Raw genomic sequence first — 71,207 nt, 5'->3', positions numbered from 1 at the left:
ACTAGAGGTTTTTGTTGTTGTTGTTTCTTTAAATTTCTTTACCCCAGTCCTGGGGCTTGAGCTCTGGGCCTGGGTACTGTCGCTAAGCTTCTTTTGCACAAAGCTGTACCACTTGAGCCAAAGCACCACTTCCAACATTTTCTGAGTAGTTTATTAGAGACCCGAGTCTCACAGGCTTCCCTGCCCAGGCTGGCTTCAAACCTTGATCCTCAGAGCTCAGTCTCTTGAGTAGCTAGGATGACAAGAATAAGTCACCATATTTAGTCTCTCCAACACTTTGTACTGGGTCCCCAACATTCTGAATAACATAGTTTTATTTGTGAGTACGCCTAGGTCATGGAGCAACAAACATGTCACAGAATGTTTTCAACTATAAAGTCATGCAAGCCCTCAGCTTAGAATTGTCAGCTTTTCCTACTGTTTTATGTTCTCAACTCCTCATGCTCTGGGCCTAGAACACCACGGCTTTCATCCTGTATACACACAAAGAGCAGCTCTAAAACATTTAGAGGAATAACGCTTCCCCCGATTGTCCCTTAAGACCACATGCATGCTCTGTTGATAACAAGATCCTTTGTTCCTGACTCCTGAGAGGCCCTAGGCACTGAAATGTCCATCTGATGATGTATCTCTGGACTCTCAAGGCTGTTGGTTGATGAGGTTGAAACCTCTAAAGGGTGGAGCCTGAGGGCTGGGAGTTTGGACTAGTGGTAGAGTGCTTGCCTTGCATGCACCAAGACCAGAGTTTGAGTTCCCTGTTCCACATACATAGAAAAAAGCTGGAAGTGGTGCTGAGGCTCTGTTATGTCCAAGTTGCAGGATGACCACCAAGAAGACCACCGAGAGCCAGACACTCTGAAATTCAAAAACATGGCTTTATTCAAGCGGGCTGCAGTTCAGGCTTCATCCTCAAAGGCAACAGTTTGAGTAAGATGAGGTGAGGGTTAGGGACATTCCAGGGCCATGGAAGCTAACGGGAAGTTCCCATGTAGGTTGAGTCCTAGTCAGCTGTCTGAGGGTGGTTTTATAGCTTGGAAAACAAATGCTATCCCTGGAATTTACGTGAGTTCTAATTTTAACACAGACAAGTCAGTTCCTGGAACTCATGGACACCACAATCCTGTTTCTTTAATTTATGGGCACTTTTGGGTCACTCATAGTTTATATAAAAACAACAACATGGTTACTGCCTCAGAATGGGGGGCGGTGCTTTTTTTTTTGCTCCTCAGCCCAAGTGGTAGAGCTCTAGCTTTGAGAAAGCCCAAGGACAGTACTCAGGCCCTGACTTCAAGCCCAGGACTGGCAAAAAAAAAAAAGAAGAAAAAAAGTGCAGCCTGATCTTTCTCTAGGTGACATATGGAATAAATAGAGTTGTCACACCACATGGCTTGCAACGCAGAGGATGGAAGTGGAGAAGAGCATTAGAAGGGGTGGCTCTGGCTTGCGTGCACCATGTGGTATTCTGGACTGGACACCAGGAAATAGAGCAGGGCTCAATTCCTTCTTATGTCTGCCTTCCACCCATAAGAACGCTTTGTTCCACTAGTATGACAAATGAGGGAAACCACTGAGCCTATGTTCCTTTAACTCTGGCTTATTTCACTTAATATGATCTTTTCTAAGTCTTTCCATTTCCTTACAAATGGGGGGATATCTTTCTGACGGCAGCATAGAATTCCCTTATGTATAAATAAATCTTGTTGATCCACTCATCAACTGAGGGGCATCTGGGTTGGTTCCATATCTTTGCTATGGTAAATAGTGCTGCAATAAACATCTTTGTGGTAGTGGATTTAGTATGTCCTTGTTTCTGGACAGTTGCTAAGGGTGCGGGCTGGGGCTTAGCTCTGAAGCGCTCCCTGTCTTTGGCGGCCCCAGACAATGAGCCTCCAACCACCTTGAACAGCTGCTTTATCCTGCAGGGACTGAGCTCCTGTGATGAGCACAAGCTAGGCCTGGTGTGTTTATTCCTGCCTTCTGGATGAGCTGGGCCTTTCTTTTCCTACTACAGAGAGAGTAAGCTTGTGTGTGTGTGTATATGTGTTGCACACTGACATTGGGGCTGGAACTCAAGGCCTTAGGCCTGTGATTGTTCTGTTTATTCAAGGCTGACATTCCACCATTTGGACCACACCTCCAGTTCCAGTTTTTTGGTATGTTAAGCACCAGTTCAGGAAGCCTTGTCCCAAAAGACCATCAGAGATCATCACCAATGTAAAAGCAAAGGAGTCTTTATTACAAACTTGAGCTTGGGTCTCCCACCTACACAGCCGCAAACGGTGACACTGAGAGGCCTTGAGTCCAGGGGTACAGCACCTTTTATACATTTTGGGGGGAGGCAGGGGCTGAGCACACATCATAGTACTTTGAACTGGTTGAGTGTCACCACTAGGGTGATGCGAGAGGATGCGTGCTAATCTTGAGGGTTTGTGGTCTAGATAATGATTACCAGACTCCAGAAGGGGCTATTCTGGTATATAGAGATACGCACCATCTGTGGTTCTGGAATTGTGGGAATTGTTCTGCACTAGGCTTTTTCCTAGCATTAGGCCAGAAAGTGGGCTAAGCGTTACAGCACAACATAGGGTCTCAGCAATAAGGCAGTGAAGTGGGGTACAGAAGCAGAACTAGCAGTTAGTGACTATAAAATGGTGGTTACAATTTTTAGTTTCTCAGGTGGTTACTTGGAGACAGAGTCTCATGATCTTTCCGGCTCAGGCTGACTTTGAACCACAGTCCTCAGATGTCATTCTCCTGGATAGCTAGGATGACAGCATGAGCATAAGCACCAGGCACAAGGGCCATGTTTTCACATGGGCCCTAGGTCTCGACATCTCTGAGGATGCCGACCTCTGGTACAGAAAGCAGAGCCCACAGAGATAATCAGAGCCTGGGACAGCTCCCCACTGTGGGTCCACAGGCATAGGACTGAATGAAGGCAGCCTGCAATGTGCCCTGCCGGTCAGCAAATGGCGATAACAGCGCGGAAGGCCTAATGCCTGAGGGGGAGAAATCTTGCCTGTGGTGCAACCAGTCTAGCTGCAGTTTCATAATATTCATGATCAGAATCCTCCATATGGAGGAAAAGGGAAAAGGATGTTAGATTCTCTAGGGGAACTTGTGATTAGGAGAGTATGGTGCTTTTTTTTTTTTTAGATGGTTCTGATAGCCCCACCCTGTATTCCTGCCACTGAAAGCAGGTGAAGGTCTGTGGAGTTTCCCCCTAAAAGAAGGGAGTCTTTACTTAGGGTCCTTGGCTTCCATTGTGGAGTAAGAATTTTCACACGAGTTACAATAGTAAGATAACTAGGTGGAGCTGCATTAAGCAAGCAAGCAAGCAGATCCAAACAGAAAGGCTGGGGCACATTCTAACAGCCTCGGGTATTTCTGTCATGAAGGCAGGGTGTCCTCTACACAGCTAGGTGTCTCATCTGTGATCATTCCTGGGGTTACACTTTCTGAGTTCTGGAAGGTTTGGGCACTCTTCTCCGGTAAGAAAAGAATGCATCCTGCCCGGAACACAGATCCTTACCCTTGACCTGGGCATCTCTGGTCTGCATTGTGGCTAGGAGGTCACTTACGTTTGGGGAAGCATTATTCTCCGGAAGGCATACATCCTGCCAGACAAATGTCAATTCTTGGGGTGAGAAATGCATCTCTCAGGAAGGCATGCATCCTGCTGTTTCTCAAGCAAAGCCTCTGTGTTCCTAAACACCAGTGTCACCGAGTGGCCTTCGCCAGGCCTCACCGTCCTTGGTTCATCCTGCCTCACTTTCCCCTACATGGCTTGGGTCTCTTCAGCTGAAGGGAAGCAGAGGAGTGCATTTCTCCTGCATTTGCTGTCTGCTTCTCACACCTCATTTCCTCCAGTCTGTCCTGCTTCATTCCTGTGCAGTTGTTTCTTGTCCAGAAGAGAACCGTCAACAACTGACGACTAAGTGCATGTCTCTGGGCAGGGCAGTGGAGACCCTGTGGTGTCTCGGCCTCCAGGTGGGATCCTGAGCGACTGCACTCAGGTAGATTTGATTTTGGAGCCTGGGCTGGTGGCCACCTCTTTGGGAGTTTTCTCTAGAGAGCTCCCTGGCAAGGTGGCATATTTTCTAGAGGACAATGGCATGTTTGGGGAGACACTGATTTTTGGGTGCTGTTTTTCTGCCCCTGTTTGTGGATAGGCAGGGGTGTGTCTGTCCATCAGTGAGCACCGGCCTTGTGAGGGTGTCTGGGTCACCACACTTAGTCCCAGAGGCTGCAGGTGGGTACAGCTGGAGCGGAAAGTCCTTGGCCACACGGTGCCTTTACTTTTGTGTGCCCTCCTCTCCCTGGAAAATTTGGCAACACAATCGCCACAGACCCAAAAGACCTTGGATCCTGTTGTGCTGTTTGTCAGGAAAACAATGTTGGACTGGCTGCTGCAGGGCTCCTGCGGTTTCCTGATGTTCTGTGTCTGGGGCTCACGCTCTGGGCCAGCACCTCCACGCTCTCCCTCCTGTTCAGACATGAGCAGAGAATGCGACATGTCCAGAGGACCAGCGTCTCCTCCAGAGCCGCTCCTGAGTCCAAAGCTACCAAAGCATCCTCCTCCTGGTGAACCTTTCTCTCCTTTTACCCCGGGTCCTGAGTCCCCGCTGCCTGGAATCGTAGCTACTCAGGAGGCTGTCATCTGGGGCTGTAGCTTGAGGCCAGCCAGGGCAGAAACATTTGCTAGGCCCATCCTCAAATAGTCCACACAGAAAAGGCCAGGCTAAAGCATGACTCCAGTGGGAGAGTAGCCCAGCATGTGGGAAGGCGAGTTCAAACCCCCAGTTCATAGCATGGGAGCAGAGGCTGGGCCTGGCACCAGTCCAACACAGAGACTCCCCGCGGGGCATCGGGCTTCTGCTTCTTTGCTCACATGGCACCAGCAACTCTGCTAGAAAAGCCAAGTCGTGACTTCTTCCCCCACACCCTCTCCCCTGCCTCTGCTCAGAAGATGTGCATGTTGTATTTCTCTGGGAGCGCCGGCTGGAGGCAGAGTTCTTGTTTCAGGGTCTTAGTGGAAGTTTTCCCTCACCTCCACCTGTGGGGCTGAAAGACAGGCATGTGGGGATGGCAATGGAGAGGAGTGACCAACCTGCATGGTGACCACGATTGCTTCTGCCGGGCTGGTGGCTCAGGCCTGTCCTCCTAGCTACTCAGGAGGCTGGTAGCTGAGAACCATGGTTCAACCCAGCCCAGGAAGGAAAGTCTATCAGATTCTCAAATGATCCACCAGAAAACCAGAAATGGAGCTGTGGTTCAAAGCAGTAGAGTGCTCATCTTGAGCACAAAAGCTCAGACACAGTGCCTAGGCTACAAGTTCAAGCCCCACATCTGACAGAAGCAAAAAAAGAGAACATAGCTTCACACAATAGATATGCACTAAGAAAAACAGTTCTAAGGAAAGCCACTGAATTTGTTTGAAGAGGAGGATGAGGATGAGGTGCTACAATAGGCGTTGACTTGGATGGAAGTGCCAGGAAACCTGGATGCAGCTAACATCCGCTAATGAGAAAAACTCAAGGCATGAGGAAGTCATAATTGGTTTGGGTAATTAGCCGCTGGGAATGGGATTCGGAAAACTTTCTCAGCTCCCAAGGCCTGTCCTGTCAGTGCCTGCATGTGGAGGCCGTAATTGCTGTTCTGAAGGGAGGTGAGGTCACAGAGATGACTCTATCTCCTGTCCCATGCTCATGTCACATCCAGGTGTGTGTCCCAGCCCACCAGGTCTCCAGGCCAGGGCTCTGCTGAGCACTTAGTTTTTAGGTCTGAAGACACCGCTGGGAGGCAAGCAGGGCTGAGCCAGTGCTTGTGCCAGGACAAGGTACTCTGGGATAGAGAAAGATCCAGAGCAAGTAGGGAAAGGATGCAGCAAAGGCCAGGAAGTGGAGAAAGGGGCGTCTCCCAACTCTGACAATCTGTCCACTACGGAGTCATTTTCTAAAAGCCCTGCAGAGAGCTCGGCTGAAACTCCAGGAGAAAGAATGAGAGCTGAACTTGAAGGAGCCTAAAGATGCAATGATTAAACCAGGCTGCTCTTCATATTGCTTCACACCCATCAGGAATGGATTCTGTTGTAGTTCTCCTACAGTTCTGTGTACAGTGGTGTTAGGTGTACAAAAAGTCACTCCTGTCCTCTTATGAAGAAAGCTGGATCTGAATCTGTCCATGGACTTTTTTTAATTTATATATTTTTTATTGTAATTAATAAAAGGGTTACATGATATTTTCCAGATAGAAGGTGCATTAATTCACATATATTGATACCCTTTCACATGTCTTGGTCCCCATTACCCTCCCCTCCACCCCTATCCCCCATCCATGGACTTTTAAAAATGTGTTCTTCCATCCTAGGGACAGTTGCTGGCCTCCTCGGGAGGTGAGCTGCGGTGAGTTGACATGAGGTTGATTTCTCTGCTGAATGTGGGGAGAGGAAGATCTACAACCACGAGCACTGGACAGTGGTCAGAACCAAATGTCTTCATTATTTCCTGAGGTTTACAGACATCCTGATAATACTGGGCCCTGGTGGCTCATGCCTGTCATCTTAGCTGCTCAGGAGGCTGTGATCTGAGGATCAGGGTTCGAAGCCAGTCCAGGCAGAAAAGTCCGTGAGACTCATCTCCAATTAACTGCTAAAAATGTGAGAGTGGAACTCTGGTTCAAGTGGTGGAGCTCAGGGAGAAACACTAATCCCTAGGTAGATGAGTCAAAGATGGGAGTATCTATGACCTTATGGCAATGTGAAGGGATCCAATTCGTCATTTAAATAATGAAATTAGTGTCTTCTTTTTCAAAAGTCATGTTTATTGAATTTATATGTGTGCTGTGCACTTAGCTTTTTACTTTTATTTTTATTTTTAACAGCTAGGACCCAACTCAGGGTAGCTAGGTAGCTAGTGTTCTTTCACTGAGCTAACTCCCTGTTTTTAGTGTTGTTTTTTCAGTGGGTCATGTGGCTTGAACTTGACCTGGGCTCTGTCCTTGAGCTAAGCCCCACTTCTTGTTTTATGGTGGTTAGAGATAAGAATCTAGGTACTCAGTCTTCTGAGTACCTAGGATTCTAGGTGTGAGCCACCATGCCCAGCTAAATCTGTTTTATGCTGTTTAATAATCACTTCTTATCTAAGACCACAGGAATAATTTCATCATTATAAAAATTCCATTAGTTGCCTTGAAATCCATCCCCCACCATGTGACTATAGCAGTTCATTCTAGAAATGTTGATGTGTGCTCCTTTGTCACCCAGGCTTCCGTCAACTCATCCTTAATGCCGAGTTTTCCAGGAAACAGGATAGCCTTATTCTCCACCCATCTGATCTTGATCAGTTTCACCAGAGCATATAATGAAAGTTGATACTGGTGTCAAAAAATTTAGACTAAACTGGGCAGTAGAGGCTCATGCTTGTAATCTCAGCTCCTCAGGAGGCTGCGATCTAAAGCACTGTGGTTCAAAGACAGCCTGGGCAGGAAAGTGAGACTTATTTTTGATTAACTTTTATAAAAGGTGAATGTACAGCTAGCTCAAGTGTAGTACGGTGCTAGGCTTCACTAACGAAAAAAAAAAAAAAGCCCAGGAAGAGTGCCCAGACCTTGAATTAAGCCCCAGGTTGCTGGGTTTCTCAGTGGGGCTTTAACTCCTGAGCTCAAGAAATTCTGGCCGGACCACAGATCCACCTGGCTACAGAATTTTTTTGTTTCAAATTCTTCTTATGCCAGTATAGGGACTAGAACTCAGGGCTTGGGCACTGACCCTGAATTTTTTGGCTCAAGGCTGATAAGAGCCATAGCTCCACTTCTGTCTTTATTTATTTTTGCCATTCCTGGGCTTGAGCTCAGAGCCTCGGCAGTGTCCTTGGTCTTTCTCAAGGCTAGAACTCTACCACTTTGGGCACAGCACTTTTCTATGTATGTGGTACTGAGGAATCAAATCCAGAACTTGGTGCATGCTAGGTCATGGCTTTTTTTTTTTTTTTATAACAGATCATTTGGGAGATAAGAATCTCCAGGCTTTTTAAAAAACAACTAATTTGGGAGATAAAAATCTCACAGAGGTCCCTGTGCAGCCTGGCTTTAAACCCCCATTGTCTGATTTCAGTCCCTGAGCAGTTAAGATTAGAGTGAGCCAGCAGCGCCATGTCTGCGGAAGCTGGTCAGGATGGTGTTAGTTGGAGGGAGGGCGGTTCTCCAGAGCTGGAGGAACGTGAGCTAGGGAGGAGAGGACACTCAGGGGCCCGCCATGGGGACCATGCTCTTGTTACTGGGTCTCGGTGGAGTTCTGTGAAATTTCTCTCTCCTTTACTGTCTCGTTCAATATGATCAATGCCCACGAAGGCCCACGGATAGCATTCTCAGGCACTTTGTTCTAGCCAACGTCTTAACCATTCTCTGTAAAGGAGCTCCCCTGTCAACAGTGGCTTTCCAGGGCAGACATCTCCTGGATGACCTGGGTTGCAAGGTTCCCCTTTCCACGCAGAGTGGGCGGGGCATGGGCGTCAACACCACCTTCCTCTGGGTGTCTGCCAGGCCGTCACCATCAGCCGCACCCACTCCTGCCTCCCCAGGTCCACCTCTGCTGGGCCCTGCAGCTGGCCCTCGGCTTGACCTTCCCTTTGTATGCGCACACCACGTGGATCCTCACAAACCACACCAAGAAAAAAGATTTCCAGCACTGTTCTTTGGAAGGTGCTGAGGAAACCAGCTAGGCCCTCTCCACTGTGCGGTGTCATCCCTGAGCTTTGCTCCTCTGCGCTCATGCCGGGGTCAGGGGCCACGGTCTTCATTCTGACCAGGCACGCGAGGCAGCGTCCACACCTTCACAGCCCCCGGGGTGCCCCCGAGTCCAGAGCCACCCACAGCATCCTGGCCCTGACATCCTCCTTTCTCACGCGGTTCACGCTCTCCAATGTCCTGTCTGCCTTGCGAACCGTTCCAGCCCCCGCTGCACGGCCTCCATGTGCTTCCCGCGCGGAGCCCCTTCCTCCTGCTGCGGCCCCGCACCCAGAGCCCGGCCTCGCTCTGCCTCGAACGACACCGCGCGCTCGGGCGGAAGGACGCGAGACCCGGGCTCCCTCCATTATTCATTCGAGAAACGAACGCAGGCAGGTTCACGAAGAACGAGCGCCTTCTGTTCTGAGGCTGTCCGTCCGTCCGTCGGTCCGTCGGTCCGTCCGTCTGTGTCTGACAGCGCGCCAGCTCTGGGCTTCGACTCGGGGCCCACGGCGCGGGCTGGGGTCGCGGTGGCCCGCGCCCTCCTCCCGGGCGCCTCCCCCTCGGCACCGCGCGCCGGGGGCGGAAGGAGCGGCGGGAAGGAGCGGCGGGCGACGCGGGCGCGGGTGGAATGCAGGGCGGGTCACCTGTCCCGGCTCCTCCCCGTGCGCTCCCCGCGCTCCGCCGTCCTCGCAGTACGCGGCGAATGGCGGGAACGCCGCCGCGCTTCCGGGAGGAGGAACACGACGCACTTCCGGCGCCCCTGTCTGACGTCACGAGCCCGCGCCGGCGTTTCCGCGGCTCCCGGGGCGGCCATGTTGGAGCCATGGGACCTGCGGGTCCCGCGAGGAGCCGAGGGGCGCCACGCGCAGCCGCCCTGCAGCCGTGTCGTCCACCGCGTGACCGCGGGAGGCCCCGGCGCCATTCCTCACACCGCGTCCATACAACATGGAAGGCTTGAACTCCCGGGGACAACCGCGCCCGAGCTTCTCAAATTCACGCTCCTCCTCGTTGGCTTCCAAACCACGTCCAGCCGTGTGGCGCTGGAGCTCTGCATTTTGGGTACTGGAAAGGCAAGTGTGAGCATGGATGTGGAGGAGGAGGAGGAGCAGGAGGAGGAAGAGGAGGAAGAGGAGGAAGAGGAAGAACAACCACAGCAGCAGCAGGCAGGGAGGGGAAAACATGGAGTAACACACACCTGCATTTCCCAATCTGCTCACCTCCAGCCTGCGCTGCCTCGGCCGGAGGACTTGGCAGGCTTCCTGAGACTGCGCGTCTCTAACACGGCCGCCTCAGTGCACACCTGTGCAAGAATGTGCACTCGACCTGAAGAGTGGGCTTGGGGAAGCTGGGTGTGATGGCTCCTAACTAATCCTAGCTAGACAGGAGGCTGGGAATTGAGGGCTAAAACCCAGCCCCCCCGTCTTATCACCAGTTAATCAGCAGAAAACCGGATTGGCGCTGTGGCCCAAGTGGTAGAGCAGTAGCCTTGAGCTGAAGAGCTCAGGGAGAATGCCCAAGCCCAGAGTTCAAGCCCACGACCAAAGATTAGGATTGGAGGAGGATAATTTTGGACATTAGGATTTCTTTCCACTACACCCTTTTCCTTCAGTGACAAAGTTAGGATTACAGGTTGGTGCCAAGGGCTCACACCTATAATTCTAGCTACTCTGGAGAATAAGCTGTGAGGATCAGAGTTCAAGGCCAGTCCAAGCAAGAAAAGCCCATGAGACATTAATCTCCAGCAAACCACCAAAAAGCCAGAAGTGGAGCTGTGGCTCAACTGGTAGAAGTGCTTACATTGAGTGGAAAAGCTCAAAGAGACTTCCTAGTAATTCAGTTCAAGCTCCAGGATGAGAAGAAGATGAAGAAGGAAGGAGGAGAACAGGAGGAGGAGGAGGAGGAGGGAGAAGGAGGAGGAAGGAGGAGGAGGAACAGGAGGAAGTCCTCCTGAAGAGAAAGATAAGTGTGAGTGGAATGGTAAGAATTGTCTCCTCTGGATTCCATTTGTGAATTACCATTCATAGCAGGGATTCAAGAAGTACTTCACATGCCTTCAAGAGTGGCAAGTTAGGTCACTTTTGTTCCCTGTGCTGCCTTGGCCCCAGTCCAGGTCAAGGAATGAATCTAGAGATATTCTGAGCAGTGGTTTGGTGAGGACTTCCATCACTTGTTGAGCGATGTGTTCGGAACACTTGACTGAGATTTCCCCAGGGCCTGCTGGAGCTGTGATCTTACCTGGGAGGCCCCAGAGCCCATGGTCTAGCGTGAACAACCTGGCACACTGCAGGGAGCCAGGCAGGGAGGCAATGATCTGCTTTGGAGACCCTGGTGGGGAAGGCTCAGCCTAGCTTTGAGCACCTTGTCTACACTTCTCATCCCTGAGCGTTCACTGCGACGGCCTCAAGAAGTTTTCAGTTCGTGTTAATTAGCTCATGGCTTAATGACCCCTGGGTCCTTCACTTTTTCAGCTGCTTCACTTTCCATGGTCCCTCTGCAGGACTTGTCAGTGCCCTGCCAGTGACAGGATAATGGTGACTCTGGATGGGGAAATGAGCTTATCTTCCCCCTTCCTCAGAGACCAACTCAGTGAACCTCAAGATCTATAACTGTGGGATCCAGACGGCTTGTGTTCATCGATGGCCACAGCACTGTGCCCTACCCAAGGCAGAGATCAACTGTGGTGAGTATTTCCTTGTGGCTCAGGCTGTTGTCTTATTTGGGGGGTTGGGTCCCTGTCACCAAGTTTGTAGAGTTTGGAGGGCAGGTGAGGACGAGGATGGAATGCAAATTTGCTTTGAGCATCAGGAAACCACCTCCAAAAGCCCTGGACTTGTTCTGGACTGATAGAGTAATGGAGAGTGCCATGCACAACAGGCAGGGAAACGGGGTTGGGCAGCGGGCAGTGGAGCCAGCCTGAGTCTGGGCCTGAAGTTTGCCACGCTCTTCTCCCTCTGCTCCCGAAGGTGTGTTATGCTCCAGTTCAGGAAGCCTTGTCCCAAAAGACCATCAGAGACCATCACCGTTGTAAAAGCAAAGGAGTCTTTATTGCAAGCTTGAGCTTGGGTCTCCCACGTACACGGCCACAACTGGTAACGCTGAGAGGCCTCGAGTCCAGAGGTACAGCACCTTTTATACATTTTTGGGGGGAGGCAGGGGCTGAGCACAAATCACAGTACTTTGAATTGGTTGAGTGAGATCACTAGAGTGACTCAAGAGGATGCGTGCTAAACTTGAGGGTTTGTCCTTTTAGATAATGATTACCAGACTCCAGGAAGGGCTATTCTGGTACTATAGACATAAGCCCCATCTGTGGTTCTGGGAATTGTTTTGCACTAGGCTTTTCCCTAGCATTAGGGCTAGGTAGATGTGTCTAATCTTTAGCTTTTGTTCCTCTTCCCTTCATGTACACCCTGTGTGCCCGCACACACACACACACACACACACACACACACACACACACGGATGTCTTTGAGAGATTTGATGGATGTGTATCATCATCATGAAGTTGTAGTACTGATGGTTTTCTTTCCTCTGTCTGTCTGTCTGTCTGTCTGTCTGTCTTTCACTCTTTAGGTGGGTCGTGGGCCTCTCTCCCTTGTTTTGTAGGTCATGGGGCTTGAACTGTGGCCTGGGCACTGTCCCTGAGTTTTTCAACTCAAGGCTACCACCCTACCTTTGAGCCAAGACCTACTTCCAGTTTTCTAGAGGTTAATTAGAGATAAGAATCTCAAGACCTTTTGTGCCCAGGGTTCTTTTGGCCTGGGTTGGCTTTGAACTTTGATCTTCAGATCTCAGCCTCCTGAGTAGCTACGATTACAGGTGTGAGCCACCACACCCAGCTTTCTTTCTTCTTTTTACTTGTGAAAAGCATGACTTAAACTCACTGTGGATTAGGACTCCAATCTCTGGAGCCAGGACATGTATGATCCCTTTGCAGGCTCTTCCTACTAACTTGAGGGTCTGGGCACCCCATACAGGGTGTCTCCACTCCTCCTCCATTGAAGAAGGAGCAGAAGGTAATCTCTCTCTGGCTGATAAGTAGAGTGGCAGGGCCTCCACACCACTGTCCCCTAGAAAATAGGAGGATCATCTCATTGGCCTGGTTTAGAGTAAGCATCCTAAGTTCCTGCTTGTGATGTTGCTGATACCTTCAACTTGAAGGTATCCTGTAACCTTGACTTCTCATATTTCGGTGTTTCTGCACTGGTATTTTCCCTTATGCTGTTATTATAACTTCAAGTTCTTCTCTGTCTCTCTGTATGCCTTCTTTCCGTTTAATTTTTTTTTTTTTTGGCAAGTCCCAGGGCTTGAACTTAGAGCCTGGGAACTATCCTTTGACAGTTTTGCTCAAGTATAGTGTTGTGCCACTTGAGCCACAGCACCCCTTCTGGCTTTTTCTGTGTATTGTAGTAGGAGGATCGAACCCAGGGATTCATGCATGCTGGGAAAGCACTTTACCACTAGGCTATGCTCCCAGCCCTGTCTTTGAAACAAAACAGAAAACTGTATTATATAACCTTTTCTTTTTTCTTCTAGTGCCAGGGCTTGAACTCAGGGCCTGAGTCCTGTCCTTGGGATTTCACAAGGCTAGAGCTCTGCCACTTGAGCCACAGCACCATTTCTAGCCTTTTCCAAGTACGTGGTACTGAGGAATCAACCCAGGGCGTCTTGCATACTATGCAAGCACTCTATCCCTAGACCAAACTCCAGATCATTTTTTTTCTTTTCTTTTCTTTTCTTTTTTTCCAGTCCTGGGCTGGAGCTCAGTGCCTGAGCACTAACTTTGGGCTTTCTCAAGGCTAGAGCTCTACCGCTTGAGCTTCAGCACCACTTCCGGCTTTTTTCTGTGTATGTGGTACCGAGGAATCAAACCCGGGTCTTCGTGCATGCTAGGTAAGCAAGCACTCTACCACTAGGCCAAAGTCCCAGTCCCCATTTTTCTTTCTGTCATGGAGCTTGAACTTGTGCCTGGGTATCCCTGGGCTCTTCAGCTGAAGGTTAGTGTTCTACCACTTGAACCACATTGCCACTTCCTCTGTATTCCTTTGGCTGTCTCTCTTTTCTCTCTGACTCTGCTTCCATCTCTCTGTCTCTGACTCTATCTCTCTCTATCTCTGTCCCTTTCCATCTCTCCTCTTTCTCTCCCTATCCCTCTGTCAGTCTCTCGGTCTTGCCTCTCTCTCCCTCCACTCCTCCCAGTGATAAGGGTTTGAACTGTGCACTTCCCTTTTTCTCTTTTGCTTTTCTTTCTCTACCCTTTCTGTTCTCCTGCAACCCTTTTGATGACTTCCAATGCTCTCCCTTTCTCCCTCCTTCCCCACTACTTTTCTCTTCAGAGTATATTGTCTCCTGCGTCATCTGACTCTTCTCCTACATGGAGTCAAAGTGGTGCACACATCTTAGCTTCCATCTTCTACTCAGCCTTCATACAAACACACAGGCTTTACGTTGTGCATAATATCGTGGTTATGTGGATGAAGAATGGAAGATAGACTGACTCTCTGGCTCAGCTTAATGAGTATACAATAAATATACCATGTTGGAAAATCTGAACAGCCACTTTGACCTTCCACAAATACAGTTTGTCTTCCAAGGAGTCCCTGAGCGACCTGGAATTCCTATCAAAACACAGGGCACTGGAGCAAATCTCCACTATGTCATAACTTTATGACCTTCAGGTTTCCTGCAGAACTTTGTCCTAAGAGCCTGCAACAATGACTTTTAGTGATCTCATCCTCAGGCTTCTTTTCCTGGCCCAGGCTGGGATCGGAGTCTTGGGGAATCTATTTCTTTTCACAACTTATTCTCCCAGGACCTGTGTGGGCCATGCCCTGAGGCCCACACACCTGATCTACACCAACATGGCTGTGGCCAATCTCTTGGTGCTTCTGGTGAAAGGGATTCCCCAGATGCTATTTATGTGGGGTAAAATAATCCCCCTGGACAACACTGGGTGTGGACTGGTCTATTATATCCACAGGGTGGGCCGAGGCCTTTCCCTCTGCACCACCTGCCTCTTGAGCAATTTTCAGGCAGTCACCATCAGCCCCAGAGCGGTGGCATGGGCGTGGCACAAAGAGCAAGCTTTGAAGAATATCAGGTCCTCCTGCCTCCTGTGTTGGACTTTCAACTTGATGTTCAACATCTATGTCCTTATGTACATGGAGAGTGTTCAACATGGCCACAATTCTACCCAGAGAAAGGACTATGGATTCTGTTCTTCCAAAAGTCCCCTATCAAATGCTACCAAAGGCACAATCCTCTTAACGTTTCCAGATGTGATGATTCTGGGCCTCATGGCCGGGGCGAGCGTCTACATGCTTCTTGTCCTCCACAGACATCAGCGGCAAGTGAGGTACATTCACACCCACCGAGACACTCACAAACTCTCCCCTGAGGCCAAGGCCACTCAAACCATCCTGCTTCTGGCAAGTTCCTTCATTTTGTTTTATTTCACCAATACTGCAATGGCACTTTATAATACTATTATGTTGACGCCTCCTTTCTGGAAGCAGTACACTAACAGTTTACTGGTGGCCTCTTATCCCACCATCAGCCCCTTGATCCTGCTGTTAAGAGAGCCCCACAAACCGGCTTTCTGCTCATAAGCAGTGACAAAGAAATCCAATATTGCATAGCCGTGATGAAAAAAAAATCATGTCATTTTCAGGAAAGTGCATGGAAATGGAGATTGTCACATTGAGCTAGACAGCCAAACTCAACAGGTTAGCTACTGTGTATGTTCACTTGCTGTGGAAAGTAGACCTAAGAGACATGGATATTCAAGTTCATGAGGGTGGCATATATTTTAGGGGAGTTTTAACTATGAGATTTTGCAGTACATGGCAGGAGGGGAGGAAGGAGAAGGAGAGAGGATGAAAAACACTGAGAGACACTGCGATAATGTGTGAAGATGTCAGGAGATCTCTCAGTGAAGGTTGAGGACCACGAGGATGGGAGCATGGGAAAAGAGAAAGCACTGGAAATCATAATTTGATTAAGATATAGCATTCTCAAGTCTAAAATGCCATAGTGAAATGGCCTGCTACAAGTATACATTTAAAAATGAGAGGAGACTAAGGCAGGTTGTGGGAGAGTGGCTGACAGAAAGAGAAGAAAGATGGGTGAGGATGGATAAGTTCACACACTTTACCAACATATATAACTATAGAATAATAAAATCTGGGATAAGGAGAGTGATGAAGGACGTGTGTTTGGTGGAGATATATTCTAAGTGCATCTAAAAATATCACCATGAGCCCTGCATCTGTACGACTAACATATGTGAGTGCATTTCTCTTTTTTTTTCTTTTGTACCCATCCTGGGGCTTGAACTCAGGGCTTGGGTGCTGTTCCTGGGCTTCTTTTGCTTAAGGCTAGCACTTTCCCTGAGCCACAGCAGCACTGTGGCTTTGTTTTTGGTGATGAAACAGAGATAGGAGTCCCAAGGACTTTCCTGCCCAGTCTGGCTTCTAACCTCAACCTTCATATCTCAGCCTCCATAGTAGTGAGGATTATAGGCCTGAGCCAACATCACCCAGCTGTGAATCCATCTCTTTAACAAATCCAAAATGTAGGTGGTTCCCTTGACCATAATTATTTAGTAAATGGAGCAATGATGTATGGATGTCTAGAGTATGAAAAACAACACAATGATTCTAAAGGTGTTTGCATGACAAACATGAGGATGGACTTGAATTGTATGAAGGGTACTCTCAGCTTCATTCCAGAATATAGACAAGCAGGAAAATAAACTCATTCCATGTACTGTGTGGTCATATCTATTTCTTTTGAAATAATTGATGGAATTTTGGAGGTAAGTTTGCACAGAAATAATTCTTTGGCCAGAGCTTATTTACTGGATAGTTAATCTCTTGCCCAAGGAAGTATAGCAGATGAGTGTTGAGTCTCAGTGGGGGGACTGAAGAGGGACAGGGAATGAGGGAGGAAGGGAGAGAGGGAGGGAGAGAGAGCGAGACAGAGAAAGAAGGAGAGAGAGGGAGAGGGAGGGGGGGGGAGAGAGAGAGAGAGAGAGAGAGAGAGAGAGAGAGAGAGAGAGAGAGAGAGAGAGAGGGGGAGGGAGAATGAATATAGAATGGGAGAGATAGGTGTTGAAAAGTAGACATTAAGCTGGGCACTGATGGCTCATGCCTGTAATCCCAGCTACTTAGGTGGCTGAGATCTGAGGATTAGGGTTCAATGCCAACCAAAGCATGAAAGTCTGTCAGACTTCATCTCTGATTAACTACAAAAGCCAGAAGTGGCACTGTGTCTCAAGGGGTAGAGTGCTAGTCTTCAGCAAAATAAGCTCAGGGACAGTGCTCGGTCCCTGTGCTCAAGCCCTAGGACTGCTGCTTGAGAGGCTGAGCCAGGGGTTGAAGCCCAGCCTGGGTGATATAAAAAGACCCCACTAGGAGGGAAGGAAGAAGGAAGGGAGGGAGGGAAAGGAGAAGGAAGGAAAGAAGAGAGGGAGGGAGGGAGGCTTGAGGAGAGCTTACTGGACATGGCGTCGTTGATGCTGGGAGGGTTAGCAATTGTGTTAGAGATCACAGATCATCACTTGAGGGCTGGAGATGCAGCGGAGCGGGAGAGCATTTGCAAACAAGTGCAAGGCCCTGGATTCGACCTCCAGGACCCACCTACCCCCCAATACAAACAAGATTTTCGCTGGATGCAAGTCATGATTCAGTAGTGGTTGGCACACACTGTGAATGGCCTCGCCCCTGGCCTGTGGGTGGCTGGAGCCTCTATCTGGCTAGGGGGTGTGTAGGGGGGCATGTAGCCACCCGGCCTGCTCTGCACTCCTGGTCCACACATGTGAGGTGACTCTTCCTCCCCATCATGAAGTGCACACTGGTCCTGTGACAGAGACCCTGCACCTGTCCTCCGAGGCGTGGAGGACAGACTGTGGTTGATTCACAGGACAGAAGCCTGTGCAGCCATGAGAAGGCGCCGCCTGGGTGATCTGCACCCCTAGTCCTGAGGGAGACCCAAGGAAATAATGGTGGACTGAAATTCAGAAGCAGGCGGAGCAGCGGGTGTGGTGGCTCTCGCCTGCAGTCCCAGCACTGGGAGGTGGAGGCAGGGGAATGGAGGGTTCGAGACTAGCAGCTCCCTATCTCGAATGGGAGGACAGGAAGATGGAGCCATGGTGTGCAGGGGAGGGAGTGGCTATGGCAGAGTGCAGGCCTGTAGGGGGGCAGCTGAGCCTCTGCTTCCTCTAGGAGCAGGACCCCAGCCCTGGCTCTAGGCAGCTCTTTCCTCTGAGTTGGGGCTGGAGCTGAGCCTGCTCTGGCCCAAGTTCCTTAGTTCACTTCACACTGCAGCCCTCTGCCCTCTGCTTCCAGCACCCTGCAGAGCGAGGTCAAGTCAGTCCTAGAGAAGCTGACCCAGGACCAGGACATGGACATCAAGTACTTTGCCCTGGAGGCCCTGACTGTTGAGGCCCCGGGCAGGGGAGGGGGGTGGGCCGTGGCACAGGAAGCTGGGGTTCTGAGTCCTGCCCCAAGCTGTCCCCCAAGTTCTGTCTCTTGCCTGAGGCTAAAAGAAGAGCCAGCACTGGGCCTTGGGTGCCAGCTCCGGTCCACCCTCTGGTCAGCCCTCCCTGAGCTCCTCCCTCCAGGAGCAACAGCAATTGATCCTCCTCCCTGTGCTTGGTACTACATCTGCATGCACAGGAGTGACTCATCTGAGACTCAGTTACAATACAATGGCAACTGGAATCGAAATTTTCTAACCCTGGCCTAGGAAAAGGGAAACCCAGGTGAGATCCACCTGAATGGTGATAACCCTTGGGTCATCTGTCCTCTGCAGATCTCATCGCCACTCTCACTTTCAGGACTCACTTTTCCATGGCTGTAACGTTTTTACCTCTGCAAGCAGGGGAAGCAGCCAGGAATCAGGAATGGAGGAAGTCATGTTTCAATCTCCAGCTCCCAGCTCCTCTCTTGGGAATGTACATGGTGACAGCGCAGGACGGGAGGATCTGCACCCCAGAGCCCCAGGTGCCTTCACCTGTGGTGAGGAAGGCAGGTGAGGAGGATTGGCCAGTGTCTTAATGGCAGACCTTCCAGAGCAAAGAGGTGTTGATTCAGGTCATGTGACTCAGGGAGGCAATGCAGGGAGGGAGGAAGAAGAGGAGGAGGTGATGGCTGCTATCAAGGAAACTCCAGCCCAGGTCAGGGTGAGAAATTCCTATTCTCCTGGAATGTCACAGGGTTATTTCTGGGTGGGGTTGGAGTCCTAGCTCAGGTGATTAGCTCTCCCCAAAGGGTGGGACGTTGTTTGAGTTCTTCCCCTAGGAACAACACACAAATCTTGAAGGCACCTGTAGACTTCGCTACTTCAATCCCCTTTTAGGATGAGCCAGGTCCATTGACTATCCTTTTTCCTGTGCTTTTTGCTCATCAAGGTGAACTATTTAGGATTCTTCTCCCTGCTGAGGAGAGCATTTTACCCATTCTGTCCTCCTCCCTCCACTTCTGTCTGGACAAACACTCACCAAGTATTTCTATCTAACACACAAGCAGAGGATTTAAGTAAGCACAGAGCTCTGAACATGCCACAGGCATTGCCAGGTGCTGTTTGGAGTGGACCTAGGTCCTTCACCATCTCCAGAGAGAGATAGGTGTGGTGGTAGTATCATCATGGATGAGGATTAAAAATAACCCCCTTTGCTAGGTTGGGAGTTGAGCTAGGATTAAAGTGCTTGCCTAGCATTCACAAGGACCTGGGTATGAATCCTCAGTACTACACATATAGAAAGAGCTCGAGGTGGTGCTGTGCTCGGGTAGAGTTCTCAATCTCCTGAGTAGGGAAGGTGACAGGCAGGAGCTACTTGCACCCAGCCTGCAGGCTCATTGTAGATGAGTGGAAATGCCAGGCACTCAATGACAGAGGACACTGTATCCCCATCTAAGCATCTCACGTTCACTCCGCACATTTGGCTCACTGGCAGCTGGATATTGAAGTCAGGCTGTGAAATGGCAGGTGTGCCCTGGTGTCAGAAATGCCCCATCTCGAAATAATCCCTGGGGTGACTTGGTGTCTGCCTTCTCTCCTGCTCTCCAGCACACAAGCCTTCCTCTTTATGCAATGCACAGGTCTTGCTGTCTCCACACCAGACCTGATCAGATGTCTGCAGCAAGGCAAAGAGCCCTGGAGAGGAAGGAGAAAGGAAATATTGGGAGAAAGAACAGGTAAGTGGAAATGAACAGAACAGCTCCCCAGAACACAAGTTCAAAGGCCATGAAGGCTCACAATGTGAATTCAGAGATTGCTAAACTGAAAGTGCTTGTGGTAGTTGGCTTCTTTTTGGCCAGTCCTGGATTTTGAACTCAGGTCCTGGATGCTGTCCTTGACCTATGATGCTCAAAGCTCATGCTCTTCAACTTGAGCCACTGCTCCACATCTAGTCTTTGATGGATTACAGGAGATAAGGAAGTCCACAGCCCCACATCAGTGGATCACACATTTAGTCCTAGATATTATAGAGGCTGAGATCTAGGGCAACACTTGAATTGGAGCCCCACAAGCACTGTCTGTGAGACTCTAATGATCACTAACCCTCCAGAAGATCCGGATGTGGTACTGTGGCCCAAATTGGTGGAGCATTAGCCATAAGCTGAAGAGTTCAGTGATAGAATTCAGGAGTCGAGTTATAGCTCAGGTCCAAAATAAATAAAGAAATAGAAAAGAAAAACATAAAATAAAACAAGAATCTCACAGACTTCTCATCCATGACAACCATGAAGGGTAAGGATTTCTTATGTGTTTCAAATGGGTCGATTGTAGAGTCACAGTTCCCATGTGAAGCATGTGGGAAAATCTTCAGTAATTTCTCTTCCCTGTCTGGACATCAGAGAATCCATTGTGAAAACCATTCTATGAATGTGGAGAATGGGAGGAAACTTTTTCTTCCTACTCAGGGTTTCAAAAGCATGAGGAATCCATACGAATTAGAGACCTTTCAAATGCCAGCAGTGTGGCCTATGTTTTAAGTGCTATTCTCATTTGAGAACTCATTTGCAAATTCACACAGAAGAGAAAACCTGCCAGAGCCAGACTTGGAACAAATCCTTCAGCCATAGTTCATCTCCTGAGTCACACAAGAGAATCCACACAGGAGAGAAACTCCACCAGTGCAAACACTGCCAGAAATCCTTTAGATGGGTCTCCAACCTTAGGATTCATGAGAGGACACACACAGGTGGGAGGCCCTACCCATGTGATGTGTGTGACAAAGCCTTTCAACATCAGTCACATCTTAGAAACCATCAGCTTCTCCACTCGGGACAAACCCCACAGATGCAATGTGTGTGACAAATCCTTCACTCAGCACTGCCATCTGATCACCCACCAGCGAATCCACTCAGGAGAGAAACCCCACAGATTCAATGTGTGTGACAAATCCTACACTCAATGCTCTGATTACCGATCAGCGAATCCACTCAGGACAGAAACCCCACAGATGCAATGTGTGTAACAAATCATTCACTTGGCAATGCTATCTAATCACCCACCAGTGAATCCACTCAGGAGAGAAACCCCACAGATGCAATGTGTGTGACAAATCCTTCAGTCAACGCTGCCATCTAATCACCCACCAGTGAATCCACTCTGGAGAGAAACCCCACAGATGCAATGTGTGTGACAAATACTTTACTCATCTCAGCACTCTGATCACCCATCAGCGAATACACACAGGGTTGAAACCTCACGAGTGCAACCAGTGTGGAAAGAGCTTCAGAAAATTCTTCAACCTAAAATGACACAGGAGGATACACTGTGGAGAGAAACCCTACACATGTCAGCAGTGCCACAAATCCTTCAGAGACAGCAAGAGCCTTAGAAGTCACCAGAGAATCCACACTAGGTAGAGACCTACCAATGCCATGTTTGTATCAAATTCTTTACAAGGTGCACAAATGTCCAGAAAAACGAGCAAATCCACAGTCCGCAGGAACCGAGTAGTTTCATGGCACAGGGGATGACCTCTCAACATTACCCACAACAGAAGACACATGGAGAAAACACACCAGAAAAAAATCACAAACTGACAATTCAAAAATTTCTCCCATTGAATCCCATGCTTTAGAACCCATCACAGCATCTAGGAAGGAGAGGACCCAGGAAGGAAGGAGAAAGATGACATCACTTGTCAACTTCCCCTGTCCTCAGCATCTGGAGAGTCCAGACACTTAGCTCAAGTGTGAGGCTAATTGTCCTGGCAGACAGAACCCTGAGGTGAAACTGCAGTAAGAAGAGAGGGGGGAAGCTGAGATATGTGGGTGGCATGGCTCCAGTGGTAGAAAACTTGCCTGGGCAGCCTGAGTCTTTAGATCAGAACCAACCGTTCATCAACACAGGACTTGCCATGCTCTGTTCTCACCCCTGCCATCCTAGCTGCTCAGGAAACTGAGATATGAGGATCATGGTGTGAAGACAGCCAGGGCAGGAAAGTCCATGAGACTCTTATCCCCACTTAATATCTAAAAATGCTGCTGAAGTGGAGCTATGGCTCCAGGGGTAGAACTCCAGGCTTGAGCTAAGATGCTCAGGGACAGTGCCCAGGCCCTGACATGGAGAAATGAAGCCAGAGAGCCATGTTTCACTGAGGAGAAAATGTAGTGTGGCCACTGAAGTATGGATGCATAGTCACAGTAGAAAGAGTTTGAGTGTTCAGTGATATCTGCAGTGGGTTAATTAATAAACCTTACCAGTCAGTCTTTAGTAAAAAGTGAAAACCCCTCTTTCAAAGACTGTAAATTCATCTCAAACCTGACATTCGTAACGGAAAACATAGGAACTAAGTTGTAAGGTCAAGGGGTATGGAGGTTTAAATAGAAAGCTGTATTAGTTGTAGTTAATAACAATATTCTGGGAAAACTTGGCCAGCTCTTGAGTGTGTTTCATCTCTGTGGAATGAGGGAACATATAGGGCTGTATGTATGGTTAATTAGTTGTATTTAACTTTAGGATGTACTTCCCAATATTAGGGGATGGCTCTTAATGTTTCAATTCTGAATGTCAATAAATGAGTGAGGAACCTGGCACTGAAGTCTTACCTTTTTGATTTCAAACCAACCATGCCAGGGAACAAAGAGAAAGGCAGGGCCCAGCCCTAGTGTGTCCCCTCTCCACAAGCCTGGTCCCCATGAGCAGACCTCTATTCTCAGGGTTGTGGGCTGGAAGAGAAGGGAGGGAGGCAGGCAGGAGTTCTTCCCATCAGAATGAGAGCTTCATGGAGCAAGCACCCTGCCACCACTGCAGAGAGACATAGCTGGAGCCCACATTCAGCAGACCTGGACTCTGGGAGCCAGGTGAGGCCCCGCAGAACTTCCCTGGCTCTGGAGCTTCCCCTGCACCAGGAAAGCTCCATTGCTGCCCCAGGTTGTATTGAGGTTCCTGCTGGGCAGCAGAGCCCCTCATGTGCCAGTCGCAGGCCCACTAGACATGACATCTTGCAAACTCAGAAGTGTTGCAATTCAGTGGCAAGCATGGGCTCAGACCCCAGCCCTGCTGAGGAGGAAGCTCCGCCTCCTGAGGGAAGATTGACATCTGGTCCTCCAGAGGCTGCTTGTCATCACCTTGAAGCAGTGGTGGCATGGGGTCCTTCTGGTGCCAGGCAAGCTCTCCACCATTAGGCCAGGCTCCTGCCCCAGAGGTGGAAATTGTAATGAGAAGGCAGTCTTGGTTGTTAAGGAGAATGTGACGTAGAGAGGCCTCAGCTCACTCCTCTTTCCCAGGGTGTTTTGTCGTTGGGGAGGGGGGAGGGTGGGGGGAGGGGGGTGGGGGGGTTTCAGGGAAAGCAAAGGGTTCTGTTAAGTCCTGTCCAGTGCTGGTGGAAGCTATTGCTGGGGTCCAGGTGAATGACTGTAACTCATTGTCCTTGACAAAGGGCACATGCCAAGGGCTCCTGTGTGGGGAGTGGTGTGGGCTGTGGAAGAGCTGCAGGTGTGTTTGGGGCCCATAGAGGACAGGATGTGACCCTTCCTTTTCTTTCTTCCTTCCCTTCTTCTTTCCCTCCTTTTTGTTTTCCCTCCTTCCTCCCCATCGCTCCTTCTTCCTTTCCTTCCTTCTCTCTTTTTCTGATTTTCTTCTATCCTTGTTTTTACAGTCTGTTTTATTGACTAGAACTGATTACATATTGAACACAGCAGTAGAAATCTCGAGGCTACAATTGTAGGTCCTCATCCTTGACAGAAAGCTGTTTTTGGTGTGCATGTTGTGTGCATGTGTATGAGTGTGTGTACACAAGTGTGTGTATGAGCCTCTGTCTTACATGTTGGGTTGTGTGTCAGTGTGTTTATATGGATCTGTGTTTGTGTGTGCATATGTGTATACATACATATGTGTGCCTGTGTTTGAGCACATGTGTCTGCATGAATCTGTGTGTCTCTGTGTGTGTTTGTGTGTGTGTGTGTTTTTTTTTTGCCAGTCCTGGGCTTAAGCTCAGGGCCTGAGCACTGTCCTTGGACTTTCTCAAGGCTAGAGCTCTACCACTTGAGCCTCAGCACCACTTCCGGCTTTTTTTTGTACGTATGTGGTACCAAGGAATCGAACCCGGGTCTTCATTCATGCTAGGCAAGCACTTTAACCACTAGGCCAAACTCCCGGCCCTTGTGTGTGTTTGTATGTGTGAGTTATTGTTTGTGTGAACTCAAGAGTAGGGTGCCTGCTAGGAAATTAATGGAATCATAACCTACACAAAAGTCCTCAGTCCAGATCTAGTTAAATGTCCACCCTAGAAACTTCTCTCTTTCATCTCCAAACCAAGATGGACTCCTCTTAGAAGAGTGGTCAGCAGTCTGGGCCTCAGGACTGTCAGGGTTGTTCAGGGCGGTGCCGCTACTGCCTCACGTTCAATAAAAGCTGGAACGGGGGCTATGGTTCAAGTCACAGGTGACTAGCCTTCAGCAAAAAGGATCCAGATCCTTGTTTAAGCCTCAGGACTAGAAAAAACCCCAACAATTCAGGATATGTTCTTGTACCTGCAGGTCTTCGATGCATTTGGAGCTGATTGTGGTGCAGGGAGACAGACAGCGCATTCTTCTGAGGGGCGATGTCAAGGTGAAGAGCACCCAGTGCCCTGACATGGAGCTGCCATTCTCACCATTCCCGCCTCTGAGGGAGGCTGCTGTGTGTAGGTTTGCTTCTGAAGGAAGATTCCCCTTTCCCAGCATTTGAATCGAAATCATCCTCACTGACTCTCTCAGGTGAAAAGAAAGGCCATTAACCACCCCATCCCCATGCCTGGAGGAGCTTCAGCATTGTGGTCCTGACTGCCTGACATGGGGAAGCACAACACCTCCCACCTTCCCATGTCAAGTATCCCCGCCATCACACTGCATCTTGGGTAATTCACATCACACCTGAAATATTCCTCCCCCTCCTCCTCTTCTACTTCCTCCTCCTCCTACTCCACCTTCTCCCACTCCTTCTCCTCCTCCTTCTCCTCCTCCTCATCAACAACATCAGCCCTGCTATAATTCCCTGGCCTAGGAAAATAAAAAACCTGGCCAGATCCACCTGAGTTTTGATAAACCTGGGGTCAACTGTCCTCTGCAGATTTTGTCCCCCCTCTCACTTTCTGTGACTCATTGTCCCATGGCTGAAATGTTTTTACCTCTGCAGGCAGGGGCAGTGGCCAGGAATCAGGAATGTTTCAGTCCCCAGCTCCCAGCTCCGCCCTTGGGAATGCACATGGTGACAGCACAGGAAGGGAGGATCTGGACCCCAGAGCCCCAGTCACCTTCATCTGAGGTGAAGAAGGCAGGTGAGGAGGCTTGGCCAGTGTTTTTTTTGCCAGTCCTGTGCTTGAGCTCAGGGCCTGAGCACTGTCCTTGGACTTTCTCACGGGTAGAGCCCTACCACTTGAGCTTCAGCACAACTTCCAGCTTTTTTGCTATGTATTTGGTACTGAGGAATTGATCCTGGGTCATTGTGCATGCTAGGCAAGCACTCTACCACTAGGCCAAATTCCGGGCCATTGGCTACTGTTTTAAAGGCAGACCCTCCATAGCATGGAACAGTTGATTCAGGTCATCTGACTCAGAGGGGAGATGCAGGGAGGGAGGAAGAGAGGAGGAGGTGATATCTGCTTCCAAGGAACCTCCAGCCCAAGTCAGCATGAATCCTCTCCTTCCTCCTGGAATGTCACATGGTTAGACCAGAATGGGGTTTGAGTCCAGCCTCAAGTGGTGACAACTTCAGACACTGAGTTCAAGTCTTAGTTTTAGAGAAAACAAAGACACAAGAAATGCCTGGAAATCGTTGACTTCTCTGCTTTTGCCTCCTTCCATGAAGCATATGTCCAAATGAATTTCTTTTGCGTTTTTCTTCTTGCTCATCAAGGGGAAACATTCCAGATTCTTCTTCCTGCTGGGGAGAGTGCGCTCTCCATTCTGTCCTCCTCCCCGCACATCTCTCTGGACAGAACGTCACCAGGCCTGGCTCATTCACACACCTTCGAAGGCTTTCAGTAAGCACTGCCCTCTGAGCATGGGGCAGTGGTGCTGTTTGGGAACTAGGTCCTCTGAGCTCAGTGGAGAAGGAAATGTGTGGTGTGCTTCCATCCTGGAGGACGATTAAGAATAGCACCCTTTATTTGGTTATTTGAAATAGGACAGGGAAGGGGAGAAACAGGATGAGGGGAGGGGCTGGGTAGAGGGAAATGGGGGCCAAAACATGAGAAGGGGTGTCAATGTGTGTGAAGTAGTGCTCCTTCTATCTAGCAAATACTTCTGTAACCCATCTATTAATTACAATAAAAATAATAACAACAAAAGACGATAACGCCCTTCGAGACCTGGTCACCAATGCCACACCTGCCATCCTTTACTTCAGGTGGCTTAGAACTGAGCATCATGGTTAAAAACCAGGCCAGGCAGGAAAATGTATGATACCCCCTATACCCCCCCTTTGGGGGGGATTAAACTCAAGGCCTGGATACTTTCTGAATTCTTTTTGATCAAATTTAATATCCTCTCACTTGAGCCACTGCTTCAATGTTGGTTTTGACTAGTTCATTAAAGATTAGAGTTTCCTGGGGATTTAGTCTCCTCCAGTTTGAATTCAACCATGATCCAAGGTTCTCAGCCTCCTGAGTCGCTAGGATTACAGGTATGAGCCAATGGTTCCCAGGAACTTAGACTGTTATCTGCAGTGAATTGCCAAACAGTACAGTTGTGGCTCAAGCGATGGAGTGCCAGCCTTGAGGAGGAAAACCAAAGGACAGTGCCCAGGCCTGATTTCAAGCACTGGCATTCACTAAATAAAGAAGGAATCAAGCAGAAAAATGGCGTTTGAATTTGAAACAAAGTGGCAACTATACCTTAAGACAGCTCAGAAACTGAATTGGAATTAGAAAATGCTTGATGTTTCTGGTGTTAAGAGTAAATATCAAGACATACTGATATGAACAGAACAGAGAGATTGGGTGTGGCTTCAATCCTGGCCCAAATCAATGGTTATCAGTGAGTAGATTCAGGTGATACAGATTGTTTCAATTCATTGATTTCGAATGTCAGCACAATAACAATATTGACTGGTGATGAATTTATTCACAGTTACTGATTCTGGGTCATATGCCATCACTATATATATATATATATACATAAATCTACATAGCATTTGGACAATTGTGTAATTGCCAAGTAGTGAAATTGCTGGATCATATGGGAGCTCTATATTTAGTCTTCTGAAGAACTGCCCTACTGCTTTCCATAGTGGTTAAACGTGTTTGAACTCCACCAACAGTGTAGTAAGTGGTCCCTCTAGACACAGCTCCTCCAGCATCAGTTGTTATTAGATTTCTTGATCATGGCCATTCTATCTGAATGGAATTTTAGCGTTGTTTTGATCTGCAGTTCTTTTATGGCCAGAGAGGTTGAGCATTTCTTCATGTGTCTATAGGCCATTCTTATTTCTTCTTCACGGAAGAATCTCTTTAGGTCTTTCTGCCATCTTTTAATGGGATGGTTGTTTCTTTGGAGACTAGTTTGGAGCGATTCAATTTTTAAGCTGTTGGTACATTTTAGATATGAGGCCTTTGTTTGTTGTATGGTTAGCGAAGATCTTCTCGCATGCTAGGCTTTCTAGTTAATTTGCTACCTATGTCCTTTGCCATACAGAAGCTCTGCAGTTTAATGCAGACCCACTTATCCAGACTTTCTCTGATTTGTTGTGTTTCTTGGTCCTTATTAAGAAAGTTTTGACCTGTGCCAAGGAGTCCTAGTGTATCTCCTATTCTTTCTTGTAAAGTATTCAGTGTATCTGCTTTACCTGGAGGTCTTTGATCCATTTGGAGTTAATCCCAGTGCAAGGTGACAAAGAAGGATCCACCTTTATTTTTCTGCAAGTGCTTAACTAGTTCTGCCAGCACCACTTGTTGAAGAGGTTATCTTTCTTCCATTCTATTTTTTTGGCTCCTTTATCAAAGATTAGGTGGCCATATATCTGTGCGTTAATATCTGGGTCCTCCGTTCTAGGCAAGCACTCTACCAGTAGGCCAAACTCCCAGCCCAGTCCTCTGTTCTATTCCATTGGTCTTCAGGCCTGTTCTTTTGCCAGTACCAAGCTGTTTTGGTCACTATAGTTCTGTAGTAGAGACTAAAGTTTGGTATTGTAATTCCTCCTGCTAAGAATTGTTTTTGCTATACAGGGTCTTTTATTATTCCATATGATATTTTGGATTGCCTCTTCTATTTCTTTAAAGAATGACATGGGATATTGATGGGTATTGGGGTGAATTTGTAGATGGCCCTTGGCAAGGTTTCCATTTTCATGATGTTGATTCTTCCAATCCAAGAGTATGGGAGGTTTTTCCATTTCTTCAGTTTCTGCTTTAATTTCCTTTTTCAGGGTTTTAAAGTTTTCCTCAAAAAGGTCTTTTACATTCTTAGTTAATTCCTTTTCTTTGAGGCTATCGCAGAAGGAGTTGGTTTCCTAATTGTTGCCTCGTTCCTCTCATTGGTGGTATCTAGGAAGGCAGTTGATTTTTGAGGGTTAATTTTATAGCCTGCTACCTTGCCAGAGTTTCGAATCAGCTCAAGCAGCTTGGGAGTGGAGTCTATAGGGTTCTTTATATACACAATCATGTCATCTGCAAAGGGAAAGTTTCACTTCGTCTTTCCCTGTTTGGATCCCCTTCATGCTTGTTTCTTGCCTTATTGCTCTGGCTAGGAATTCTAATACTATGTTAAAAGGGAGTGGAGAGAGTGGGCATTATTGTCTCATTCCTGATTTTAGAGGGAATGGCTTTAGCTTTTCACCATTAATTATAATGTTAGCTGTGGGTTTGTCATACACAGCCTTTATTATACTGAGGAATGTCCCATGGATTTCTAGTTTCTCCAGAGCTGTTAGCATAAAGGGCTGTTGGATCGTGTCAAATTCCTTTTCTGCATCTATTGAGACAATCATGTGATTCTTGTCTTTGCTCCTGTTGATGTGTTGAATTATATTAATTGATTTGCCTATGTTGAAGCAGCTTTGCATCCCTGTGGTGAATCCTGTTTGGTCATAGTGTAAAATTTCTTTGAAGAGTTCTGAAGATGGTTGGCCAGTATTTTGTTGAGAAGTTTTGCATCGATATTCATCAAAGAAATGGGTCGATAGTTCTCTTTCTTTGATGGATCTGTTAGGTTTGGGATGAGGTTTATAGTGGCTTTGTAGAATGATTTTGGCAAAGAGCGTTCATTTTCAATTTCTTTAAAGAGCTTTATTATTTTTTAAAAAAATATTTGGACATTGATAGCTCTGCAAAACACTTCTCCCATCCCAAGCCCTCAAATGCTTTCTACATAGCCTCCATAAAGAAACAAAATATTCATACTTTGCACCCATTCAAATCTAATTTTTAAGAACATTTAAGATTCGAAATCAAATATTTTTCTTTCCAGAACTTGTTAGTAATTTTAAACCACAATACAACATACTTAATGGCATTTCTTTTTGAAAATTAGCTTATCAGACTATTTTATGAGAAAAAAATCAATTCAAGGCCTTAAAGAGAATATAAATTCCCTGCTTTTGAAAGCAAAACATTGAAAGACCTCTTTGCCTCCTTTGGAGTTTGTGACTTCAGCATAGCCAACAGAACCAGCAGATTGACTTTGTCCTTGACATTAGGTGTTGTGCAGTTACTTTTGGACTGCAGCTGAAATGCTATAGAACCTTTAAAGGGGTATTTGGGTGGAGGCTAGGGACAGCGGAGTAGGAGCCTCAAAACAGTAGGGACAGTACAGCCAAATCCCCAGGATCCGGCCTGTGGCAGGCTTGTTTGGGGTGGAGGAAGACAGTAGGAAACCTGTGATCTGCACTAATCTCTTAACAATAGCTACAAGTGTCAACCAGAAATATTCCACATAGTATCAGAGGCATGTAAACTGCTGAGGTTCAGGAACGATCTACAGGTGGAGAAGATTCCCCAAATGTCCTTCAGAGACAGAAGGAAACGTTGCTGTTGATCATTTGGGAGTGACTATGAGAAGTGCTCAGTCTCATCCCTGTGTCTTCTAAGGGAACTGATCCTCAGAGGTGTCTGGAGGGACTGAGAAAGGTATCACTTCATTTTTACAAGGACACCTGTGCACTTCATTAACTAGCTATGAAAAGAAAACCGCAAAAATCCCTAGGACAGAGCCTGGCTTGCCTGGTCTCTAAGAGAACACCAGTGGCATCTGTCAGTGTCCCTTCTAGTCCACTGATGTGCCACTCGGAACCATGCACACAAGCATCAATCCGTTGCTCCAGGTAAGTAAGCCTGCCATCATTGAGGCATCTTGCAAATGGAGATGTTTACTAGCTATGAGAGAGGGGAGACAGCGGGGTTCAGCTGCTGCATGAGGAAAGCCGGCACAGCCCATGGCCGCCTTTGCTTTTCAGTGATGCTCCTCAGCCTAACTGCATTGACAGCTAAGCATCTCAAAAGGTGGGCAGGAGCAGAGCTCCTCATCTGATCCCAAGCTGGACTTTGTGGTGGTTTGTTTAGAGACGGGTTTAGGTGACACTCTTACCTTGACCTCCAGAGTACCTGGACTACAGGTGCACACTTCTACACCAGCTTGACTTTTTGACTCAGCTCTAGGAATAGATGCATTGTTTTCCCACCAATCTCTGGGGTGCTTATTTTTTTAGGGTTGGAATGGAAGGTTTTATTGTTCCCTCAGTTATGAATGAGAGCTTAGCCGGGTTCTGTATTCTTGGTTGGTAGCTATTTATCTGAAGGGCATGACATATATGCTTCCAATCGCTTCTTGCTTGCATGGTCTCTGCTGAGAAATCTGGGGTTATTCTGATTGGTTTGCCTTTGTAGGTGATTGTTCTCTCCCCCCTGGCTGCTTTTAGGATCCTTTCATTGTCTCTATTGATCCAGTAGGGATTATAATGTGTCAGTGGGATGTCCTTTTCTGGTCAGGTCTGTTTGGGGTTCTAAAAGCTTCTTGTATCTGGATGGGCCTGCCCTTCTGGATATTTGGGAAGTTCTCTGAAATGATTCCATGAAGTATATTTCCAATACCATTGACCTCTTTCTCTAGGCCCTCCTCAATACCAATTAGCCTTAAATTAGGCTTCCTAATTGTATCTTGGATTTCCTGAAGCATTCTCTCATATTTCCTAGATTTGGCTTAACTTGTTTTCTGTTCTTTCTCTTTTAAAAATAAGTTATCTTCAACCCTGGAAATTCTCTCTTCTGCATTGTCTAATTTGCTATCAATACTTTCTTCTTTATTCTTCATCTCCCTTGCTTCAAATTGCTCATTTTTGATGCCTTGCATCTCTTGTTTTGATCATGTATGGACTTCTTCAAATCCTTGATTTCCATTTGAGTGGTTAGCTCAGCAGCTTTGCTCTCATTGGACATTTGTTGGAGTGTGGTCAGTTTTTTGTTTTTGCATTCTATGAATTTGTCCATTTTTCTTTAGAAATCTTTTATTCTGGCCTCCTTTATGGCTTCCTCTCATTCACGTATCACATTGTTTATGCTTTCATCTCATTTAGATATGGCTTCCTCATGTATCTCTTTCTGTACGTTTTCAAACTTTTCATTAATCATGTTTATCAATTGCATTTATATAGCATTTATAGGGCTCTCCTCTAGTTTTGCCATTGACTGCTCCATTGCCTGTATATATTGGGTGGGAGATGCTATTCCTTGATTTGCCATTTTTCTTGAGTTTCTTTTTCTGCCCATTTGAAAACAGGAGCAAGATTACTACTGCACAAGATTACAATTTTTAAGATGTAACCAACCTGAGGTCTTAAGCTGGCCAGACAATAAATGTTCACAATTTTAGATTGATTCTCTCTCTCTGACTCTCTCTCTGTCTCTCTCTCTGTCTCTCTCTGTCTCTCTGTCTCTCTGTCTCTCTGTCTCTCTGTCTCTGTCTCTCCGTCTCTCCGTCTCTCCGTCTCTCTGTCTCTCTCTCTCTCTGTCTCTCTCTCTCTCTCTCTCTCTCTCTCTCTCTCTCTCTCTCTCTCTCTCTCTCTCTCTCTCTCTTACTCTCTCACCATTTTATGACCAAAAAGTAAATCCCTCAATCTAACCTCTATTGTATTTAAGTTCCTCTGGACCTACAGTATAATTGAACACCTAGATATACAGTATTTCTCAACAATCATCAACTGCAGATCCATGCATTATAAAAGTTGAAGGATTATCATAGGACCATAGATAGGAAAATAGTATGAAAGACAAGAGGGGAGCTAAGAAAAGAGTACTGTAGGAGTGTAAGATTAATATAGTAATGAAGAAAAGGGAGGGATAGCGTAAGGATAACTGACCTAAAGTGATAGAAAGGTAAAATAGTTCACTACAAAATTTAGAAAAGTAAGATAAAACTTATGAAAATAAGAAGAGTAATAAGAAGAATATATAGAGAAAAGAAGGAGGTGCATATAGGAGAGTTCAATGATAAAAATTTTTAAAAGTAAAAATAAAAAAAAGAAAAAGAAAAAGGTGGGGGGAGATCCCACACAATTGTGAGTTCTTAGACAAGAAATACTAGGGTTAAGAACCAACAGATTAAAAATCATGTGACTGTAACAATATAAATATCATTTGTATCCAGTCTGTACCCAGTGCCGTCACTATGTTTCTAGGAATGACCACAATGATGGAAGGAAAGTGGGGGGGGAGTGAAAAGTAAAGAATCATAACAATAAAAAAATAAAAGTGGAGGTAAAAAGGCAAAAAAATTAAGAACATATAAAAATGCAAATGAAAAAGGGTAGAAAAAAGAAAAAAAGAAGAAAAAGAAAGAAAGAAAGAAAGAAAGAAAGAAAGAAAGAAAGAAAGAAAAAGAAAGAAAGAAAAGGGTATTCTTCATTTTGGATTTTTTTGGGGGTGGGGGAGACAGCATAGGAAGCTTGTGTCTCCACTAAATTCTGGATACAAACCCTTCAAAAAGTCTTTTTCCCTTGCAATTTGGCTTTGCCGGTTTTCTTATCTGTTTGCTTAATTGGGCAGAAAAAAAAATAAAAACAACCTGATGAAGTCACCAGTGGCTTTGTTTTCCAGGAATGAGGCCCCGCCCAGGGGAGGAACTTCCGCTAGAGCCAGGGGCAGACATCCGGCTAAGCTGCCTCTGGGAAAACCTTTGCCCTTTTGAATGATGGCACTGCCAGCACCACTTCTCAGACTCTAGTTGGTTTGGCTGGGTTTTTGCCAGCAGTCAGGATGGCGCTGCTCTTGGCTGGTACAGGAGGGGATTCCTTCCCAATGCTGTTCCGCAAGCAGAAGTGGAAACATCCAAGGAGTTACTCACAAATTGCTGGATTTTCTGGTTCTGTGAGCTGGCAGGTCCGCCACACGGCTGGGTGACAGCTCTGGGCTTGCGCAGGCTCTGTCTGGCTCTGTCTGGAGCAGGCAGGTCTGTGCTGCCTAGAAGCACTGTCTGCTCAGGCGCGGTAGGGAGGCTTTTGTGATTTGCATTTTCTTTATGGCCAGGGATGCTGGCCTTTCCCCATGTCTTTCTTTGCTATTCCTCTCTCTTCTCAGAAGTCTCTCCTTCGCTGTCTTTCTAGCTTAGGTGTATAGAAACTTTATACTTTAATGTAGTCCCACTTGTCCAGTCTGTCTCCTATCTCTTGTATCCCTGGGATTCTATTCAAGAAGTTCCTACCAATACCTATAAATGCTAATATTTCTCCTGTTCTCTTTTGCCGTAGTGTCAGTGTTTCAGGTCTGATACTGAGGTCTTTGATCCTCTTTGAACTAATGTTGGTACATGGTGAGAAGCAGGGATCCATTTTTAATTTTCTGCACAAGGCTGCCTAGTTTTCCCAACACCAATTTTAGAAGAGGCTATGGTTTGTCCAGTGTATGTCTGGCTCCTTTGTCAAATATCAGACTTAATTTTATTACTGGGCATTCTAAATTTTTCTTTTTTTATTGTAATTAGTAAAAGGGTTACATGATATTTGCCAGATAGAAGGTGCATTAATTCACAAACATTGATACCCTTTCACATGTCTTGGTACCCATTACCCTCCCCCCCACATCCCCCACCCGTCTTGGTTTTCCCCCCTTCCCTATCAAATATCTAAATTTTTCAATTGATGTTCAGGTCTGGGTTTTTTCCCCCCAATACCAAGATGTTTTTCTCATTGTGGCTCTAGCAGAGTTTGAAATGTAGCTTTGTGGATATTTCCAGCATTAGTTTTATTTTCCCTAAAATTACTTTGCCTACTGTAGGTCTTTTGTTGTTCCAAATGAGCTTGTGAACTGTTTTCTTTTTCTCGTTGAAGAACATGATTCGGATTTTGATAGGGAAGATATTGAATCTATATTTTATCTATTGCAGTATTCATTCTACCTGTCAGTGAATCTGGAAGATCTATTTGCTGCCACTCTCTTTGATGTTTCTTCAAATTTTTTAGTGGTTACAGCTTTGGTTGTGTATGTTTTTGGGTATATACGTATACATACATATATACATATATATACATATATATATATGTATATTTGTCAGTTCTGGGCTTGATCTCAGGGCCTGAGCACTGCTCTTGGACTTTCTCAAGGCTAGAGGTCTACCACTTGAACATTAGCACCACTTCTAGGTTTTTTCTATGTATGGGGTAATGAGGAATTGAACCTGGGTCTTGGTACATACTAGGCAAGCACTCTACCACTAGGCCAAACTCCTGGCCCCTTTTGGAAATAGTTTTTGCCAGTCCTGAGGCTTGAACACAGGGCCTTGGCACTTTTCAGCTTTCTCAATGCTAGCACTCTACCATTTAACTCATAGCACTGCTTCACATCTGTAATCAGTTGTCCTCAGGAAGCTGAGACCTGAGGACCATGGTTGCTAAGCAGAAAATCTGACAGACTCTTCTCTCCCTCCAATAAACCATCGGAAGCTGCAAGATCAGAAGAGACCAGGTGTGGAATTGACACCTAAACACTAAGGTGAACCAGAAACCCGGGGTAAGTCATCTCTACTGATCCCCTCCTTAGCACAATTAACAAAACAAGGCCCTCAAGATTATCACTGACTCCTGAAGCTGTTGCTCCTGCCTGTAGTCCTAGCTACTGAGGAGGCTGAGATCTGAGGATCAAGGTTCAAAGCCAGCAAGGGCACAAAAGGACTGGAGACTCCTATCTCCAATTAACCCCTAGAAAATGGGAAGTGGGGCTTGGCTCAGGGGTAGGGTGATAGCCTTAAGCTGAAGAGATCAGGGACAGTGCCCAGGCAGAGTTCAAACCCCAGGACACACACAAACACAGACACACACATACACACACATATCAGTAAAAGTGACTAGGGAATTGGAGAACGAATACCTCCTCAGAGAGGGTCACTCTTGTCACCCTGCCTGTATAAATATTCATGGGATACTCATAACCCAATCCTCACATCAGGTCAATGCATATTAAACCAGTTGTTGTTGTTGTTGTTGTTGTTGTTTTGAAGGCCCACATTGGTTGCTTTATTTCTTCCAGGAAAATCAGGAAGACAATCAAATGCAAGGGATATCACTGTGTAGATTCTGAGAGGTGGAACAGTCTTCAATCCCAAACTGTGGAGGTCATGTGTAGAAAGATGTCCACAATCAACAGGGAAAGTAGCTGGGTCAAAGAAGGACGACCCCCAGGAGAAGACAACACAGAAATTCTTGCCAAGTTCTGAGTTCAGAATTTTGAGACTAAAGAAGCACCTAGGTCAGGAAATGTTCTTCCTGTTTGATAAGAATCCTCACAAAGTCCAGCAGGCCCATCAGGCCCTGCCTACCTGCCTTGGGACCGGAGCCCACTGTTCCCGGCACATGTCACTTCACCATTTTCCTTCCTTGTGTCCACTAACTCTGAAAAGAAATCATTCCCAAAGAAATCTTTCACAGAAATGTCTCATTCTATGTCCTCCATCTCTCCCTCTCTCCCTCCCTCCTTCCCCTTCTTCCTCCCTGCCTCCCTACCTCCCTTCCTTTTGTGCCAATCATAGAGCTTGAACTCAGGTTCTGGGTGCTGTCTAGCTGTTGTCCCTGTCTGGCACTCTACTGCTGAGCCTCTGCTCCTCATCTGGCTGGTGTGATGGTGAATTGTAGAGCAGAGTCCCCTGGCCTTTCCTCCTCAGGGTGGATGCACTGCATGGGCTCCACCCACAATGCTCTCCCCTTCTATTTCAGGTGCCAACAGGGAGATCACAGATAGGATTATGGTGACCATCCACTCCATGTAGAGTGGGTCGTGTCTCCACCACATGTCCGTGGGACTCGGGGTTCTTGTCTATATCCATGAAGGAGGAGAGGTGAGTCAACTAAGACATCTCTGGAACCTTGTGGGTCATCAGCAGCAGCCAGATATTTATAAAGTGGTGAGATTGTAAATTTTATTATTTTGTGTTTGACCTGTCCTGGGGCTTGAACTTATGGTCCAGGCTCTGTCCCTGAGCCCCTTTGTGCTCAAGGCTAGCACTCTACCAACTGAGCCACAACACCACCTCTGGATTTTCCAGAGTCATTATTGGAGTGTCATGGACTTTTCTGTCTGGGCTGTCTTGAGCCAGGATTCTCAGATCTCAGCCTTCTGAGTAGTTACAATTGCAGACCTGAGCCATTGATGCTTGGCTATTTTTCCTTTTTGATATTACCTAATTCACTGTTTTGGATCATAACTTTTTTTGCTTTTCAGATGGCATCATGGTTCATTCAGTGCCTTTCAATCCTTTTTATTAGAGATTAATATTATCAGGTCTTCAAGAATTAAGTGTCTCTAGGTTCAAATGGGGAAAAACTCTAACATTCAGATTATTTGGCATTGTCTTTCAAGGTGTCTAATGAATTTGAACTGTGAACTACACAATATCTAGCTTACATTCAGATAAAGCAGGATACTAAAACCAGTAGCAAATTTAGGAAAAAGAATTATTCTTTGTTAGCAATACTTTGGTTTCAACTCAGGACTCTGAGCTTGCTAGGCAAGTCCTGTCACTTTAACCATAGACTTGTTTTGCTTTCATCTGTCTGTGTCTACCTGCCTGCTCCTCTCCCCACTCTCTCTCTATAAGTCCTACATCTTGAATCAGGGCCTGGCACGGTGCCTTAGTTTTTGTAGTCAATGCTACAACCCCTCACCTGAGCCACAACTCTACTTCTGGCTTTCTGGTGTGTAACTGGAGATAAGAGTCTCACAGACTTTTCTGCCAGGACTTGCTTTGAGCCTCAGTTCTCAGCTCTCAGCCTCCTGAGTAGCTAGGATTAGAGGTATAAGCCGCTGGTACCTGACTTTTTTTTTTTTGCTTTTTGTAATATCTTACATAAAGTCTTCCATATTTGCCTGGGACTGGCCTTGGATTGGGATTCTCCAAATCTCTGCTTTCCAAGTAGCTGGAATTACAAGAATAAAATACCACACTGGCCTAATAAAACTAAGATGCTTCAAAACACAGCTCCAATCATGCACATAAAGCAAATATAATAAATTTTGGAGCTACCAGTCAAATTTGAACACAGATGCATACTTGTTAAAGAACTATTGTTAATTTATAAATGAAAAAATTGAATTTTGCTTGTATATTTTTAAGTTTAAAAATTTTTTATAAAAGATTTTATTAACATTGATTTTTACATCATATTATATATGTCATATTTAAGAAACAAGTATTCAAGAAGGGAATCTCTATATACAATCACAGGCACAGTGTTTGGAAAATAATCAAAATTATGTAAAATGTTTTTATATCATAGATTAATCAATGTAATAAAATATTATGTCTATGGAGTCATAAGTTTTTATGTGTATGTAGTTGTGTTTATGTTTCCTATACCATGCCCATATCATTGGGTATGCAAATATTGAGTCCTCGCTGTTGTACTGTTTGGATATAATAGCTATATATTAAGGATACCATGTGCCTTTGTTCCTTTGGTCTTGACTTGTCACACTCATTATGATTTGCTCTAGATTGATCCACTTCCCTGAAAATGCCTTTATTTTATCTTCTCTGTTGGCTATGTAGAATTCCATTGTATATATATACCACAATTTTCTATCCATTCATCTGCAGTGGGGAATCTGGGTAGTTTCCATCACCTGACTATTGTGAATACTGCAGAGATAAACATTGCTGAGCAGGTGTCCTTATCATATCTTGAGACATGATCTTTGGGGTAGATGCCCAGAAGTCGTATATGTAACAAACCATTATGTCTGTAGAATATATAGCCCATCATCGATTTTTATGTCTATGTAGTTATGTTTTTATATCCAAGATCATGTCCATAACCTTGGGTGGCCAAATATTGAGTCATCGCTATTGTACTGTTTGGATCTAATATCCACATATTAAGGAGACCAGGGGCCTTTGGTTCCTTAGGTCTTGACTTATCTCACTCAACATGATTCACTCTAATTTCAGCCACATCCCAGCAAATGCCATTATTTTGTCTTGTCTGTTCTCTATGTAGAATTTCAAGTGAATCAAGGGGCCCAGGTGAAAGCAGATCCTCTGGAAATACTACAGGAAAGTATACAAGAAACATTATGCACAGGTGCGAAACTTTTCCTTTCCTTTCTTTCTTTCCTTCCCTAACTCCCTTACTTGCTTCCCCCTTTCCTCATTCCCCTACCTTTCTACCTTCCTTCCCCTACCTTCCTTTCCTACTTCCTCACTTCCCTCCTTGCTTTCTCCCATCCTCCTTCCCTTAACTTCCTTTTTTTGTTTCCTTCCTTCCTTCCTTTCTTCCTTCCTCCCTTTCTCCATTTATTCCTTCAGTTCCTTCCTTCTTTCCTTCCTTCCTTCCTTCCTTCCTTCCTTCCTTCCTTCCTTCCTTCCTTCCTTCCTCTCTCCCTTACTCCCTTTCTCTCTCTATGTCTTCTCTGTTTTTGCCACTCCTAAGCTTGATGCACTCTGCCTGGGCACTGTCCTTGAAGTTCTTTTTGCTCAAGGCTAGCACTCTATCACTTGAACCACAGAATTTTTCTGCAAATGTGGTACTGAGGAATTAAACCTAGGACTTCATGTATGCTAGCCAAGGACACTACCGCTAAGACACTAACCCCAAAACTTTCTTAATTAATGCTCCCAAACACAACAAATCTAAGAACCTTTGGAGAAATGGGATTGCATTAAACTGCTGAGCTTCTGCATTGACAAAGGAAATAGCTAACAAGAAAGAAAGGCCAATATTAGGAGAAAATCATTATTATCCATACAACACACAAGGGCCTCATATCTAAAATATATTTAGAACTCAAAAAATTTAGTCCCTCCAAAATCAAGACTCTAAGGGAAACCACCCCTTTGACAAGTGGCCTAAGACTTAGACTTTTGTGAAGACAAAGTAAGAGTGGCCCTAGGCACATGAAGAAATGCTCAATCTATCTGGCTATCAAAGGCATGCGATTCAAAACCACATTGAGATTCCACCTCACCCCAGTTAGAATGGCCCTCATCAAGAAATCGAGTAGCAGCAGATTCTGGTGGGGATGTGGCTGAAAGGGAATGCTACTACCCTGTGGGTCCCACTGTAAACTTTGTTCAGCCATTCTGGAAAGCAGTGTGGAAGGTCCTCAAAAGGCTAAGCATAGGGCTACCCTGTGACCCAGCAATCCCACTCCCAGGAATTTACCCAGATGACCACAAACAAAGCCACACTGAAGATATCAACACAACCATGTTCACTGCAGCATTATTTGCCATAGCTCTGATGTGGAAGTAACCTGGATGCCCCTCCATAGATGAATGGGCCAAGAAGATTTGTATAGGTAGACCATGGGGTTCTGTGTCTCCACTGGAAAGAATGACAAGGCCCACTCATGGGGAAATGGAGAAACCTAGACAAAAATATGAAGCAAAGCAAGCCATTCCCAAAGAAATATGGGTTTCACAGTTTTCTTCATTTGTAATAACTACACTATGTTTATGACATTCTCACTAGGCATCACAATACCACAAACACCCAGTGCATGGGACCATACATAAAGGAGCATATCAAAGTGAATGCCAAGAATTGGAAACAAGCGGTTCTTTTCATGTTCCATATGCAATTATTTCAACCTTGTTATTCCACATGAATTTTTATTGTTCCTTCTATTTCATTAAAAATGATATTGGGATATTGATGGGTATTGCATTGCATTTTAAGATAGCATGGGCAGTATTGCCATTTTCATCATGTTAAACTCCAATCCAGGAACAAGGGAGGTTTTTCCACTTCCTTAGATCTGCTTTAATTTCATTTTCAGCTTTTTTCCTTCACATCTTTGATCAATTCTTAGTTATTCTACTAGTTTTTGAGGTTACTGCAAAAGGACTTACATTCTGTGATTTCATCCTCTGTCATCTCATTGTTGGATTACAGAAAAAGCATTGACTTTGTGGAATAATGATATATCCTGCTAATTTTCCAACGTTCTGGCTCACAAAAATCATGTATTCAATTACAACCATTTTCTATTTGTTTTTTTTAAACTCGACTTTTGTGTTTTTCTTTTAAAAATGCGATTATATTAATGTCATACATCTCCTTATTTTTGTTTAGATATTTTTTATATCATTTCCCTTGTCATTGTGGTGTTAATGCAATAAACATTCTAGTTGTTCACCAAAAAACAATCTTATATCCTGCAACCTTGCCAATGTTTTGGCTTGGCTCAAGTCACTTTGGAGTGGATTCCCTGGGGTTCTTCAACTGCCGGATCGTATCATCTGCAAAGAGGCAGAGTTTTTTTCTTCTTTCCCAGTTTTCCAGTGATGTTTGCCTCCTGCCTCTTGGCTGTAGCTAGCAATTTTAATACTATATTGAAGAGGAGTGGAGAGAGCAGCCATCCTTGTCTTGTTTCTGCTTTTCGAGCAAATGGCTTTAACTTTTCACCATTATGTATAATGATAGCTGAAGGTTTGCCATACAAAGCCTTCATTATATTGAGGACTGTTCCATGGATTTCTAGCTTCCCCAGAGCTTTTATCGTAAATGGGTGATGGAGCTTGTGCAATGCTTCTTCTGCATCTACTGAGATGGTCCTGTGTTTTTAGTCCTTGCTCCAGGTGATGTGCTGAGTTACATTAATTGACTTGCATATATTGACCCAGCTTTGCATCTCAGGAAGGAATCTTGTTTGATCATACTGCATACTTTTCTCAATGAGTTGTTGAAATCAGTTGGTCAGAATTTTGTTGAGAAGTTTCACATTGATGTGCATCTAAGAAATGGGTCTCCAGTTCTCTTTCTCGGAGGAGTCCCTGTCTGTTTTGGAATGCAGATGGTGCTGGCTTCAGAGAATGAGTTAGGTTGGGTTTCATTCCCATAGAGTAGCTTGAGGAGTAGTGGAGTGAGTTCTCCTTTGAAGGACTTACTAAGAATTTCGGTGTGAAACCGCTGGCGAGTCTTATCACCAATTATCTACCAAACTGGAGGAAGTGGTGGTCAAAGGGTAGAGCAATGGCCTTTAGCAAAACAACTCAGGGAGGAAGCCCAGGACCTGAATTCAATCCCTGAAATTGGCATTAACTGAGAAAAGAAAAAAAATGCCAATGTTTTTGAAGAGTAACTGTAGCCTGAAACAGCTCAGAAAATGAAGTAGAATTAGGACACGTCTGGTTCCTCAGATGGGAAGCCTAAATATTGAGATCTATCACAGTTTGCAGAATGTATAGTGGTGCGGCTTGAATTGTGCATAAAATGGTTGTTCATTACTGAGGGGATTCTTTTGATAGCCATCATTTTCTTTCATTGTCCTCTCTTGCCAGAGCACTGACCAGGTTGCTGGATAACTACTTTATTCCCTCAGTTCATGCCTTGGGTCAAAGCCATCACCTTATATATAAATGTGGATATTTCTCTTGTCACTAATGAGTATCAGGCAGAGGTCTTCCTGGACAATGTTTGCTCACCATCAATACAGAAGCCCAGCTCCCCTCCTCACTCCTTTCTTTCCTCTGCTCCCCTGGTGTGGGGAGGAAGGCTCTCAGCTGTGCTTGATGGAGATGTGCTGTCCTGACAGCTGCAGATCCCAAAGCGGCTCTGGGTTCTACAGTTTTTTTTTCATTCCATACTTGGTTACATTTTCCTGTTTGCAGAATGCAAAACAAATTTATGGAGCTAATAATTTCTACATATTTTTAAATGCTATTTTATTTTTTCAGAACTCATAAGTTCTTTATTATTATTTTTCATATATTTTTATTGTAATTAATAGAAGGGTTACATTATATTTGCCAGATAGAAGGTGCATTAATTCACATACATTGATACCCTTTCACATGTCTTGGTCCCCATTTCTCTTCCCCCCAACCCTACCCCTCATCTTGTTTTCCCCCCTTCCCTATCCAATTTCAAATAACCAAATACAAATATATTCAATATATCAGTTAACAAAGTGAGATACTGTAACAATATGAGATAACCAAGGGACAGCAAAAGAGATGAGAGATAACATAGTACATTAAGGACAACCATCATTCATTATATGGCTTTTGTTTCTATATCCTAGAGGTCCTTTCATTTAGTGTCATACTGTATGGCCTTATGTATGTAGGTTTTGCTCTACTGCAAATCTCTGCTAGGAGAGCCCAAAGTTTCTACTGATTATGACAAATGAGGGAAAACATTGAGCCTGTGTTCCTTTAAGTCTGGCTTACTTCACTTAATATGATTTTTTCTAAGTCTTTCCATTTCCTAACAAATGGGGCCATGTCATTCTTTCTGACAGCAGCATAGAATTCCATTGTGTACAAATACCATAACTTGTTGATCCACTCATCAATTGAAGGACATCTGGGTTGGTTCCATATCTTTGCTATGGTAAATAGTGTGCTAGTGGGTTTAGTGTGTCCTTGTTTCTGGGTGGTTGGGTAAATGCCAAGTAGTGGAATTGCTGGGTCATAGGGAAGCTCTATGTTTAGTCTTTTGAGGCACTGCCACACTGCTTTCCACAGTGGTTGAACAAGTTTGCACTCCCACCAACAGTGTAGTAGTGATCCCTCCTGGCCACATCCCCTCCAGCATCTGTTGTTATTCGTTTTCCTGATCCTGGCCATTCTAACTGGAGTGAGGTGGAATCTTAGAGTTGTTTTGATTTGCATTTCTTTTATGAACAGAGATGTTGAGCATTTCTTCACGTGTCTATAGGCCATTTTTATTTCTTCTTCAGAGAAGACTCTTTAAGTCTTTGGCCCATCTTTTATTTTTTTTATTGTAATTAGTAAAAGGGTTACATGATATTTGCCAGATAGAAGGTGCATTAATTCACATACATTGATACCCTTTCACATGTCTTGGTACCCGTTTCCCTCCCCCCCACACCCCCCACCCGTCTTGGTTTTCCCCCCTTCCCTATCAAATTTCAAATATCCAAATACAAATAAATTCAATATATCAGATAACAAAGTGAGATACTATACCAATATGAGATAACCAAGGGACAGCAAAGGAGATGAGAGACAACATAGTACATTAAGGACAACAATCTTTCATTATATGGCTTTTGTTTCACTATCCTGGAGGTCCTTTCAATTAGCTTCACATTATATGTCCTTATGTATCAAGATTTTGCTCTATTGCAAATCTCTGCTAGTAGAGCCCAAGGTTTCTACTGATTATGACGAATGAGGGAAACCATTGAGCCTAAGTTCCTTTGAGTCTGGCTTACTTCACTTAATAGGATTTTTTCTAAGTCTTTCCATTTCCTAACAAATGGGGTGATGTCATTCTTTCTGACAGTAGCATAGAATTCCATTGTATACAAATACCACAACTTGTTGATCCACTCATCAACTGAGGGACATCTAGGTTGGTTCCATATCTTTGCTATGGTGAATAGTGCTGCAGTGAACATTGTTGTGCTAGTGGATTTAGTATGTCCTTGTTTCTGGGTGGTTGGGTAAATGCCAAGTAGTGGAATTGCTGGGTCATAGGGGAGTTCTATGTTTAGCCTTTTGAGGCACTGCCACACTGCTTTCCATAGTGGTTGAACGAGTTTGCACTCCCACCAACAGTGTAGTAGTGATCCCTCCTGGCCACATCCCCTCCAGCATCTGTTGTCATTCGTTTTCCTGATCCTGGCCATTCTAGCTGGAGTGAGGTGGAATCTTAGAGTTGTTTTGATTTGCATTTCTTTTATGACCAGAGATGTTGAGCATTTCTTCATGTGTCTATAGGCCATTTTTGTTTCTTCTTCAGAGAAGACTCTCTTTAAGTCTTTGGCCCATTTTTTAATGGGATGGTTGTTACTTTGGAGGTTAGTTTTGGAGTGATTCAATTTTTTGAGTTGTTGATATATTTTAGATATGATTTGGCCCATCTTTTAATGGAATGGTTGTTTCTTTGAAGATTAGTTTTGGAGTGATTCAATTTTTTGATCTGTTGATATATTTTAGCTATGAGGACTTTGTCTGTTGAAGAGCTTCTCCACTTCTTAGCAGAAAGAACAGTGCAGGAGGAATTTCAATACCAAACTTTAGATTCTATTACAAAGCTATAAGTATCAAAACAGCTTGGTACTGGCACAAGAACAGGCGTGAAAACCAATGGAATAGAACTGAGGACCTAGATATTAAACCACAGACCTATGGCCACCTAATCTTTGACAAGGGAGCCAAAAAATAGAATGGAAGAAAGACAGCCTCTTCAACAAGTGGTGCTGGCAGAAATGGTTAAGTACCTGCAGAAAACTAAAGGTGGATCCTTCTTTGTCACCCTGCACTAGAATTAACTCCAAATGGATCAAAGACCTCGAGGTAAAAGCTGACACACTGAAAACTTTACAAGAAGGAATAGGAGATACAATAGGTCTCCTTGGCACACATAGAAACTTTCTTAATAAGGACAAGAATCACAACAAATCAGAACAAGGCTGCATAAGTGGGACTGCATTAAGCTGCAGAGCTTTTGTATGGCAAAGGACATAGCTAGTAAATTAATTAAATGCTATTTTATAACCTGGTCCATAAAATAAACACTGAGAAAGAGGAATAATGCACATTTTCCCACTTTATCATTGGTGTCTCTCTACATTTTAATATAATTTAGATATTATTAAGTTGATTTAAAGTAATGTTATAATTCTCTACCCTTTATTCTCGACATTCCTGGCCAGGCTGGCTTTAAACCATGAGTAATTAAGATAAAAGATGTGAGTCTATTGAAGCTTCCCTATGTCTTCATTGACTCACCATTCAGTAATGGGTTTTTCAGATTCTATATGCTAGAATATTTCTTTTCTCAAGAAAGGACCTCAGAGATTACACAAAGTATTGAAATATTTGGATAGAGGCTCAAATTTCTCTCTGTCTCTCCCTCTCTCTTTCTGTTTTTTCTCTCTTGTCTTTGTATCTCTCTGTTTTCTCTTTCTCTGTCTATATCTCTGACTCTGTCTGCCTGCCCCCCCCCCTCTCTCTCTCTCTCTCTCTCTCTCTCTCTCTCTCTCTCTCTCTCTCTCTCTCTCTCTCTCTCTCTCTTTCTCGCAACAATGTGGATTGAACACAGGGCCTGGGACCTCTCCTTGGATATTCTTAACTCTAGTGCTCTACCACTTGATCCCCACCCCCAATTCTGGCTTTTTTTTTCTTTTGGGTATAGGCTAATGGGACTTGAACCCTGGACGTGGGCACTGTCCCTGAACTCTTCAGCCCAACGCTGCCTCCCTAACCTTGAGTCAAGCCCCGCTTCCCAACTTTTTAGGGGATAATTGGAGATGAGTCTCAGGTCCTTTGGTTCCTGGGCTGGCAATTTACATTTCTGCTGCAGGTCAATGGGTAGGGCAGAAGCATCAAGCTGAAGAGCTTAGGGACAACACCCAGGCCCAGAGTACAGGCCTCACAAATGAAAAAAAACATAAAACACAAAACTGACATTCTTAAGGTAATATCTAAATTTTATATGGTATGTAAATTTTCATCTTGTACTTCAATTTGTTCTTCTTAAGCTTGCATATATATAAATATATATAAATATAAATATATATATATATATATATATATATATATATTGCCAGTCCAGGTCTTGAGCTCAGGGCCTCAGCAGCATCCATGGGTTTCTCAAGGCTAGAACTCTACCATTTGAGCCTCAGCACCACTTCTGACTTTTTTCTATGTATGTGGTACCGAGGTATTGAACCTGGGTTGTCATGCATACCAGGCAAGCACTCTACCACTAGGTCAAACTCGTGGCCCTTGTTTATATTTTTGATTATGGTGCTTGAACTCTGGGTCTGTGGCTGTCCCTGAGCTCTTCAGGTCAAGGCTACTGTGCTACCACTACCGCAACAGCAAAACTGCTACTTTTCTGGTGGCTAAATTGAGATAACTGTAACTCAGAGTTTCATGCTTGGACTGGGTTTGAACCAAGAACCTGAGATTTCAAACTCTGAGTAGAAGGATTACAAGCATGAGCCACCTATCCACATATTCTTATTATATTATGTGTAGGGACCATAAGAATATGATAACATATTATCACATGGCTAGTATACGAACCAGGGAATTTAACTCTCCTCCCTCTCAGGGAATCAGAGAATCCATTGTGAGAAGCCATTCTATGAATGTGGAGACTGGGGGACAACTTTTGCCTGCTACTCTGGGTTCCAGAAGCATGGAGGAATCCACACGAATGAAAATCCTTTCAAATGCCAGCAGTGTGGCCTGTGTTTTATGTGCTCTTCCCATTTGAGAATTCATTTGTAAATTCACACAGAATGGAAAACTTACCAGAGCCAGACTTGCAACAAATCCTTCAGCCATAGTTCATCCCTTGAGACACACAAGACAATCCACATAGGAGAGAAACTCCACCAGTGCAAACATTGCCAGAAATCATTTAGATGGGTCTCCAGGCTTAAGATACATGAAAGGACACACACAGGAGAGAGGCCTTACCCATGTGATGTGTGTGACAAAGCCTTTCAACATCAGTCACACTTTAGAAACCACCAGCTGCTCCACTCAGGAGAGAAACCCCACAAATGCAATGTGTGTGAAAAATCCTTCACTCATTGCGGGAATATGATCACTCATCAGCGAATCCACTCAGGAGAGAAACCCCACAGATGCAATATGTGTGAAAAATCGTTCACTCGGCGCTGCCATCTGATCACCCACCAGCGAATCCACACAGGAGAGAAACCCCACAGATGCAATGTGTGTGACAAATCCTTCACTCATCACGGGAATATGATCACTCACCAGCGAATCCACTCAGGATAGAAACCTCATAAATGCAATGTGTGTGATTAATCCTACACTTGGCCCTGCTATCTGATCACCCACCAGCGAATCCACCCAGGAGAGAAACCCCATAGATGCACTGTGTGTGATAAGTCCTTTACTCATTCTAGCACTCTGATAATCCACCAGAGAATCCACTAGGGAGAGAAACCTCACAGATGCAATGTGTGTGACAAGTCCTTCACTTATCCTAGCACTCTGTTCATCCATCAGCGAATCCACACAGGAGTAAAACCTCACAAGTGCAACCACTGTGGGAAAAGCTTCAGAAAACTCTTCAACCTGAAACGGCACAGGCCGATACACTTGGGAGAAAAACCCTACCCATGTCAGCAGTGCCACAAATCCTTCAGAGACAGCAAGAGCCTTAGAAGTCACCAGAGAATCCACACTGGGTAGAGACCCTACCAATCCCGTATGTGGACCAAATCCCTTACAAGGTGCACAAACCTCAGGGGACAGGAGAAAATCCACAGCCCACAGGAGCCCTGTAGTTTCAGGGCACAGGGGATGACTTCTCAACACTACCCAGAAGAGAAGAAACATGGAGAAACCCCATCAGAAAAAAAATCAAACCTCTACACATACTGACAATTCAAAAAATTCTCCCACTAAATCCCGGGCTTTAGAATCCATCACAGCATCTAGGAAGGAGAGGACCCAGGAAGGAAGGAGAGAGATGACATCATTTGTCGACTTGCCCCATCCTCACCATCTTGACTCAAGTGTGGGGCCCCCTGTCCTGGCAGACAGAACCCTGAGTCGAAACTGCAATAATCACGACAGTGGGGAAGCTCAGATTTGTGGCTGGCATGGCTCCAGTGGTAGAACGCTTGTCTTGCAAGCTTGAGTCTTTAGCTCAGAACCAACCCTACATGAACACAGGACTTGCCAGGCTCTGGTGTCTCACCCCTGCAATCTTAGCTGCTGAGGAAGCTGAGATGTGAGGATCATGGTGTGAAGACAGCCAGGGCAGGAAAGTCCATGAGGCTCTTATTCCCACTTAATCCCCAAAAATGCTGCTGAAGTGGAGCTATGGCTCCAGGGGTAGAACTCCAGGCTTGAGCTAAGATGCTCAGGGACAGTGCCCAGGCCCTGACATGGAGAAATGAAGCCAGAGAGCAATGTTTCACTCAGGAGAAAATGTAGTGTGGCCAGTGAAGTATGGATCCATAGTCACAGTGGGAAAGGTTCGAGTGTTCAGTGATATCTGCAGTGGATAATTAATAAACCTTACCAGTCAATCTTCAGTAAAAAGTGAAAACCCCCCTTTCAAAGAATGTAAATGCCTCTCAAACCTGCAATTATGAATAGAAAACATAGGTAAGTTGTAAGTTCAAAGGTTATGCAGGTTTAAATAGAAAGGTGAGTTAGATGTAATTGATAGGAATGTTCTGAGAAGCCTTGGCCAGGCTCTTGAGTGTGTTTAATCTGTGTTGAATGAGGGAACATCTAGGGCTGTATGGATGGCTGATTACTTGTATTTAACTTTACGATGTACTTCCCAATATTAGGGGATGGCTTTTAATGTTTGAATTCCGATGTCAATAAATGAGTGAGGAACTTGTCACTGAAGTGTTACTTTTTGATTTCAAACCTATCACACTAGGGAACACAGAGGAATGCAGGGCCCAGCCCTAGTGTGTCCCCTCTCCACAAGCTGGGTGCCAATAGAGCAGACCTGAGTCTCTGGATTGTGGGCTGGACGAGGAGGGAGGAAGGCAGGCAACACTTCATCCTCATGAGAGGTTCATGTTGCAAGCACCCTGCCACCACTGGAGAGAGACATAGCTGGAGCCCACATTCAGCAGACCTGGGCTCTGAAAGCTGGGTGAGGCCCAGCAGAGCTGCCCTGGCTCTGGAGACTCCCCCTGCACAAGAAAAGCCCCAATACATTGAGGAGCCGGCTGGGCACCAGAGCCCCTGTTGGCCTCATGTGCCAGTTGCAGACCCACTGGACATGGACCTATTGCAAACTCAGAAGGGTTTGAGCTCAGTGTCAAGCCTGTGCTGAGACCCCAGCCCTGCTGAGGAGGAAGCTCCGCCTCCAGAGGGAAGATTGACATCTGGTCCTCAGGAGGCTGCTTGTCATCACCTTGAAGCAGCTGTGGCATGGGGTCCTTGTGGTGCCAGGCAAGCTCTCCACCATTAGGCCAGGCCCCTGCCCCAGAGGTGGAATGTGTGGTGAGAGGGCGGTCTTGGTTGTAGCATGGGCATGGTTTGGAGAGGCCTCAGCTCACTACTCTTTTTCTGGGTGTTTTGGGGGACATGGAAAGCAAAGGATTCTGTTAAGTCCTGTCAGGGGCTAATGGAAGCTATGGCGGCGGTCTAGGTCAACGACTGTAACTCATTTCCCATGACAAGAGGCACCAGCCAAGGGCTCCTGTGTGGAGAGTGGTGTGGTCTCTGTAAAAGCTAGGTGTGTTTGTGGCCCATAGAGGACAGGATGTGACCCTTCCTTTTCTTTCTTCCCTCCCTTTTTCCTTCCCTCTTTTTTTGATTTTCCCTCCTTCCTCCACCTCCTTTTTTTTCTTCCTTTCCTTCTTTCTCTCCTTTTCTGATTTTCCTCTATCCTTGCTTTTTAAAGTCTGTTTTAATGACTAAAACTGGACACATACTTAATAATGTAGTAGAAAACTCGGGGATAAAATTGTATATCCTCATCCCCCACAGAAATCTGTTTGTGTTGTGTGTGTGTGTGTGTGTGTGTGTGTGATTTTGTTACACAAGTGTGTGTATGAATCTGAGTCTGGGCATGCAGGGTAGGGGGTGAGTGTTTTTCTATTGTTTTGTGTTTGTATGTGTTCATGTGTGTACACACATGTGTTTGAGTACGTGTGTCTGTCTGCATGAATCTGTGTGTGTGTGTGTGTATGTGTATGTGTGAGTTGGTGTTTTGGTCTGAGGTTTGAACTCAAGAGTTGGGTGTCTGCTAGGAAAGTGCTGGAATCCTGAGCTACACCAAAGTCCTCAGTCGAGATCTAGCCAAATCTCCACCCTAGAAACTCGTTGCGTTCATTTGCAAACAAATATGTATGCTTCTGAGAAGAGTGGTCAGCAGTCTTGGTCTCAGGACCGCCAGGGTCTCACATCTGCTCTTCTCTTCCCAGTCCCAGGAAGTTCAGCACATTCTCCTCCCAGGAGCACCAGACTGACTTTCTTCTGCCTGGCCTTTGCAGGACAATGCAGTGCATCCTTCTTGTTTTCTTTTAATTTTATTTTTTGTGGGGCGATGTCCAGAGGGGTTGCAGTTATGTTCTTCAGGTACTGGGTTCATTCATTACTTCTTCAACATTGTTATCCCTGCCATGTTCTTTTCTCCCACTTCCCCTCCCCCAACCTTCTCAATCATCTTCTTTTTCCCTTTCCTTCCTTCACATTTTCAAATACACAAGGAAACACATATACAATATTCCGGGGTCCAAAGTTAAATACAGTAACAACATGACATAAATCTTAAGGAGAAAAGTGGAAGAAATAAATAGGTTCACATAGTACATTAAGAACAAAAACTCACTTCCCCAGTCCTCACCATGTCATAATTCCATACACTTAGCTCAAGTGTGAGGCCACCTGTCCTTGCAGACAAAACCCTGAGTTGAAACTCCAGTAAGAAGAGAGGGGGGAACCTCAGATTTGTGGCTGGCATGGCTCCAGTGGTAGAAAGCTTGCCTGGCCAGCCTGAGTCTTTAGCTCAGAACCAACCATCCATCCACACAGGACTTGCTATGCTCTGTTTTCTTACCCCTGCATTCCTAGCTGCTCAGGAAACTGAGATATGAGGATCATGGTGGGAAGACAGCCAGGGCGGGAAGGTCCATGAGACTCTTATCCCCAGTTAATCACCAAAAATGCTGCTGAAGTGGAGCTATGGCTCCAGTGGTAGAACTCCAGGCTTGAGCTAAGATGCTCAGGGAGATGCCCAGGCCCTGAGATGGATAAATCAAGCCAGAGAGCAATGTTTCACTGAGGAGAAAATGTAGTGTGGCCACTGAAGTATGGATGCATAGTCACAGTAGGAAGAGTTTGAGTGTTCAGTAATATCCGCAGTGGAATAATTAGTAAACCTTACCAGTCAGTCTTCAGTAAAAAGTGAAAAACCCCTCTTTCAAAGAACGTAAATGCCTCTCAAACCTGCGATTCCTAACAGGAAACATAGGTATTAAGTTGTAAGGTGAAGGGGTATGGTGGTTTAAAGAGAAAGCTGAATTAGGTGTAATTGATGACAATTTCCTGAGAAGACTTGGCCAGGCTCTTGAGTGTGTTTCATCTGTGTGAAAGGAGGGACCATTAAGGGCTCTATCGATGATGAATTAGTTGTATTTAAGTTTACTATGTACTTTCCAATATTAGGGGATGGCTTTTAATATTTGAATTTTGAATGTCAAAAATAAGTGAGAGGCCTGGCACTGAAGTCCTCCATTTTTATTTCAAACCCACCATGCAAAGAGCAAAGAGGAATGCAGGGCTCAGCCCTAGTGTGTCCCCTCTCCACAAGCTGGGTCCCCACAGAACAGACATCTAGTCTCTGGGTTTGGGGCTGGAGGAGGGAGGGAGGCAGGCAGCCCTTCTCCCCATCAGTATGAGAGCTTCATGGAGCAAGCACCTTTCCACCACTGCAGAGAGACATAGGTGGAGCCCACATTCAGCAGACCTGGGCTCTGGGAGCCAGGTGAGGCCCAGCAGAGCTGCCCTGACTCTGAAGCTTCCCCTGCACCAGGAAAGCCCCAGTGCTGCCCCTGGTTGCTTTGAGGAGCAGGCAGGGAAGCAGAGCCCCTCATGTGCCAGTTACAGGCCCACTGGACATGGATCTATTGCAAACTCAGAAGGGTTGGAGTCCAGTGGCAAGCATGGGCTCAGACCCCAGCCCTGCTGAGGAGGAAGCTCCGCCTCCTGAGGGAAGATTGACATCTGGTCCTCCAGAGGCTGCTTGTCATCCCCTTGAAGCAGCTGTGGCATGGGGTCTTCATGGTGCCAGGCAAGCTCTCCACCATTAGGCCAGGCTCCTGCCCCAGAGGTGGAAATTGTGATGAGAGGGCGGTCTTGGTTGTTAGTAAGCGTGTGATGTAGAGAGGCTGCGCTCACCGCTCTTTCCCAGGGTGTTGTGGCGGGGGGTCGGTGGCAGGGAAAGCAAAGGGTTCTGTTAAATCCTGTCCAGTGCTGGTGGAAGCTATGGCTGGGGTCCAGGTGAATGACTAACTCATTGTCCTTGACAAAGGGCACATGCCAAGGACTCCTGTGTGGGGAGTGGTGTGGGCTGTATAAGAGCTGCAGGTGTGTTTGGGGCCCATAGTTGACAGGATTTGACCCTTTGTTTTCTTTCTTCCTTCCCTGCTACCTTCCCTCCTTTTTGATTTTCCCTCCTTTCTTCCCCTTTGCTCTTTTTTCCTTCCCTTCCTTCTCTCCTTTTCTGATTTTTTTCTTTACTCCTTTTTACAGTCTGTTTTATTGACTAGAACTGGTTACATACTGAATACAGTAGTAGAAATCTCGAGGCTACAATTGTATATCCTTATCCTCGACAGAAAGCGGTTTTTAGTGAGTGTGTATGTTTGTGTGCATGTGTATGAGTGTGTACACAAGTGTGTGTATGAGTCTGTGTATTCCATGTTGGTTGTGTGTGAGTGTGTTTATATGGATCTGTGTTTGTGTGTTCGCATGTGTATACACATGTGTGTGCCTGTGTTTGAGCACGTGTGTCTGCAAGTATCTGTGTGTCTTTGTGTGTGTGTGTGTTTGTATGTGTGAGTTACTGTTTGTGTCTGTGAAATCAAGAGTTGGATGCCCTCTAGGAAATTGCTGGAATCTTGACCTACACAAAAGTCCTCATTCCAGATCTAGTTAAATGTCCACCCTAAAAACTTCTCTCTGTCATCTCCAAACCAAGATGGACTCCTCTTAGAAGAGTGGTCAGCAGTCTTGGCCTCAGCACAGTCAGGGCCATTCAGGGGGTGCCGCCATTGCCTCACATCCAATAAAAGCTGGAACTGAGGCTATGGTTCAAGTCACAGGTGGGTAGCCTTCAGCTTGTTTAAGCCTCGAGACTAGAAAAGAAAAAAAAGATGTAGTTCCTGTAGTTCTTTGATGCATTGGAGCTGATTGTGGTGCAGGGAGACAGACAGCGCATTCTTCTGAGGGGCGATGTCAAGGTGAAGAGCACCCAGTGCCCTGACATGGAGCCGCCATTCTCACCTTTCCCAGCCTCTGAGGGAGGCTGCTGTGTGTAGGTTTGCTTCTGAAGGAAGATTCCCCTTTCCCAGCATTTGCATAGAGATCATCCTCACTGACTCTCTCAGGTGGAAAGAAAGGCCATGAACCACCCCATCCCCCATGCCTGGAGGAGCTTCAGGGCGCTGGTCCTGACTGCCTGACTTGGGGAGCCAGACCTCTAGATGAGAATGTGTGGGCTATGACCTTACCTCCCTCAGGAACCCCATCCCTGGTCACCTGTCCCTACGATCACAGTGCATCTGGTGAAATTGATATCACACCTAAAATATTTCATCATCATCATCGTCGTCATCATCATCCACACTGCTGCTGTAATTCCTGACCTAGGAAAAGGGAAATCCAGGCCAGATCCACCTCAGTGGTGGTAACCCTGGGGTCAGCTATGCTCTGAGATCTTGTCCCCCCTCTCCTGCTGTGGGACTCATTTTCCCATGGCTTAACGTTTTTACCTCTGCAGGCAGGGGAAGCAGCCAGGAATCAGGAATGGAGGAAGTCATGTTTCAGTCCCCATCTCCCAGCTCCTCCCTTGGGAATGCACGTGGTGACAGCGCAGGACTGGAGGATCTGCACCCTAGTGCCCCAGGTGCCTTCACCTGTGGTGAGGAAGGCAGGTGAGGAGGATTGGCCAATGCCTTAAAGGCAGACCCTCCAGAGCAAGGAGGGGTTGATTCAGGTCATCTGACTCTGGGAGGAATCGCAGGGAGGGAGGAAGAAGAGGAGGAGGTGATGGCTGCTTCCCAGGAACTTCCAGCCCAGGTCAGGGTGAGAACCCTCCTCCTCTTGGAATGTCACAGGGTTATTTCTGGATGGGTGATTAGCTCTCAGGAGCGGTTGAGAGAGTGTTTGTGTTCCTCTCCTAGGAACAACACACAAATCTTAAAGGCACATAAACAGTACTCTACTTCTAGCCCCTTTCAGGAGTAGCCAATCCTATTGAATTTCCTTTCTCCTTTTCTTTTACTCATCAAGGTGAATTATTTATGATTCTTCTCCCTGCTGGGAAGAGCATTTTCTTCAATCTGTCCTCCTCCATCACTTCTGTCTGGACAAACACTCACCAAGAATTTCTCTCTAACACACAAGCAGAGGATTTACATATGCACTGAGCTCTGAACATGCCACAGGCGTTGCTAGGTGCTGTTTGGAATGGACCTAGGTCCTTCACCAACTCCACAGAGGGAAAGGTGTGGTGGTAGTATCATCATGGATGAGGATTAAAAATAACCCCCGTTGCTAGCTTGGGAGTTGAGCTAGGATTAAAGTGCTTGCCTAGCATTCACAAGGATCTGGGTATGTATGATTCCTCAGTACTACACATCTAGAAAGAGCTCGAGGTGATGCTGTGGCTCAAGTGGTAGTGCTCTATCTTTGAGAACGCCCAAGGACAGTGTTCAAGCCCTGAGTTCAAACCCAAGGACTGGAATTTTAAAAAGGATTAAAAAAATAATGCCATTTTGAGACTTGGGTACTATGGCTCACACCTGTAATCTTTGTTCTTCAGGAAGCTCAGATTGGACAATCATGGTTCAAAGCCAGACCAGGCAAGACAATTTGTGGGACTTTTGTTGTTGGTGTTGATTTGAGGCTTGAAATCCAGACTTGACTGAGTTCGCTGAGCTCCTTCTTGCTCAATGTTAGTGCTCTACCACTTGGAAGTACAGATCACATTCATGCTTTAGTTTGGTTAGATGAAGATTAGAGTCTCATGAGGATTATTTCTGCCTAGACGACTGTGATCCCTGATGTTCAGAGCTTGGCCCCCTGAATAGCTGGAATTACAAAAGTGAGCCAAAAGTAGCTGAGAAGATAGATATCACCTGTTAACCACCAAACCACAAGAAGTAGAGCTGTGTCTAAAGTGTAGAGCAGGGGCCTTGAGCAACAAAACCAACAGACAGTTCCCAGGTCTAAATTCAAGCCCCACAACTGATACTCTATTCAAAAATCTCTATGAAAGTGAAGGGTAACACTAGCTTAGAACAACTCAGAAATTAAAATAGAATTAGAAGCTGTGTGGTTCTTCAGGGAGGAATTGTAAATACATTGAGTTATACCAGGATTTCTAGACTGCACAATGAGTGTGGATGGAATTGTGTCTAATATCGATGTTTATTTATGAGTCTATTCAAGTGACAGCCATCTCTTTCTTTCGTTGTCCTCTCCTGCCAGAGCAGTGACCATTTTTCTGGATAACTACTTTACCCCTCACTTTGTCACTGGGGTCCAATGCCATCACCTTATATATAAATGAGGATATTTCTGTTGTCACTAATGAGTATCAGGCAGAGGTCTTCCTGAGCAATGTGCTTTTACCATCAATACAGAACCCAGCTCCCCTCCTCACTCCTTTCTTTCCTCTGCTCCCCTGGTGTGGGGAGGAAGGCTCTCAGCTGTGCTTGATGGAGATGTGTGGTCCTGACAGCTGCAGATCCCAAAGTGGCTCTGGGTTCTACAGCTTTTGTTTTCATTCTATACTTGGTTACATTTTCCTGTTTGCAGAATGCAAAACAAATTTATGGAGCTACTAACTTTCTGCGTATTTTTAAATGCTATTTTATAACATGATCCATAAAATAAACAGTGAGAAACAGGAATAATGCACATATTTTCACTTTACCATTGTTGTTCTCTCTATATTCTAATATAATTTAGATATCATTAAATTGATTTATAATAATGTTATAATACTCTTTCTCCTTGATGTGCCTGGGTAGGATGTGAGTCCAGTGATGTGAGGCCTGTGTGCTTACCTATTTCTTCATTGACTCACCATTCAATAATCTGGTTTTTAGGTTCTATGTGATAGAATATTTCTTTTTTCAAGAATTTGTCTCTAGTTTGAATGAACTCTGATCTCACAGACTACACAAGTACTTAAATATTTTGATAGACGCACAAATTTCTGTCTCTCTGTCACATGTCTCTTTCTCATTGTGTCTCTCTCTGGCTATATCTTTGTTTCTGTCTCTGTCTCTATTTCTGTCTTTGTGTCTCTCTCTGTGTGTCTCTTCTTTCTCTCCTCTCTCTCTCTCTCTCTCTCTCTCTCTCTCTCTCTCTCTCTCTCTCTCTCTCTCTCTCTCTCTCTCTCTCTGTCTCTCTCTCTGTCTCTGTCTCCTCCCCCTCTCTCTCTTCCTCCCTCTCCCTCTTTTTCTCAATATTGGGCAGAAATGGGGCTTGAACACAGGGCCTGAAAACACTCCTTGCATATTCATAAGTCTAGTGCTCTAGACTTCTGCCCCACCACCACTTCTGGCTGTGTGTGTGTGTGTCTGTGTGTGTGTGTGTGTAGTAATGGGGCTTGAACCTAGGAAGTGGGCACTGTCCCTGAGCTGTTCAGCTCAATGCTGCCTCCCTACCCCAGAGCCAAGCGCCACTTCCCATTTTTCCTGGGGATAATTGGAGATAAGAGTCTCAGGTCCTTTGGTTCCTGGGCTGGCATTGGTGCTGGAGCTCAATGAGCAGTAAAGAAGCATCAAGCTGAAGAGCTTAGGGCCAACACCCAGGCCCAGAACACAAGCCCCACAAATGAAAAAAAAGTAATACACACAACTGACATTCTTAAGGTAATATCTTAACTTTATATACTATGTAAAATTTCACCTTGTACTTCAATCTTGTTTTTCTAATGCTCGTTTATTTTTGTGATTGTCATGCTTGAACTCTGGGCCTGGGGGCTGTCCCTGAGCTCTTCACGTCAAGGCTACTGCCCTACCACTAAAGCCAGAGCACCTTTTCCAATATTCTTGTGGGTAATTTGACATAACTGTCTCTCAGAGTTTCCTTATTGGCCTGGCTTTGAACCAAGAACCTAAGATCTCAAACTGAGTAGTAGGATTACAGGCATGAGCCACTGATGCACATCTTCTTATTATATTCTTATCTGCAGGGACCTTGAGCATGTGATAACATAATGTCACGTGTTTAGTAGACACAGCAGGAAACTCCACTCGTTGAAAAATACGTGTTTAATTTACTCACTTCCCTCATCCATATGGGATGTATCACCTTAATTCCCTCAATCTGCTGTGCCATGTGTACAAAACTGCCCACAGGCAGCAGCCCCAGTGTTCCCTTTTGTCTGTTTCTCCTTTGGACAGGTGACATTTGAGGACGTGGCTGTGGATTTTTCTGAGGCCGAGTGGCAGTGCCTGACCCCGGCTCAGCGGGCTCTGTACAGGGAAGTCATGCTGGACAACCACCAGAACCTCGTCTCCGTGGGTGAGGATCTTGTGTCCCATTTCCAGCTCATCCTCACCATTTCATTAAGAATATTGTGTAACAGTGCCAGCTTTGCTGGGTGCTGGCAGCTCATGCCTGTCATCCTCCTTACAAACCAGGCTGCCATCTGATGTTCAGGGTTTTAAGCTACTCTAGGCAGGAAACTTGGCGAGAGTCTACCTGTATTCAAACAACAGTGATAGTGGAGCTGTGGCTCAATTGGTACCCTGGGGCTTTGAGCACAAAAACACAGGGATAGTACCCAGGCCCTGGCTTCAACAGAAGAACTTCCAAAGGAAAAAGTAAAGAACACAAGGCTGGCATTTTGCAAGTCTGTCTCAGGTACCCTCATTTTCTGAATTGCTTGCTATGGGGTGGAATAGAAATACAAATAGTCTTTCAGGAACTGGCTGCCCAATTCTCTAATCCTCAGTACTCAGGTAGTGAATAGCTGAAGATACTGGTTTAAATACAGCCAAGGCAGATAAGTTCCAGAAGCCTGAGTCTCCAAGTAACCAGTCAAAACTGGGTAGTAGAGCTTGGTTCAAAGAGGTAGAGCACTAGTTTTAGTGAAATTTACCCAAGGAAAGTATCCAGACCTCCAGTTCAAACACAAGACCAGCAAAAGGAAAACCACAATCTTATGTTCAAAACATTCCATGCTGTACTTTCAACTTTTGAAATTACTATATGTCCTTCATTGTATTTGTGTGACTGTGAGAGTCATAGTATAGCTAATATGTCATAACAAAGACCTTGCACTCTCAATTACAAGTTCTCATAACATGGAGATGAGGGCCTACCACCCAGCATTCTAGCATTTTCCTGGTCCGTGGAGATGCATGCTTAAGAACACTCATTCAGGGTTGGTTTGGAACTGTGATTCTCCAGTTCTCAATCCCCTGAGTAGGAATGGTGACAGGAAGGAGCTACTAGCACCCAGCCTTCAGGCTTTTTGTAGGTGAGTGGAAATGCCAGGCACTCAGTAACACAGGACATTCTGTGCCCATCTCAGCAAATCACTTTCACCCTGTGCATTTGGCTCAGTGGCAGCTGGATGCTAAAGTCATGGTTTGAAATTGGAGGTGTTTCTTGGTGTCACAAATGCCCCATCTCGAAATAATCCCTGGGGTGCCTTGGTGTGTGTCTTCTCTCCTGCTTTCCAGCACACACGCTTTCCTCTTTATGCAATGCACAGGTCTTGCTGTCTCCACACCAGACCTGATCAGATGTCTGCAGCAAGGCAAAGAGCCCTGGAGAGGGAGGAGAAAGGAAATGTCAAAAGAAAGAACAGGTAAGTGGAAATGAACAGAACAGCTCCCCAGAACACACGTCCAAAAGCCATGAAGGCCTACAATGTGACTGCAGTGATTGGCTAAACTGAAAATGCTTCTGGTGGTTGGCTTCTTATTTGGCCAGTCCTTGCTTTTGAACTGAGAACCTGGTTTCGGTCTTTGACATATGATGCTCAAGGCTCATGCTCTTCAACTTGAGCTACAGCTCCACATCTGGTTCTCTAATGGGTTACAGGAGATAAAGAAATCCACAGCCCCACATCAGTGGATCACACATTTAATCCTAGATATTAAAGAGGCTGAGATCTAGAGGAGCACTTGAATTGGAGCCCCACAGCACAGTCCGTGAGACTCTAATGATCACTAACCCTCCAGAACATCAGGATGTGGTACTGTGGCTCAAATTGGTGGAGCATTAGCCATAAGCTGAAGAGTTCAGTGACAGAGCTCAGGAGTAGAGTTATAGATCAGGTCCAAAATAAATAAATAAATGAATAGAAAAAAATAAAATAAAACAAGAATCTCACAGAGTTATCATCCATGACAACCATGAAGGGTAAGGATTTCTTTCTCATGTGTTTCATATGGGTCGTTTGCAGAGTCACAATTCCCATGTGAAGCATGTGGGAGAACCTTCAGCAAATTCTCTTCCCTGTCTGGACATCAGAGAATCCATTGTGAGAAGCCATTCTATGAATGTGGAGAATGGGAGGAAACTTTTTCCTGCTACTCTGGGTTTCAGAAGCATGGAGGAATCCACACGAATGAGAGACCTTTCAAATGCCAGCAGTGTGGCCTATGTTTTAAGTGCTATTCTCATTTGAGAACTCATTTGCAAATTCACACAGAAGAGAAAACCTGCCAGAGCCAGACTTGGAACAAATCCTTCAGCCATAGTTCATCTATTGAGGCACAGAAGACAATCCACAGAGGAGAGAAGCTCCACCAGTGCAAACACTGCCAGAAATCCTTTAGATGGGTCTCCAGGCTTAAGATTCATGAGGGGACACACACGGGAGAGAGACCCTACCCATGTGATATGTGTGACAAAGACTTTCGACAACAGTCACATCTTAGAAAGCACCAGCTGCTCCACTCGGGAGAGAAACCCCACAGATGCAATGTGTGTGACAAGTCCTTCACTCAACGCTGGAATCTAATCACTCACCAGCGAATCCACTCAGGAGAGAAACCCCACAGATGCAATATTTGTGAAAAATCCTTCACTGTGCGTTGGAATCTAATCTATCACCAGCAAATCCACTCCGGAGAGAAACCCCACAAATGCACAGTGTGTGAAAAATCCTTCACTGTGCGTTCGACTCTACTCTATCACCAGCAAATCCACTCCGAAGAGAAACCCTGCAAATGCACAGTGTGTGAAAAATCCTTCACATATCCTGGGAATCTGACCAGGCACCAGAGAATCCACTCAGGAGAGAAACCCCACAGATGCAATGTGTGTGACAAATCCTTCACTCAACACTGGAATCTGATCACCCACCAGCGAATCCACTCAGGAGAGAAACCCCACAGATGCAATGTGTGTGACAAATCCTTCACTCAACGCTCTAGTCTGATCATCCACCAGCGAATCCACTCAGGAGAGAAACCCCACAGATGCAATGTGTGTGACAAATCCTTCACTCAACGCTCTAGTCTGATTACCCACCAGCGAATCCACTCAGGAGAGAAACCCCACAGATGCAATGTGTGTGACAAATCCTTCACTCAACACTCTAGTCTGACCATCCACCAGCGAATCCACTCAGGAGAGAAACCCCACAGATGCAATGTGTGTAACAAATCTTTCACTCATGTCAGCAATCTGATCACCCATCAGCGAATCCACACAGGAGTAAAACCTCACGAGTGCAACCACTGTGGCAAGACCTTCAGGTCACTCTCCAACCTGAAACAACACAGGAGGATACACTCGGGAGAAAAACCCTGCACATGTCAGCAGTGTCACAAATCCTTCAGAAACAGCAAGAGCCTTAGAAATCACCAGAGAATCCACACTGGGTAGAGAATCTACCAATGCCAAATGTGAACCAAATACATTACCAGGTGCACAAACCTTAGGAAACAGGAGAAAATCCACAGCTCACAGGAACCCTGCAGTTTCAGGGGAGAGGAGATGACCACTCAGCACAACTCACACCGAAGAAACATGGAGAATCCACACCAGAAGAAAATCAAACCTCTACAAATACTGACAATTCAAAAATTTCTCCCACTGAATCCCGGGTTTAGAACCCATCACAGCATCTAGGAAGGAGAGGACCGAGGAAGGAAGGAGAAAGATGACATCACTGGTTGACTTCACCAGTCATTACCATCTTGAGACTCCATGCACTTAGCTCAAGTGTGAGGCCACCTCTCCTGGCAGACAGAGCCCTGAGTTGAAAGTCCAGTAAGAACGAGAGTGGGGAAGCTCAGATTTGTGGGTGGCATGGCTCCAGTGGTAGAAATCTTGCCTAGGCAGCCTGAGTCTTTAGATCAGAACCAACCCTCCATCCACAGGACTTGCCATGCTCTGTTTTCTCACCCCTGCAATCCTAGCTGCTCAGGAAGCTGAGATGTGAGGATCATGGTGTGAAGACAGCCAGGGCAGGAAAGCCCATGAGACTCTATCCCCACTTAATCTCCAAAAATGCTGCGGAAGAGGAGCTGTGGCTCCAGGGGTAGCACTTCAGGCTTGAGCTAAGATGCTCAGGGACAGTTCCCAGGCCCTGACATGGATAAATGAAGCCAGAAAGCAATGTTTCTCTGAGGGAAAAATGTAGTGTGGCCACTGAAGTATGGATGCATAGTCACAGTAGGAAGAGATTCAGTGTTCAGTGATATCTGCAGTGGGATAATTAATAAACCTTACCAGTCAGTCCTCAGTAAAGAGTGAAAAACCACTCTCAAAGAATGTAAATTCCTCTCAAACCTGGAATTCCAAAGAGAAAACATAGGTACTAAGTTGTAAGGTCATGGGTTGTGCGGGTTTAAATAGAAAGCTGAATTAGGTGTGATTGATAGGAATTTCCTGAGAAGTCTTGGCCAGGTTCTTGAGTGTGTTTAATCTTAGTTGAATGAGGGAACATCTAGGGCTGTATGGATGGTTAATTTGTTGTATTGAACTTTGTGCTTCCCGATATTAGGGGATGGCTTTTAATGTTTGAATCCCAAATGTCAATAAATGAGTGAGGAACCAGGCCCTGAAATCTTCCTTTTTATTTCAAACCCACCATGCTGGGGAGCAAAGAGGAACGCAGGGCCCAGCCCTAGTGTGTCCCCTCTCCACAAGCTGGGTCCCCATAGAGCAAACCTGTACTGTCAGGATTGTTTGCTGGAAGAGGAGGGAGGGAGGGTGGCAGCACTTCTCCCATCAGAATGAGAGCTTCATGGAGCAAGGACCCTGCCACCACTGCAGAGAGACATGACTGGAGCCCACATTCAGCAGACCTGGGCTCTAGGATCCAGGTGAGGCCCAGCAGAGCTGCCCTGGCTCTGGAGCTTCCCCTGCACCAGGAAAGCCCCATTGCTGCCCCTGGTTGCATTGAGAGCAGAGCCCCTATGGGCCTCATGTATCAGTGGCAGGCCCCTGGACATGGACATCTTGCAAACTCAGAAGGGTTGGAGTTCAGTGTCAAGCAGGGCTCAGACCCCAGCCCTGCTGAGGAGGAAGCTCCGCCTCCTGGGGAAGATTGACATCTGGTCCTCCAGAGGCTGCTTGTCATCCCCTTGAAGCAGCTGTGGCAAGGGGTCTTCTTGGTGCCAGGCAAGCTCTCCACCATTAGGCCAGGCTCCTGCCCCAGAGGTGGAATGTGTGGTGAGGCCAGCCTCTGTGGTTAGCAGCTGAGTGTGGAGTGGCCCCCCTCCCTGCTCTTTTCCAGGTTGTTGGGGAGGGCAGGGGACACAGAGGATTCTGGGAGGTTCTGTCCAGTGCTGGTGGATGCTATGGCTGTGTACAGGTGATTGATGTAACTCATTTTCCATGACCAGGGGCACCCACCGGCCAAGGGCTCCTGTGTGGGCAGAGGCGTGGGCTCTGTAATACCTGCAGGTGTGTGTGGGGCCCATAGAGGACAGGACTGAACACTTCTCTTTCTTCCCTCTCTTCTTCCTTGTCTCCTTCCTCCCTCCCTCCCTTCTTTCTTCCCTTCCTTCCTTCTCTACTTTGTTGATTTTCTTCCTTCCTTGCTTTTTAAAGTCTGTTTTATTGACTAAACGTGGATACATTGTGAGTACAGCAGTAGAAAACTCCTGGCTATAATTGGATATCCTCATCCTCCACAAACACCTAGTTTTGATATGAATCTGTTTCTGTGCATGTGGGGTTGTGTGAGTGTGTAAGGATCTGTGTTTGTGTGTGTGCATGTGTGTACACACGTGTATGCCTGTGTGTGAGTGTATGTGCCTACCTGAATCTGTGTCTGTGTCTGAGTGTGTTTGCAGGTGTGACTTGGTGTTTGTGTCTGAGATGTGAGCTCCCATGTTGGGTGCCCGCTAAGAAACTGCGGGAATCTTGAGCTACACCCAAGTCCTCAGTCCAGATCTAGTTCAGTCTTACCCTAGAATCTTGTCTCTTTCCTCTGCAAAGCAAGATGGATTCTTCTTAGAAGAGTGTCAGCAGTCTTGGCCTCAGGACACAGGGTGGTTCAGGGCTGGGCCACCACTGCCCCACATCTGCTCTTCCCTCCCCAGGCCCAGGAAGTTCAGCACATTCTCCTCCTAGGAGCATAGGACTGGCTCTGTTCTTCCTGGCCCTTGCAGGAAATGCAGTGCATTCCTCTTCTTTTCTTTTATTTTAGTTTATTATTGTGGTGATGTCCGGAAGGGTTGCCGTTACATTCATCAGGTGGTGGGTAGGCTTCATCTTGAACATTGCACCCCCTTGCTATGTTTTTCTCTCACTTCCCCACCCCCCACCCATGCAAATCATCTTGTTTTGACCTCCCTCTTTCCTATTTTCAAATACACAATATATATAGGATATACCACGGTCCAAAGTCAGATACATTACCACCATGTCGCAAACCTTAAGGGGGAAAGAAGAAGAAATAGGTTCACACAGTACAGCAAAAAGATAATACTCTTCTTTCTCCTGGCATTTGTTTTGCTGAGCTTCATCCTATATGGACATATGTAGATAGCGTTTAAGCTATTATGTTCCTCTGCTAGGAAATTCCTAAATCTATACTAATTGTTACACATTAGGGAAACCATTCGGGCAATGTTTCATTAGTCTGGCTTACTTGAATTCACATGTATTTTTCCCAGTCCTTCCGTTTCCTTTCAAGTGAGGCAATGCCATTCTTTTTGATGGCACTATAGAATTCCATGGTGTGAATGGATCACATCTTCATGATCCATTCAGCTACTAAGGGACATCTGGGTTTGTTCCATAGCTTAGTTCTGGTGAATAATGCTGTGATGGACAGAGTTGTGCTGGAAGGTTTTCTATGATCTTGTTTGGGACATTTAGGTAAATGCCCAGAAGTGGGATGCTGGGTCATAGGGGAACTCTAGGTGTAACATTTGAGGGATCACTGCTTTCCCCAGTGTTTGGAAAAGATTACACTCCCACCAACATTGCAGTAGCATTCTCCTCTGGCAACATCCCCATGTGCATCTGTGCTTATTAGATTTCTTGATGATGGCCATTGTAACTGCGAAGAGGTGAAAAGCTCAAAGTCCTTTAATTTGCATTGATTTTATGGCCAGAGATGTGCCTATTTGCCATTTTTATTTCCTCATCAGAAAAGTGTCTCTTTTCCTCTTTAGCCCACATTGTTTTTCTTTGGACTTTTTTTTTTTTGCTGGTCCTGGGATTGATCTCAGGGTCTGAGCACTCTCCTTGGACTTTCTCAAGGTTAGAGCTCTACCACTTTGTCTTCTCTACCACTTCCTGTTTTTTTTTCTATGTATGTGATTCTAAGGAATCGAACCCCGGTCTTCATGCATGCTAGGCAAGCACTGCACCACTAGGCAACACTCCTGGTCCTTTTAGCCCACCTTTTAATGGGATGTTTGTTTCTTTCTGGTTTGTTATGGACGTTTTAATTGTTTATCTCTGTGTATATTTCAGATATAAAATCTATGTCTATTGCATGACCAGGGAAGCCCTTTTCCCACTCTGTGGGCTTCCTATCTTGCTGGCTATGTTCTCTGCTATGCCGAAGCCTGCAGTTTAATACAGTCCCATTTCTCCAAGCTTACTTTGATTTGTTGTGTTTCTGGGCTTATATAAGAATGTGCTGACCCTTTGCTCAGGAGCCCAAGTGTGTCTTCAACGTCTACCTATAAAATTTCCAAGATAATGCTAGGAACATGGCATAACGGCACACTGCTCACCCCATTCACAAAGCCCTATTTTCAATTCCTCACCACTATGGACATAATAAAAGCTGGATGTGGGGCTGTGGCTCAAGTAACAGATCTCTAGCCTTCAGCAAAGCAGGTCCAGGCCCGGAGTTCAAGGCCGAGAACTAAAAAACAATTCCAGGTATCTACTTGTACCTGCAGGTGTTTGATGCATTGGAGCTTATTGTGGTGCAGGGAGACAGACAGCGCATTCTTCTGAGGGAGATGTCAAGGTAAAGAGCACCCAGTGCCCTGATATGGAGCCGCCATTCTCACCTTTCCCCGCCTCTGAGGGAGGCTGCTGTGTGTAGGTTTGCTTCTGAAGGAAGATTCCCCTTTCCCAGCATTTGCATAGAGATCATCCTCACTGACTCTCTCAGGTGGAAAGAAAGGCCATTTACAACCCCATCCCCATGCCTGGAGGAGCTTCTGAGCCCTGGTTCTGACTGCCTGGATTGTGGAGCCAGATGGGTAGATGAGGGTGTGTTGGCTGTGACCTCACCTCCCCCAGGAACCCCTTCCCATGTCACCTGTCCCTGTCATCACAGTGCTTTTGTGAAATTCATATCACACCTGAAATATTTCATCATCCCCATCATCCCCATCATCACCATCAGTACTCCTGCTGTAGGAAAATGGAAAACCAGGCCAGATCCGCCTGAGTGGTGATAACCCTGCGGTCAGCTGTGCTCTGCAGATCTCGTCCACCCTCTCATTGCACTCACTTTCCCATGGCTCTAACGTTTTTTACCACTGCAGTCAGGGGAAACAGCCAGGAATCAGGAACGGAGGAAGTCATGTTTCAGTCTCCAGCTCCCAGCTCCTCCCTGGGGAATGCACATGGTGACACTGCAGGACCAGAGGATCTGCACCTCAGACCCCATGCACCTTCACCTGTGGTGAGGAAGGCAGGTGTGAAGGATTGGCCAGTGTCTTAAAGGCAGACCCTCCAGAGCAAGGAGTACTGATTCATGTCATCAGACTCAGGGAGGAATCGCAGGGAAGGAGGAAGAAGAGGAGGAGGTGATGGCTGCTTCCCAGGACCCTCCAGCCCAGGTCAGGGTGAGGCCCCCACTTCCTCCTGGAATGTCACAGGGTATTTCTGCAAGGGGTTGGAGTCCTCACTCAGGTGATTAGCTCTCCCCACAGGGTGAGAGGGTGTTTGAGTAATTTCCCTAGGAACAACACACAAATCTTGAAGGCACGTGTAGACTTGTCTACTTCTGTCCCCTTTCAGGATGAGCCAGTCCCTTTTATTTTCCTTTTTCCTTTGCTTTTGCTCATCAAGGTGAACTATTTAAGATTCTTCTCCCTGCCGGGAGAGCTTTTTCGCCATTCTGTCCTCCTTCCTCCACTTCTGTCTGGACAAACACAATTCAAGAATTTCTCTCTAACACATAATCAGAGGATTTAAGCATGCATTGAGCTCTGAACCTGCCACAGGCATTGCCAGGTGCTGTTTGGGGTGGACCTAGGTCCTTCACCATCTCCAGAGATGGAAAGGTGTGGTGATAATATCATCATGGATGAGGATTAAAAATAACCCCCTTTCCTAGGTTGGGAGTTGAGCTAGGATGAAAATGCTTGCCTAGCATTCACAAGTACCTGGGTATGACTCCCCAGTACTTCACATATAGAAAAGGCTCTAGGTGGTGCTGTGGCTCAAGTGGTGGAGCTCTATCATTTAGAATGCCCAGGGACAGTGTTCAGGTCCTGAGTTCAAATCAAAGGACTGGCATTTTAAAAAGCGTTTAAGAAAAAATAACGCCCTTTGAGACCTGGGCACTACGCCTCTCACCTGAAATTTTTGCTCTTCAGGAGGTTCAGATTGGACAATCACAGTTCAAAGCAGACCAGGCAAGTCAATTTATGAGACTTTGTTGTTGCTGTTAATTAGAGGCTTGAACTCCAGGCTTGATTGAGATCTCTGAGCTCCTTTTTGCTCAGTGTTAGTGCTCTACCACTTGGAGGTACAGACCACATTCAGGCTTTACTTTGGTCAGTTGAAGATGAGACTCATGAGGATTATTTCTACTTGGCTGTGAACCCTGATGCTCACAACTTATCCTCCTGAATAGCTGGAATTACACACGCGAGACAAAAGCACCTGGCAAGACAGTTATCACCTGTAACCACCAAACCACAAGAAGCAGAGCTGTGTCTCAAGTGTAGACCAGTGGCCTTGAGCAACAAAGCTAAGGGGCAGTGCTCAGGTCTAAATTCAAGCCCCACAACTGGTACTCAATTAAAAAAAAAACCCTGTGAAATGGAAGGGTAACAACTCAGAAGTTAAAATAGATTTAGAAGCTGCCTGGCTCCTAAGAGAGGAATTGTAAATATATTGAGATACACCAGGAGTTGTAGACTGTGCCCAACGAGTGTGGATGGAACTGTGTCTAAAATCAATGTTTATTAATGAGTGTATTCAGGTGACAGCCATCATTTTCTTTCTTTGTCCTCACCTTCCAGAGCAGTGACCAGGTTGATGGATAACTAATTAATTCCCTCAGTTCATAACTGGGGTCCAGTGCCATCACCTTATATATAAATGTGAATATTTCTCTTGTCTCTAATGAGTAGCAGGCAGAGGTCTTCCTGGGTGATGTGTGTTCACCAATTTGGAAGCTCAGCTCCCCTCCTCACTCCTTTCTTTCCTCTGCTCCCCTGGTGTGGGGAGGAAGGCTCTCAGCTGTGCTTGATGGAGATGTGTTGTCCTGACAGCTGCAGATCCCAAAGCCACTCTGGGTTCTACAGCTTTTGGTTTCATTCTATGCTTGATTACATTTTCCTGTTTGCCAAATGCCAAACAAATTTATGGAGCTAATAAATTTCTACATATTTTTCAATGGTATTTTATAACATGGTCCATAAGATAAACAGTGAGAAACAGGAATAATGCATGTATTTTCACTTTACCATTGGTGTCTCTCTATGATATAATATAATATAGATATTATTAAATTGATTTATAATAATGTTATTATTCTCTACCCTTTCTCCTTGACATTCTTGGCCAGGCTGGCTTTAAACCATGAGTAGTTAAGATCAAAGATATGAGACTGGTGAAGCTTCCCTATTTCTTCATTCACTCCCCATTCAGTAATGGGTTTCCAGGTTCTACCTACTAGAACAGTTCTTTTCTCATGTATTTGTCTCTAGTTTGAAAGCACTATGATATCCCAACAACAAAAAATATTTAAATATTTTGATTTTGATAGAGGCTCAAACTTCTCTCTTCTATCTCTCTGTTTCTCTCTCTGTCACTTGTCTCTGTCTGTCTGTCTGCGTGCCTGCCTGCCTCTCCGCCTCTCCCTCTCTCTCTCTCTCCCTCTCTCTCTCTCCCTCCCTCCCTCCCTCCCTCCCTCTCTCTCTCTCTCTCTCTCTCTCTCTCTCTCTCTCTCTCTCTCTCTCTCTCTCTCTCTCTCTCTCTCTCTCTCTCTCCCCGTCCCTCTTTCTCTCTCCCTCACTCCCTCTCTATCTCACCGTCTTTGTCTTTTTCTCTATTTAGCAGTAATGGGGCTTGAACCCAGGTCCTGGAAACTGTCCTTGGATATTCAAAAGTGTAGTGCTCGATGACTTGGTCCCCATCACAACTTCTGATTTTTTTTTTCTGATGTGGTGTAATAGAGTGTGAATCCTGAACCCGGGCACTGTCCCTGAACTCTTCAGCTCAATGCTGCATCCCTATCCTTGAGCCAAGCCCCACTTCCCATTTTTCTAGAGGTTAATTGCAGATGAGAGACTCAGGTCCTTCTGTTCTTGAGCTGGCAATTTACATTGGTTCTGGATCGCAGTGGGGAGGGAAGAAGCATCAAGATGAAGCTCAGAATACAAGCCTCACAAATGAAAAAAAAAAGTAATACAGACAACTGACATTCTTAAGGTAATATCTTAATTTTTATCTCTTCTGTGAAATTTCATCTTATACTTCAATCTTGTCCTTCTTAAGTTTGTTTATATTGTTGATTGTGGGGCTTGAACTCAGGGTCTAGGGGCTGTCCCTGAGCTCTTCAGGTCAAGGCTACTGCCCTACCACCACAGCAGCATCACCACAGCCAATTTCTGGTGGCTAAATTGAGATCACATTCTCTAGAGTTTCCTACTTGGACTGGCTAGGAACAAGAACCTAAGATCTCAAACTCTGAGTAGTAGGATTACAGGCATGAGCCACTGATACACAGCTCTTTATTACATGGTTATGTGTAGGGACCATGAGAATGTGACAACATATTGTCACATGTCTAGTATACAGAGCTGGGAATTCCACTCATTGCAACCTATGTATTTAAATTCACTCACTTTCATCATCCATATAGAAACTATAACATTCATTCCCTCAATATCCTTTGCCATGTATTCAAAACTGCCGACAGGCAGGAGCCAGATCACTCATTTTCGCCTTTTCCTCCTTTGAACAGGTGACATTTGAGGACGTGGCTGTGGATTTCTCTGAGGCCGAGTGGCAGTGCCTGACCCCGGCTCAGCGGGCTCTGTACAGGGAAGTCATGCTGGACAACCACCAGAACCTCGTCTCCGTGGGTGAGGATCTTCATTCCCCATTTCCAGCTCATCCTCACCATTTCCTTGCAGAATATTGTGTAACAGTGCCGGCTTTGCTGGGTGCTGGCAGCTCATGCCTGTCTTCCTCCTTACAAACCAGGCTGTCATCTGATGTTCAGGGTTTTAAGCTACTCTAGGCAGGGAACTTGGCGAGAGTCTACCTGTATTCAAACAACAGTGATAGTGGAGCTGTGGCTCAATTGGTACCCTGGGGCTTTGAGCACAAAAACACAGGGATAGTACCCAGGCCCTGGCTTCAACGGAAGAACTTCCAAAGGAAAAAGTAAAGAACACAAGGCTGGCATTTTGCAAGTCTGTCTCAGGTACCCTCATTTTCTGAATTGCTTGCTATGGGGTGGAATAGAAATACAAATAGTCTTTCAGGAACTGGCTGCCCAATTCTCTAATCCTCAGTACTCAGGTAGTGAATAGCTGGAGATACTGGTTTAAATCCAGCCAAGGCAGATAAGTTCCAGAAGCCTGAGTCTCCAAGTAACCAGTCAAAACTGGGTAGTAGAGCTTGGTTCAAAGAGGTAGAGCACAAGTTTTAGTGAAATTTACCCAAGGAAAGTATCCAGACCTCCAGTTCAAACACAAGACCAGCAAAAGGAAAACCACAATCTTATGTTCAAAACATTCCATGCTGTACTTTCAACTTTTGAAATTACTATATGTCCTTCATTGTATTTGTGTGACTGTGAGAGTCATAGTATAGCTAATATGTCATAACAAAGACCTTGCACTCTCAATTACAAGTTCTCATAACATGGAGATGAGGGCCTACCACCCATGCATTCTAGCATTTTCCTGGTCCGTGGAGATGCATGCTTAAGAACACTCATTCAGGGTTGGTTTGGAACTGTGATTCTCCAGTTCTCAATCCCCTGAGTAGGAATGGTGACAGGAAGGAGATACTAGCACCCAGCCTTCAGGCTTTTTGTAGGTGAGTGGAAATGCCAGGCACTCAGTAACACAGGACATTCTGTGCCCAACTCAGCAAATCACTTTCACCCTGTGCATTTGGCTCAGTTGCAGCTGGATGCTAAAGTCATGGTTTGAAATTGGAGGTGTTTCTTGGTGTCACAAATGCCCCATCTCGAAATAATCCCTGGGGTGCCTGGTGTCTGTCTTCTCCCCTGCTTTCCAGCACACA

General features: G+C 45.7%; 1 protein-coding gene across 5 annotated transcripts; it reads left to right on the top strand.

Annotated features, from left to right (window-relative positions):
* The first annotated feature begins 10,651 nt into the window (after positions 1-10,651).
* Positions 10,652-59,130, top strand: LOC150043441 (vomeronasal type-1 receptor 1-like). 5 transcript variants are annotated; one of them, XR_016533401.1, is made up of 6 exons: positions 10,652-11,407; positions 11,691-11,844; positions 18,610-18,759; positions 19,830-19,925; positions 57,722-57,842; positions 59,041-59,130. XR_016533401.1 is itself a non-coding variant. In XM_090322314.1 (3 exons), exon 3 carries the CDS (start codon positions 14,442-14,444, stop codon positions 15,333-15,335), a length of 894 nt encoding a protein of 297 aa, XP_090178440.1. In that variant the 5' UTR covers positions 10,652-11,407; positions 11,691-11,844; positions 14,064-14,441; the 3' UTR covers positions 15,336-16,650. The 5 variants fall into 5 exon arrangements, 2 of the variants coding, with proteins under 2 accessions (XP_090178440.1, XP_090178439.1); XR_016533402.1 differs by lacking the exons at positions 57,722-57,842; positions 59,041-59,130 and adding an exon at positions 20,768-21,148; XR_016533403.1 differs by lacking the exons at positions 18,610-18,759; positions 19,830-19,925.
* The last annotated feature ends 12,077 nt before the right edge of the window (positions 59,131-71,207 follow it).

Source organism: Megascapheus bottae, chromosome 31 (assembly GCF_031878675.1).
Source record: "Megascapheus bottae isolate mThoBot1 chromosome 31, mThoBot2.hap1, whole genome shotgun sequence".
Taxonomy (NCBI): Eukaryota; Metazoa; Chordata; class Mammalia; order Rodentia; family Geomyidae; genus Megascapheus; species Megascapheus bottae.
Note: the sequence above shows the minus strand (reverse complement) of the source record. Positions and strands in the feature narration are given on the sequence as shown.

Bases quoted from the DNA above. Each gene is read 5' to 3' on its own strand.
- LOC150043441 (XM_090322314.1), top strand. From the start codon at position 14,442: ATGACTTTTAGTGATCTCATCCTCAGGCTTCTTTTCCTGGCCCAGGCT.